The sequence below is a fragment of the Drosophila willistoni genome, unplaced genomic scaffold (assembly GCF_018902025.1).
Source record: "Drosophila willistoni isolate 14030-0811.24 unplaced genomic scaffold, UCI_dwil_1.1 Seg485, whole genome shotgun sequence".
NCBI lineage: Eukaryota > Metazoa > Arthropoda > Insecta > Diptera > Drosophilidae > Drosophila > Drosophila willistoni.
This window is the reverse complement of record NW_025814416.1, coordinates 596,230-661,593: the sequence shown is the minus strand read 5'-3', so window position 1 is coordinate 661,593 and position 65,364 is coordinate 596,230. Positions and strand designations below refer to the sequence as shown.

Below are 65,364 nucleotides of genomic sequence, written 5' to 3'. Positions count from 1 at the left end.
GCATGTCTGGGACGTTTTTACCACTGCTTCTACATTTTTATACCATACACCCATAGGGTGAAATGGTATATTTAAAAGTCGCCAAAATGTATGTAACAGGCAGAAGGAAGCTTCTCCGACAGCACATAGTACATATATTCTTGATCAGGATCAACAAACGAGTCAATCTAGCCATGTCCGTCTGTCCGTCCGCCCGTCCGTCCGTCCGTCCGTCCGTCTGTATGAACACGCAGATCTCGAAGACTATAAAAGCTAGAGCCACCAAATTTGGTATGTAGACTGGTGTGGTATTTAAATATATAGAGTTATTTTGAATTTTGGCCACGCCCCCTTACGCCCCCAGAATTTACATGAAACTGTTTTTTTTTTAAAGTATAACAGATAAAGACATCAAGTTTGGTTTATATACTCGCTTAGTTAGCGCGCAGAAAATAATTGTTCCAACTGTATGGAACAATGTAAACCAGCCTAATAGACGCGCAGATATTGATTATTTAAACATTTTGCCCATTTCTCATTTCCGCTCCCGCAAATTAAACAAAACTGATTTTCTCGAAAACTAACAAAGCTAAAGTCACTAAATTTAGTATGTATACTAGCTTAGTATGCGCGCAGAATATATATATTTTAATGTGTTGTCACGCCCACTTCTGCCTCCACAATTTAGAAAAAACCGATTTTTTGACCATCGCAATCAAGTTTGGCAGACTAATTAATCTTATCCATTTCTACCAAACTACATCCAAAATATACGTATGAACGTATTTTGCTACGCGATCCATAAGGGCAGAATTGGCCGTTGGCTAGTGGCGGCACTAGAGTGCGTTTGTAGAGTGAGCGAGATAGCATATGGTATGAAGCATGTTAAAACGATTTAATAGACATACATTTGGTTTGCGAAATTTGAAATATTTGTTTCACCTGGTGTATGGTATACCCAAGTCGGCGAGTCGACTTACTTCATTTTTTTATACCGGGGAAAAAAACCTTCAATAGAATCTGTTTTTTATTTTCTACTGCATTTCTATGAGCTCTGACATGTCTTGTTGCTGGCTATTGACATTGAGTTCTGTAGTTCGAACCTGCGTGAATCTTGCTTTATAGTTCCTAAAATGTTCCGGGAATATCGACTGGATTTTTCCCATGATACTTCTGGAAGTGAAGATACCATTTACTATTCTAGGATCCATTTTTGCTTTAAAAATTGTTACAAGATCACTTTCCGAATTATTTCTCCTTACTACCGTATGTCTTTGATATGTAGGAAACGGTAGTTAACGCCAGTGAGAATTATTATTTGGTTTTTGAAGACGTTAATGGGAATGTCTATTGTTGGTATAAGTTCGTGACCTATGCTTTGGTCACTATGCACTGTAGCTGCTGACGTACTGCTAGCATTTATGCTAGTAGGATTCCTAGAAAATGCGTCTGCTAGCACATTTCAGCTACCCGGATTATAATTCAACTCGTAGCTGTACTCCTCCAGGTAACTTTTCCACTTTTTGTTATTTTTTGGACTGAGTGCATGGGTATGCGGTTGGTGGTTTTTAACGATTGTCACTTTTGACTTGCCATAAAGGTACATCCTCAGTTTTTCCAAGGACCATACTAAGGCTAGCATTTTCCTCTCATTTGTAGCATAATAATCTTCCGTTTAAGATAATGCTCTGGATATAAATGTGATTGGTCTCCCATTTTGTTCCCGCGACGCACCTATTGCTATATTCGAGGTATCTGTGGTCAGATGAAATTCTCGATTGAAGTCGGTGTACACTTATACTACATCTTGTGAAACTAATGCGTTCTTTACTTTTTGAAAAGATTCGAACTCTTCTTTGCCTAAACGAATTTCAATTTTGTTAGAGACATGCTTCTTTGTTTTCCCGTGTTCGCCACACAATAAAGCTGTAAAGGGTCTTGCTAGTTTCGCAAAATCTTTGATGAACCGCCTATAGTAGCGGGCTAACCCCAAGAAGGACCTTAGTTGTTTTAGGTTCTTTGGTGTGGGAAAATTTTAATAGCCTGCACTTTTTCTGGGTTGGTTTTGACGCCTTCCCTTGATATTAATACACCTAGGAAATCAACGCTTTGTTTGAGAAATTTACATTTGTCCACTTGTACCTTCATATTCGCTTCTGACAGGGTAGAGAATACCTCAGCCAAATGGCGGAAGTGTTCCTCCTCAGATTTGCTGAATTAAAATGTCTTCAAGGGCTCTTTGGAATATTGATGGGGAGTTTTTAAACCAGAAGGGAAGTCTGGTAAATTCGTATTGCGAATGCTGTTTTTTCAATATCAGATTTTTTTTATCTGATGAAATCCACTTTTAAAGTCGAGGGCGGAGAAATATTTATTGTTGCCAACTGAGCAATCATTTCTCCAATTTCTGGAATAGGATATTTATCCGAAATGGTGACTGTATTTAATTTTCGATAGTTGATGACCATCCTATATTTTTTCCTACCTAGACTGTCACTTTTCTTTGAGACAATCGATACGGGGGAATTAAAAGTCCACCGTGAGGGTCGTATTATACCATCTTCTAGTAGTTCTTGAATTTGTTCTTCAACTACTTCTTTTAGAAAAGTTGGGTACGGGTAATGTTTTGTATAGATGGAGTGTCCGACATCGTTCGAATTTCTCCTTGGACGTTAGTAGCATAGGTCAGCTTCATATCTGGGCTCGCAAATAGCGATTTATACGCTTCTTGAAGTGTTTCTAGCTTTAACTTTTGATGGCCCGAGAGTTGATCTGAATTGATCGTGTGGACCTGCTGGGTTTGCATTTGTCTCACTTTAACAACATGAGAGTTGTTGACATGTAACAAGTTCTTTCCCACATCTATAATGGTATTAAGTTCTTATAATGTGTCATTGCCGAAGAAATTATAGGTTTATTGGGTTCATTGAAAAGACCCAAGTGGACATGTTCCGTAATTTGGATGCGTCCACTTACAGTTCTCGCATAGAACTTGTGCTCATTTGGTTTTATGTTTCTAGCTATTTCTGGTTGAATGTAATTTTTGTTTGAACCGGTATCTATTAGAAAATTGTTTATTGTCCCGTCTTTGTCCAGGACTACAAAATACGGCAATGAGGTACACTTCATCCTAAAAAATTGACGGTATCCTTGATTTGTGGGTGAGGATCTTGGACTAAGGCTCGTGATACCTCGTTATTTTGCAGCATTAGATCGGACAGGTCACCCTGAGTGGTGAAATATTCTTGTTGTTGTTGATACTCTGAAAATTGCGAGTATGGAACTACTTGGAAGTATTCCTCTTGCTCCTGGTCTTCGGACTGAACTTCAGTTGTATTAATTTGAGGCTCTTCTTGCGGTGGAGTACCGTATGGTTCGTTTGAGTTTCGGCTCCAATGTGAAACTGCCTTTGAATTTTATTCGGGAAATTTGTGTTAGACTGATTTACTCTTATTAGCAAGACTGGTTGTGGGGATTGATATTTAGCCTGTTTATGTAATTTAATTCTCTGGTCATAATGGAACCATCTACTTCCATGGGTGTAGGTTTTCGTGTAGGTTTTGGTTGAGGTTTTGGGGCGAGAGGTCTGGGTGGGGCATTAAAGAGTGCTTGGTTATTGTTTTGGACTGGACTATTCTGGGGGGTTTTATAGTTCTGGGGAAAGTTATTCTGGGGTATAAACGGATTTTGCATCTGTCTGGGGTTGTACCAGTTGATGTTGCTGTGTGGCCTAGGGGAAGTACCGGAAAGTACGTCAATTGGAGGGGGGGAGTGTTGATTCTAGTATATTGTACGGGTTTATGCGCTATATTTGGACGAGGGTGTTGGTAACCGAGGCCGAAACAATTTTTAGTATCTTTGTTATTTAAGTTTTCTATCATTTGCAACGCATGTTGTACGTTAAGAGGCTGCGCCATACTTAACCTGTCTGATAGGTCATCATTCAGGCCCCTAATAAAAGTATCTAGGGCTCTGTCCCTTATCTGTTTTGACATGACCATCCTAACCTCGGGACTGTGTCCCACTCATGGAAAATAATTGGTATTCTAGTGTACCCAAATCTCGTCTATCCGAATACTCTTCCAAAAGGCATTTCGAGATTACCTCCCAATGTAATGCGGTATCATTCACTTTTAGTACTATATTTGCATGGGCCGTAATTTTGTCTCTGACCGTCAACAAGATCGCAAAATATTTCAGTGTTCCTTGTAAAGGAGCAAAAACCTCCATTACAAACCTACATTTTGAAAAAAATTAAGAAAAAAGCGAAAATAAGCAAATTCGCGGCGCGATTCCGTTTAGAAAGAAAAAATTTTAAATGGAAATGGCTTTCGATTCACAGAATAGTTGTTAGTAGGAATAAATATCTTAAGGGTTAGCTGGAATTGGGTACTCCGTCTTTCGTTTTTCGATTTTTTCTAATTGATCTTAAGGGGTTACGCCACCCCTGAGGTCCAAAAAACAGGTGAAAAAATGAATTATTGCTGTGCGGCCAGTATACAATTTAGGAAAAAACTTTTATTATACACAGATTGAGGGTACTTTAAAGAATATTTATTGAAAAAAAAATTTTTTTTTAAAACAAAATGTCGGAGATATGGGCCGGCAAGTGCCACCATGATTTGTAAATCCTTGCAGGTGGGGTGTCAAATTTCTCGGCTAAACATCACCCGAAAAATCCAAAAAAATCTTGTTATTTAGGAAGGCTATGGCTATCCGTCCACGTAGGATTTTTTTAAAAAATTTTTTTTGGCAAAATGGCGGCTGTTTGAACAAAAAACGATCTTTTTCGGAGAACATTTTTGGCTAAAAAAATTCATAACTTCCAAACAGGACCTTAAATCAAAAAAATACGTGGGCGGATACCCAACACTGTAAAGAATATGTGGTAAAAATTTAAGCCAAATTGGTCCAGTAGATTCGGAGATATTTGACACCCCGGTTCAAAAAAAGTAGTTTCGAGAAAAACGCAAAAGAAAAAAATGTACCGCGTCGGGGACGACTCGGCCGCGCTCACTTCTAAACGCTGTAACTTCGGAACTAATTCGAATACCGATATGATGTAAAGTGTAAATGATTCTTAAAACTATAGAGGATTTTTAGAGCAAAAAAAAAAAAAAGTTTTTTTTTTTCAGGGGTGGCGTAACCCCTTAAGTACAATTTCGTTTTCTTTTCTTCTATGATGTTGTTTTGTTTCTCTTAACTTAACTTAACTTACAGTAATATTATCTTCATTTCGGTGTTTTTTTTTGGCTGGCTGGTAGGGGTACTCGCATTTCCCACGTTGAGGTGCTAACGCTCCGCATTCAGACACTTGCTATACCAATTTTCCTCCGAACGGATACTAGAAGAATTTTGCAGCATTAAAAATTTTGTTGGCCCTGTCTGACCTTAGCGAAGTTTTGAGTACAGTTTTGTTTGGTTACCGGTAAGGCGTATTGTTTTTTGCGTGTTTTTCAGGTTCACACGAATTGCTAACACTATTCACTTCACTCGATCAAGTTTTATTATTTTATTTTTATGTAGGCCAAGCCAGGCAGTCTCCGTTGAAGATTTCGATTTCGCACGGGGGAACTGTGTGGCTTTGATGGGTGGAATTGACGAAGACCCTGACTGGTGGGGGAGCCATTTTCGCAGACAACTGCTCGATTCGCTCTCCAAACAAAGTCCCACCTCCCACATATACCATATAACAATATTCATGTTTAGCTTTGACTGTAGCTATGTGCTTCGGACTATCTTCGTTCTTTTGAGCCGTCAAGGTCTTATGGGATCGTCAAAACTCTGCCTCGACTTTTGCCAAAGTGATTTAAGCTGGTCGAAGTGTATTTTAATGGAGACGATTGGCACATCGTCAGCTAAAGCCTGGGTCTTGCGATCCTCGAACGCCGTTAATGCCTCGCACACGGCAACAAAGTCGGAAAGAGACATCGTAGAGTGTTCTCTGAGCTATTACAAATCAAATGGGAACAAATAACTTCGTGGAATTAGAGCTCTCAAGAGAGAAGATCGAAACGAAGCTGTAAGAGGACTGCATATGAATAAGCATAGACAGCATAAATGAAATTAGAAGGATTTATAATTTTCCTCGCAGTTGTGAATAATAATAAGGATATATAATCACTTGGATATTAAAATTTATACAATATGGAAATATGTTGAAATTTATAAGAGTATTTAAGAAATATAGAAAAATTGAGATCAGTAGGATTAGGAGTGCCGATAACTTTTCAATGAAGGAAAAAAACTCGGAATTAATTTTCATTAAGCGGACTAGAAAGAATCAGAAGCAACGTTTCGAATGGGCGGCTAAGGCAAAGGCGGAGGATCCTTATGGAACCAGCCGAAAGGCGTGTAGCCTGTCTTAAGCATGGGCGTTTGCGAGCCCGATAGTCGCGGTCTGCAGCAATACAATTGCTTCGCTTCGCTCACAGATAAGACTCGATTGACATGAGCAATACCATCGTCTTGCATTTCGATATGACCCAGCTGCTGATTATGGCTTCAACCGCTATGTAGTCGTTGGCCAGATATGTCTGCACTCATATTGTAGTATACTTTTAGGGATAAGATTAGGCCACATACTTTTAGGGATAGATTATAAGTAATTAGAACTTAAGCATAATGTCTAGCTTTAAGTACCGTTAAGGACACTAGCCATAAGACCAATGTAAACGTTCTCCTATAAATACCGGGCTTGCGGCCCCAATAAATCACTTTAAGTCAAACCTTGCCTTCGCCTATTTCATGGCGATCCTGCCTAACATTGGCAATAAATAAAAAGGCAATAATAATAATACAAAAAAATCCTTGCCATAAGAAAAATAAGCACCTTGAAACTATCTTCGACAGTTACAATAGAATAAAGAGTAGCATTACAGACATATGCAATGAATCTAGCAGTAAAAGCTTTACTGAGCTAATATACAGTTTAAATAAACAACTAATAAGTATAGCAACAAAACATAATATAAAATTCACAATACCGGTAGATTCGAATCTAGAAGCAACTTTTGAACCTCTAGTAGCAAAAGACACAGAAGTACCAGCTGTAAGCTGTAAAGATAACCCAGGAGACATTCAAGATAAACCAGCTGTAAAAGATAACCCAGGAGACATTCAAGATATATCAGGTGTAAAAGATAACCCAGAAAACATTCAAGATAATACAAAACCAAAGATGGTGCAAACAAAGATTGAATTTCTTAATACAGCTTCTAAGCTGATTCAGGAGTATGATGATGGAGTAGAAACAATTCAAAGTTTCATAGATTCACTGGAATTAATCAATGAAATAAAAGCAGAACATGAAGAAACAGCTATTAAAGTCATAAAAACAAAACTAAAAGGGGACGTTAGACTACTAGTTACTAATGAAAACACTATAAATGGTATAATCCAAACATTAAAGAAAGAAATTAAGGGTGAAACAGTTCAGGTAGCAGAGGCAAGATTAATGAATTTAAAACAAAATGGCAAGAACGCAAGTTTTTTAATGTCAGAAATAGAAAATCTTACTAAATCATTGAAACGCGCATTCATAACAGACAACGTAAACCCTGAAACAGCAAAGAAATATGCAACTCAAACAGCAGTGAAATCAATCATAAAGAACTGCGATAACGAAAAGGTCAGAACAATAATAGAAGCAGGCAATTTTACTGAAATGAATGATGTTATAGCTAAATTTGTAAATACATCTACAAATATAGAACAAGATCACAGCGTGTTTTATACTAAAAGAAACAATTACACAAATAGGAACTCGTACAATAATAATAGAAATTATAATAATAATTACCAAAATAGAAACCCAAATGATAATACTAACTATAACAATACTAGGAATTACAATAACTATAGTAATAATTATAATCGAAGAAATTATAACAATAGAAATACCAAAACTAATTATCCTCCTAAAACACAACAAAATAATAATGTCAGATTTACAAATGTAGAAGAAAATTCGGAAAACTCCGAAAGTCCTCTGGTGTAAAAAATCGAACAAATAAAATATATAATTTAAATTGCAACCTTAATAGCTACATAACTTTAAACTTTGACGATGTAGGGACAATAAAATTACTATTAGACACAGGAGCTGATGTATCACTAATAAAACAAGAAATATTAAGAAAAGACAATACAGTTAACATACAAAGACGGACAAAACTTAGTGGAATAGGCAAAGACGTCCTATTTACAATAGGCGAAACCAAACTAAAGATCAGCAACCTCTCAACGGTACACACCTTCCAAGTAATAGAAAATGATTTCCCCATCCCAAGTGACGGAATCCTGGGGCTTGACTTTATAAAAAAATTTAGTTGCACACTCAATTATTCCACCAACAAATTGATAATAGATCCATATAAATCAAGATATAAAATTATAATCAATATAGGGATCAGTCAAAACACACATGTATTCCATATCCCACCTAGAACAGAAAAAATTGTACGCATTATCCTCAAACAATAATAACATCTTTATCCCTAATCAAGAATTACACCCGGGGGTATTCGTCGCGACACTATTGCTTCTAAGACTAACCCATATGTCCGCATATTAAATACTAACAACACAGACGTGCACATTACAAATATAAACCTATTAAATGAAAAACTGTCCGATTATGAAATCTTAAAAATAGACAAACAACATGATTCAAAACATAAATCCACAATAATGAACAAACTAGCACCCCATTTTCCCGATTTCGTGAAAGAACCTCTACATAAATTATGCTCAGAATTTGATGATGTATTCGCAATAGAATCTGAACAAATATCGTCCAACAATTTCTATAAACAAAAATTAAGACTCAAAGACACAACACCAGTCTACACCAAAAACTACAGGATAGCACACATTCAAAAAAACGAAATCAATAAACAAGTGGACAAATTGATCAATGATGATATTATTGAACCATCAATGTCTGAGTTCAATAGTCCGATTTTATTGGTTCCTAAAAAGTCGCTACCTGGCAGCAAGGAAAAACGGTGGAGATTGGTAGTTGATTATAGAAAAATTAACAAACAACTAGTAGCGGATACATTCCCACTACCCAGAATGGACGATATCCTTGACCAGCTAGGACGCGCTAAATACGCTAATGTCAGGATTTCATCAAGTAGAATTGGAAAAAAAATCTCGGGACATAACATAATTTTCCACAGATAAGGAAAATCATTCAGATTCAAGCGATTACCATACGAATTAAAAATTGCACCAAACTTCAAAAAATGATGTCCCTTGCATTCACGGGTCTATCACCATCCCAAACATTCCTTTATATGGATGATCTAATTGTAATTGGGTGCTCTGAAAGTCACATGATCAGAAACTTAAGGGATGTTTTTGAAACCTGCCGAAAATATAACCTAAAATTGCACCCAGACAAATGCTCTTTCTTCAGACATGAAGTTACTTTTCTAGGACACAAATGCACAAATATAGGAATTTTACCAGACGAAAGCAAGTTCAAAACGATTCAAGAGTACCCGACTCCCAAAAATGGCGACGAAGCCAAAAGATTTGTAGCATTCTGTAATTACTACTAGATTACTAGATTCATTCCAAACTTTGCATACCATGCACAATTTATCAATAGATTATCTAGGAAAAATGTAGAATTTAACTGGGATGCAAACTGTCAAGCAGCTTTTGAATACTTAAAAAACAAATTATTAAGCCCACAAATACTCCAATATCCAGATTTTAATAAAAAATTCTGTATCACAACTGATGCAAGCAAGATCGCATGTGGAGCCGTCCTCAGCCAAGAATTTGATGGACTAAAGCATTTACACAAGGCGAAAGCAATAAGTCAACAATCGAGCAAGAATTAACAGCAATTCATTGGGCAATTCAATATTTCAAACCATACATATACGGGAAAAAATTCCTAATTAGAACTGACCATCAGCCATTAACTTACCTATTTTCTCTAAAAAACCCATCGTCAAAGCTTACTAGAATAAGGCTAGATTTAGAAGAGTTCGATTTTACTATAGAATACACCAGGGGACAAGAAAATTTCGCAGCGGATGCTCTCTCCAGAATTGAATTTGAAAATATAAAAAACATAGAAACTAATAAAATACTTAAAGTAGCAACAAGATCAGAAACAAAAAAATTAATACATAAGGAAAACAAAATTAACAATAACAGAATAGAAACACCAAGAATATATGAAATAATAAATCCTAACGAAGCCAAAAAATACGCGCAAATTAAATTCAAAAAATGCAAATGTATTATTACCAAAAATAAAGAAAAATTACCCTCCTTCAATATAGGCGATTTGATCATTAGTGGAAGAATAGATCTAGATCGATTCCTTCCAAGGCTTGAAAAAGAAGCCGGTGCTCAAAAAATCTATAAACTGAAGATAGACATGTCAGAAAAACTATTTAGGTCACTTACACCTAATGAACTAAAACAAAAAGGAAAAGACACATTAAAACATTTAGAAATAGCAGTTCTACCTCAAGTAAAAGTAGTAACAAATAAAGAAGAAATAAGAAATACATTAAATAAATATCATAATGACCCAATAGAGGGAGGTCACTGCGGGGTAAACAGAACACTAGGAAAAATAAAAAGAGATTTTTTTTGGAAAAATATGTCTCGGGATGTTGCAACATACATCAAAAATTGCGAAAAGTGCAAACTAGTCAAAGTAACCAGACACAACCACTCCCCATTGGTCATAACACCAACCCCTGCAACCACTTTTGATACAATAATAATCGATACAATTGGACCATTACCAAAAACAATGAACGGTAATGAATACGCAGTTACTATTATCTGCGATCTGTCCTCATATCTCATATCCATACCAATACCAAACAAAAGTGCAAAAGCGGTTGCAAAGGCAATATTTGAAAAATTCATTTTAATTTACGGTTCAGTGAAAACAATTCTAACAGACATGGGAACAGAATATATGAATTCAATACTAATAGAACTTTGCAAAAATTTTAACATAACTAAAATTAACTCCACGGCGCACCATTATCAAACTCTTGGAACAGTAGAAAGAAGCCATAGAACTTTCAATGAATACATCAGGTCATATATATCCATAAAAAAAGACGATTGGGATGAACATCTAGCATACTTCACATATTGCTTTAACACCACTCCATCCACCGTACATGGTTATGCACCTTTTGAACTAGTCTTTGCAAAACATCCTAAAACTGTGCCATTCTCGTCTGAAACGGTAGAACCCATTTACAACATTGATGATTTCAATAAAGAAATAAAATTTAAATTACAAATAGCACAAAATAGAGCGAAACTGCTTATCGAAAAATTTAAAGCATTACAAAAAGAAACATATGATAAAAAAACACAAAAAAAGTATCGCTAACTGAAGGACAAGAAATTCTTTTAAAAAATGATACAGGACATAAATTAGATAACAAATACACAGGCAAATATACAATACAGAGCATAGGTCCTTACATAATATAGTAATAGCGGATGATAAAAACAAAAAGCAAACAGTACATTTAGATAAAATAAAAATAATATAAACAGGATATGAGAAAAATATAAATTTTTCTTTTTAAAAAAAGGAGGTGTAGTATACTTTTAGGGATAAGATTAGGCCACACACTTTTAGGGATAGATTATAAGTAATTAGAACTTAAGCATAATGTCTAGCTTTAAGTACCGTTAAGGACACTAGCCATAAGACCAATGTAAACGTTCTCCTATAAATACCGGGCTTGCGGCCCCAATAAATCACTTCAAGTCAAACCTTGCCTTCGCCTATTTCAATATATGTATATACCTCCGTAAGCAGGTCCACCGTTTCGCAGCTACAGGAGCTTCTCCACAATCGAAGCAATTTAATGCGTTTGGTCAAAATAGAAATAGTGGAGGTGGAGGCAAACTGGGAAAAGTTTTCTAATCAGGCGGGGGCACAGCGATGCGTGGCATGGTTTCTAACATACATACTTACTTACAATGAGTAAGCTATTTTTGGTCTACACTAGAAGTAACTAGAAAATTATATGGCAAAACAACGTTTGCCGGGTTTTTTAGAATGCAGACTTACAAATGAACGAAGAAATTCACAATGAAGCATTAATTTTAATTGAGGACATGTGCTTGATGCTTACCAACAAAGTATTAATACAAATAGGAATGATAGCACCCAATCGTCCAATGCACAACTCATTTGATCAGCTTATGAACTAAATGCATGTTAACACTTAAATTGAGTATAAACATGAGAGTCGAATTGCAGGAAGACCAGTCTAAAGAAGTGTTTTCGAAACAACTGCTCGATATTGGTAATGGTAATATTGCTGTTGATACATCATCGGGGTAGATGGTTTTCCCAAACATAGCTCAAAATTACGTAAATCACGATGGTTAAGCGAACGTGTTATATTGGCCGCAAAGAATGTTGATGTGAACGAAATGAATTTTCAGATTCAAGAGAAAATAGCTGGCGAATTGAAGAATTACAAATCAGTTGATTCCGTTACTAATGATGATGATGTTGTCAATTATCCAACAGAATTTTTTAATTCGCTGGAATTACCCGGCTTACCACCTCATAATCTGCAAGTAAAAATCAATTTAGTAATTACTATGTTACGGAACATAAACCAGTCACGTCTGTGTAATGGCACCTGGCTTGCGGTGAAGAAATTATTGAACAATGTCATCGAAGCAACATTTTTAAAAGGGAAGTACAAAGGCGAAGATGTTTTAATCCCACGCATCCCTATGATACCGAACGACATGCCATTCAGCTTTAAGCGTTTACAGTTTCCAGTGCGGCTTGCATTTGCAATGTCAATAAAAAAATCGCAAGGGCAGTCGCTAAGTGTAAGTGGCATCAACCTACAAAATCCATGTTTTTCACATGGGCAATTATATGTCGCCTGTTACCGTGTCGGAAAACCAACAACATTATTTATTTACGCGCCAAAACATAAAACTAAAAATATAGTTTATCAAAAAGCATTAAATTAAAGAGAAGCAGTGAAGAGTACAGAGCTTAGTGTTTAAATAACCACCATATGAAAATATATATTTTGTTCTTTATTTCATTAAAAATTAGTAAAGTCATTTTCAGCTATAGCGAGACCAGGGAATTATGGATTCATTTTTATATGAAGGATTCAGTTCAAATTGAATAGGTATCATACCTAAGATAGGTCAGATATACAAAATAAAGTAGTGCATCGGGTCAAGTAGTATGTAAATAAATTACAAATTCAAAAAATTTTACTTACTACACAAAAATGTGAAAACTATATCAAAAGTGTTGTGACATTAAACTATCGATGATTTGCAAAATATCGATGCTCGATGTATCAATGTTTTTGTATGATGAAAAAAATAAAAATTTATATTATTAATGATAAATTATTGTATCGGCGCGAATTTTGCACTGTCTTCCACCCAGAGAAAATATTTTTATACTATTTTTTTTGTACATTATTATACCCTTGCAAAGGGGAATATTAATTTTGGCCAGAAGGGTGCAGGGCATAGTAGTAAGCATCTCCGACCATAAAAGTATATATATTTATTCTTGATCAGCGCAACGAGACGAGTTCATATAGCCATGTCCGTCTGTTCGTCCGTCCGTTAGTTGGATCGACTCGATCTTATAAAGTTCATTTTTTTCAGTTTAATATACAATGTATCTGTTAATGACTGTGCCAAATTTGATCGAGATCGGGAGATTATATTATATCGCTCTTACAGGAACAATCGGTCGAAAACAGTGGCTTTTCTATTGAGAAGGTTATTGAACCTTCGTTACTTTTCATGCGATTTTATAAAAACTAATGTTTGACAATTTAATTTATATATTAATGACTGTGCCAAATTTGATCTAAATCGGAGAAACATAATATTTACCTATCATATAAACAGACGATAAAGCAGGGTTTGAAAACTGCGAAAACTGTCAACAGTTTTGCTGTGTGCTGTTGCTTCTGCTTCGGAAACTATGAACAGTCGAAGCAAAAGCAAAAAACCGAATTCAGAAAATCTGACAGCAAAAGCAGCAAATAACCGAAATAGAAAATTTTGACAGTAGCAGCAAATAGCAAAAATCCGAAAGCAAAAAACCCGACAGCATCAGCAATAGCAAAAACCCGAAACAGATTGCTTTGATAGCAACAGCCAAGTTATACATTTTAATACTAGGAGCTGTTCCAACTGTTGCTATTGGCCGAATTCGGAAGTCGACGAAAGCAGCAGTCGGAAAAATAGTCGCAGCAGACTACTTGATTCTCGATTTTTGGCCTAGTTTGATTTTACCTATACATACAATTTACATGTATTGAAAGAGTATTGATCAGTACACATACTCGAGTATGTGTACTTTCATGTAAATGTATGTATAGGTAAAATCAAAGTCAATCGATGGATTGGATTACCTTCCCAATCATCTAATAACTTACTCATAGGAATTGAACTTGAAGATGATGTAGTAAATTTGAAACATCTTTTAACCTTCAATGGAAGCTATAATGGGATTCGGTAAATTAATAATTAATTTGTGAAACATGTAGGAACAAATTTAATTAGACCGTGAAAAATAAATTGTTTAACTTTTTACTTAACTCTAATTTAAATTTGCTGACACTACTGTGATAAATATTACTACTGTAAATTTTTAATAAAAAGCATTATTTTTAGGTTATTTGAGTGCAATGAAGGCCGTGCTTTGTTTGTTCCTCCCAGCAAGTGTAGCATAGACCGACGATTTGTTGACATTGATAGCAGCCCTTCCGGAAACAAGATTACCAATGACTCTCAGTCAATAATGTTTGGCATCATGGATTCATTATTAAATACGTAAAAATTATAAGTTTTAATAATTTTCAATGACAAAGACGCACAGTTTTTGCGCCTATCAATTTTTTTTTTTTTTTTGCAATTAAGAACTTTCAATTTTTTTTTTTTTAATTTCTTACCCAAATTTTAATTTTTTCGTTTGTTTCTACTTGGTTTTTGTGCGAAAGAAAGAAAACAAAACAATATATCTTTCTGTTGTAATGGTGATACTATTGGCAGGTGATTTTCGACAAATATTGCCAGTTGTTCCACGCTCAACGCCAGCTGATAAACTAAATGCATGTTTGAAGTCGTCCATTTTATTGAAATACATTAAAACACTTAAATTGAGTATAAACATGAGAGTCGAATTGCAGGAAGACCAGTCTGGAGAAGTGTTTTCGAAACAACTGCTCGATATTGGTAATGGTAATATTGCTGTTGATACATCATCGGGGTAGATGGTTTTCCCAAACATAGCTCAAAATTACGTAAATAACGATTGGTTAAGCGAACGTGTTATATTGGCCGCAAAAAATGTTGATTTGAACGAAATGAATTTTCAGATTCAAGAGAAAATAGCTGGCGAATTGAAGAATTAGAAATCATCAGAAATTATTGAACAATGTCAATGCAACAATTTTAAAAGGGAAGTACAAAGGCGAAGATGTTTTAATCCCACGCATCCCTATGATATCGAACGACATGCCATTCAGCTTTAAGCGTTCACAGTTTCCAGTGCGGCTTCCGTTTGCAATGTCAATAAATAAATCGCAAGGGCAGTCGCTAAGTTTATGTGGCATCAACCGACAAAATCCATGTTTATCACATGGCCAATTATATGTCGCCTGTTACCGTGTCGGAAAACCAACAACATTATTTATTTACGTGCCAGAACATAAAACTAAAAATATAGTTTATCAAAAAGCATTAAATTAAAGAGAAGCAGTCAAGAGTACAGAGCTTAGTGTTTAAATGAATCTTAAGAAATTAACACTATTATGAAAATATATATTTTGTTTTTTATTTCATTAAAAAGTCATTTTCAGGTATAGGGAGTCCAGGGAATAGGGAATTGAATAGCTACTCATACCTTAGATAGATCAGCTATACAAAATAAAGTAGTGCATCATTGCAACACTATGCCGGTACAAAGTACGCCGGGTCAGCTAGTATATACATATAAATAAAAAAAAATTATGTTCGTTAGCGATAAAATTCGATTCGGCTCATAGTTGCTCAGTAAGTTTGTTTTGTTCTGTCTAAGTAAATAAATTTAAAATCGGTTCGAGTTCGTCCTATGAAATTATTCATCTTGCAACAATGGCTCCTCCATCTGGGACAATTCCCAAAGATTACGATGATGCAAAGAAGCGACGAGCTCAATGCGTAAAAAGTATAAAACGCGTTAGTGACCAATTAGAAGATACAAGTATTTCGTTTCAAGCAATAGACTTAGAATGTAGATTGGGAATGTTGAATACCAATATCGAGACTGCGCTGAGATATCAAACTCGAGTGGAGACATTTCACTCCGATGATGAGTATAGGTCAGAGTTAGAAGAGTTGTGTATTTCCGCGAAATCACAACATAGGTCCGCATTAAACAATTTGTTCGATACTATTAAAATTTTAAATAAATGATCCACTCCAAGTAATTCTAGCACAAAGTTTCGCAGTAGAGCATATATATATATATTTATTGAGACTATTATATGGTGAACCGAATGGTACGATGACATGATCATACTTTATATTAATGTGTTTGCTTCTATTATGCAGAGTTGGGTTTTTAGTTAAACATTGGGCACTTTGATTATCGCAATACAATAAAACAGTTTGAACATCGTTAAAACCCATCTTGTTCAAAAACGTCTTCAAGTACACCGCTTCTCTTGCCGCCGTGGATAACGCAATGTACTCCGTTTCGGTACTACTTACTACTACTACTTGGTAGGGGTACTCGCATTTCCCACGTTGAGGTGCTAACGCTCCGCATCCAGACACTTGCTATACCAATTTTCCTCCGAACGGATACTAGAAGAATTTTGCAGCATTAAAAATTTTGTTGGCCCTGTCTGACCTTAGCGAAGTTTTGAGTACAGTTTTGTTTGGTTACCGGTAAGGCGTATTGTTTTTTGCGTGTTTTTCAGGTTAACACGAATTGCTAACACTATTCACTTCACTCGATCAAGTTTTATTATTTTATTTTTATGTAAGCCAAGCCAGGCAGTCTCCGTTGAAGATTTCGATTTCGCACGGGGGAACTGTGTGGCTTTGATGGGTGGAATTGACGAAGAGCCTGACTGGTGGGGGAGCCATTTTCGCAGACAACTGCTCGATTCGCTCTCCAAACAAAGGCCCCCCTCGCACATATACCAATAACAATATTCATGTTTAGCTTTGACTGTAGCTATGTGCTTCGGACTATCTTCGTTCTTTTGAGCCGTCAAGGTCTTATGGGATCGTCAAAACTCTGCCTCGACTTTTGCCAAAGTGATTTAAACTGGTCGAAGTGTATTTTAATGGAGACGATTGGCACATCGTCAGCTAAAGCCTGGGTCTTGCGAGCTTCGAACGCCGTTAATGCCTCGCACACGGCAACAAAGTCGGAAAGAGACATCGTAGAGTGTTCTCTGAGCTATTACAAATCGAATGGGAACAAATAACTTCGTGGAATTAGAGCTCTCAAGAGAGGAGATCGAAACGAAGCTGTAAGAGGACTGCATATGAATAAGCATAGACAGCATAAATGAAATTAGAAGGATTTATAATTTTCCTCGCAGTTGTGAATAATAATAAGGATATATAATCACTTGGATATTAAAATTTATACAATATGGAAATATGTTGAAATTTATAAGAGTATTTAAAAAATATAGAAAATTTGAGATCGGTAGGATTGGGAGTGCCGATAACTTTTCAATGAAGGAAAAAAACTCGGAATTAATTTTCATTAAGCGGACTAGAAAGAATCAGAAGCAACGTTTCGAATGGGCGGCTAAGGCAAAGACGGAGGATCCTTATGGAACCAGCCGAAAGGCGTGTAGCCTGTCTTGAGCATAAGCGTTTGCGAGCCCGATGGTCAAAATAGAAATAGTGGAGGTGGGGGCAAACTGAGAAAAGTTTTCTAATCAGGCGGGGGCACAGCGATGCGTGGCATGGTTTCTAACATACATACTTACTTACAATAAGTAAGCTATTTTTGGTCTACACTAGAAGTTACTAGAAAATTATATGGCAAAACAACGTTTGCCGGGTTTTTTAGAATGCAGACTTACAAATGAACGAAGAAATTCACAATGAAGCATTAATTTTAATTGAGGACATGTGCTTGATGCTTACCAACAAAGTATTAATACAAATAGGAATGATAGCACCCAATCGTCCAATGCACAACTCATTTGATCAGCTTATGAACTAAATGCATGTTAACACTTAAATTGAGTATAAACATGAGAGTCGAATTGCAGGAAGACCAGTCTAAAGAAGTGTTTTCGAAACAACTGCTTGATATTGGTAATGGTAATATTGCTGTTGATACATCATCGGGGTAGATGGTTTTCCCAAACATAGCTCAAAATTACGTAAATCACGATGGTTAAGCGAACGTGTTATATTGGCCGCAAAGAATGTTGATTTGAACGAAATGAATTTTCAGATTCAAGAGAAAATAGCTGGCGAATTGAAGAATTACAAATCAGTTGATTCCGTTACTAATGATGATGATGTTGTCAATTATCCAACAGAATTTTTTAATTCGCTGGAATTACCCGGCTTACCACCTCATAATCTGCAAGTAAAAATCAATTTAGTAATTACTATGTTACGGAACATAAACCAGTCACGTCTGTGTAATGGCACCCGGCTTGCGGTGAAGAAATTATTGAACAATGTCATCGAAGCAACATTTTTAAAAGGGAAGTACAAAGGCGAAGATGTTTTAATCCCACGCATCCCTATGATACCGAACGACATGCCATTCAGCTTTAAGCGTTTACAGTTTCCAGTGCGGCTTGCATTTGCAATGTCAATAAAAAAATCGCAAGGGCAGTCGCTAAGTGTAAGTGGCATCAACCTACAAAATCCATGTTTTTCACATGGGCAATTATATGTCGCCTGTTACCGTGTCGGAAAACCAACAACATTATTTATTTACGCGCCAAAACATAAAACTAAAAATATAGTTTATCAAAAAGCATTAAATTAAAGAGAAGCAGTGAAGAGTACAGAGCTTAGTGTTTAAATAACCACCATATGAAAATATATATTTTGTTCTTTATTTCATTAAAAATTAGTAAAGTCATTTTCAGCTATAGCGAGACCAGGGAATTATGGATTCATTTTTATATGAAGGATTCAGTTCAAATTGAATAGGTATCATACCTAAGATAGGTCAGATATACAAAATAAAGTAGTGCATCGGGTCAGCTAGTATGTAAATAAATTACAAATTCAAAAAATTTTACTTACTACACAAAAATGTGAAAACTATATCAAAAGTGTTGTGACATTAAACTATCGATGATTTGCAAAATATCGATGCTCGATGTATCAATGTTTTTGTATGATGAAAAAAATAAAAATTTATATTATTAATGATAAATTATTGTATCGGCGCGAATTTTGCACTGTCTTCCACCCAGAGAAAATATTTTTATACTATTTTTTTTGTACATTATTATACCCTTGCAAAGGGGAATATTAATTTTGGCCAGAAGGGTGCAGGGCATAGTAGTAAGCATCTCCGACCATAAAAGTATATATATTTATTCTTGATCAGCGCAACGAGACGAGTTCATATAGCCATGTCCGTCTGTTCGTCCGTCCGTTAGTTGGATCGACTCGATCTTATAAAGTTCATTTTTTTCAGTTTAATATACAATGTATCTGTTAATGACTGTGCCAAATTTGATCGAGATCGGGAGATTATATTATATCGCTCTTACAGGAACAATCGGTCGAAAACAGTGGCTTTTCTATTGAGAAGGTTATTGAACCTTCGTTACTTTTCATGCGATTTTATAAAAACTAATGTTTGACAATTTAATTTATATATTAATGACTGTGCCAAATTTGATCTAAATCGGAGAAACATAATATTTACCTATCATATAAACAGACGATAAAGTAGCATTCTGCGGCGCATGGCTCCAGCCTAAAGTTGTAGGCCGTTCGTTTGCTCATTACACTTTTTAAATAAAACGTTCCTCCATTTTTACGGCTATAGGTATGGGAAAAGTAACAACAAGAGTACACCCTTGGAAGGGTATACTCGGCGCATACGATGTTATCCTCGGCCCTCTTTTTTTTTGTTTTTTTGTTAGACTATATTCAAATAATTACTTAAGTCTATACCTATCCTCTTACCGAAACTGGAATTAATTTTACATTCGTGTAAATTGCACGCATGTTTTTTTTAAATATAGATGATACAAATCTGGTTGGCGATGATACATATGAAATACCCGGAACTTCTCTTACGGTTGGATCTCTCGTTGAAGTAGCTGATTCCGAACTATCTGATGAGCTATATGGTGTCATTCGATGGATTGGATTACCTTCCATCATCTAATAACTTACTCATAGGAATTGAACTTGAAGATGACGTAGTAAATTTGAAACATCTTTCAACCTTCAATTGAAGCTATAATGGGATTCGGTAAATTAATAATTAATTTGTGAAACATGTAGTACCAAATTTAATTAGACCGTGAAAAATAAATTGTTTAACTTTTTACTTAACTCTAATTTAAATTTGCTGACACTACTGTGATAAATATTACCACTGTAAATTTTTAATAAAAAGGATTTTTTTAGGTGTTTTGAGTGCAATGAAGGCCGTTCTTTTTTTGTTCCGCCAAGCAAGTGTAGCATAGACCGACGATTTGTTGACATTGATAGGGCTGAGTTGGGTTGGATGTAACATGCCCACCTCTAGTACAGATCTACTATGAGAGCGACTACGAAGTTGCTACGAGAGCGACAACGAAATTGCTACGAGAGCAACAGAAAAGGAAATGCTCCGTAGCAGTAGCACAAAAATTTATTTTGGTTGCTCCGCTCTCATCTCGCTTTTAATGCTTGTGCTATTGCTACAACTACAAATAGCGTATCGAAAATTTTTTGCTCTTGCTATTGCTCTGTGCTCCGACGATATATGCTACGGAGCAGAGCAGAAGAGCAATCGTTTTCCGTTTGTGCTCTCTGCTATGCTACGTAGCCCTTCGAAATCAGAGCAGTAGCAGGAGCAGAGCAATATTTTTATTGAAATTGCTGCTATGTAGCAGCAAATGCAAACACTGCGAACGTGTTATATTGGCCGCAAAAAATGTTGATTTGAACGAAATGAATTTTCAGATTCAAGAGAAAATAGCTGGCGAATTGAAGAATTACAAATCAGTTGATTCCGTTACTAATGATGATGATGTTGTCAATTATCCAACAGAATTTTTTAATTCGCTGGAATTACCCGGCTTACCACCTCATAATCTGCAAGTAAAAATCAATTTAGTAATTACTATGTTACGGAACATAAACCAGTCACGTCTGTGTAATGGCACCTGGCTTGCGGTGAAGAAATTATTGAACAATGTCATCGAAGCAACATTTTTAAAAGGGAAGTACAAAGGCGAAGATGTTTTAATCCCACGCATCCCTATGATACCGAACGACATGCCATTCAGCTTTAAGCGTTTACAGTTTCCAGTGCGGCTTGCATTTGCAATGTCAATAAAAAAATCGCAAGGGCAGTCGCTAAGTGTATGTGGCATCAACCGACAAAATCCATGTTTATCACATGGCCAATTATATGTCGCCTGTTACCGTGTCGGAAAACCAACAACATTATTTATTTACGTGCCAGAACATAAAACTAAAAATATAGTTTATCAAAAAGCATTAAATTAAAGAGAAGCAGTCAAGAGTACAGAGCTTAGTGTTTAAATGAATCTTAAAAAATTAACACTATTATGAAAATATATATTTTGTTTTTTATTTCATTAAAAAGTCATTTTCAGGTATAGGGAGTCCAGGGAATAGGGAATTGAATAGCTACTCATACCTTAGATAGATCAGCTATACAAAATAAAGTAGTGCATCATTGCAACACTATGCCGGTACAAAGTACGCCGGGTCAGCTACTATATACATATAAATAAAAAAAAATTATGTTCGTTAGCGATAAAATTCGATTCGGCTCATAGTTGCTCAGTAAGTTTGTTTTGTTCTGTCTAAGTAAATAAATTTAAAATCGGTTCGAGTTCGTCCTATTAAATTATTCATCTTGCAACAATGGCTCCTCCATCTGGGACAATTCCCAAAGATTACGATGATGCAAAGAAGCGACGAGCTCAATGCGTAAAAAGTATAAAACGCGTTAGTGACCAATTAGAAGATACAAGTATTTCGTTTCAAGCAATAGACTTAGAATGTAGATTGGGAATGTTGAATACCAATATCGAGACTGCGCTGAGATATCAAACTCGAGTGGAGACATTTCACTCCGATGATGAGTATAGGTCAGAGTTAGAAGAGTTGTGTATTTCGGCGAAATCACAACATAGGTCCGCATTAAACAATTTGTTCGATACTATTAAAATTTTAAATAAATGATCCACTCCAAGTAATTCTAGCACAAAGTTTCGCAGTAGAGCATATATATATATATTTATTGAGACTATTATATGGTGAACCGAATGGTACGATGACATGATCATACTTTATATTAATGTGTTTGCTTCTATTATGCAGAGTTGGGTTTTTAGTTAAACATTGGGCACTTTGATTATCGCAATACAATAAAACAGTTTGAACATCGTTAAAACCCATCTTGTTCAAAAACGTCTTCAAGTACACCGCTTCTCTTGCCGCCGTGGATAACGCAATGTACTCCGTTTCGGTACTACTTACTACTACTACTTGGTAGGGGTACTCGCATTTCCCACGTTGAGGTGCTAACGCTCCGCATCCAGACACTTGCTATACCAATTTTCCTCCGAACGGATACTAGAAGAATTTTGCAGCATTAAAAATTTTGTTGGCCCTGTCTGACCTTAGCGAAGTTTTGAGTACAGTTTTGTTTGGTTACCGGTAAGGCGTATTGTTTTTTGCGTGTTTTTCAGGTTAACACGAATTGCTAACACTATTCACTTCACTCGATCAAGTTTTATTATTTTATTTTTATGTAGGCCAAGCCAGGCAGTCTCCGTTGAAGATTTCGATTTCGCACGGGGGAACTGTGTGGCTTTGATGGGTGGAATTGACGAAGAGCCTGACTGGTGGGGGAGCCATTTTCGCAGACAACTGCTCGATTCGCTCTCCAAACAAAGGCCCCCCTCGCACATATACCATATAACAATATTCATCTTTAGCTTTGACTGTAGCTATGTGCTTCGGACTATCTTCGTTCTTTTGAGCCGTCAAGGTCTTATGGGATCGTCAAAACTCTGCCTCGACTTTTGCCAAAGTAATTTATGCTGGTCGAAGTGTATTTTAATGGAGACGATTGGCACATCGTCAGCTAAAGCCTGGGTCTTGCGAGCCTCGAACGGCGTTAATGCCTCGCACACGGCAACAAAGTCGGAAAGAGACATCGTAGAGTGTTCTCTGAGCTATTACAAATCGAATTGGAGCAAATAACTTCATGGAATTAGAGCTCTCAAGAGAGGAGATCGAAACGAAGCTGTAAGTGGACTGCATATGAATAAGCATAGACAGCATAAATGAAATTAGAAGGATTTATGATTTTCCTCGCAGTTGTGAATAATAATAAGGATATATAATCACTTGGATATTAAAATTTATACAATGTGGAAGTATGTTGAAATTTATAAGAGTATTTAAAAAATATAGAAAAATTGAGATCAGTAGGATTGGGAGTGCCGATAACTTTTCAATGAAGGAAAAAAACTCGGAATTAATTTTCATTAAGCGGACTAGAAAGAATCAGAAGCAACGTTTCGAATGGGCGGCTAAGGCAAAGACGGAGGATCCTTATGGAACCAGCCGAAAGGCGTGTAGCCTGTCTTGAGCATGAGCGTTTGCGAGCCCGATAGTCGCGGTCTGCAGCAATACAATTGCTTCGCTTCGCTCACAGATAAGACTCGATTGACATGAGCAATACCATCGTCTTGCATTTCGATATGACCCAGCTGCTGATTATGGCTTCAACCGCTATGTAGTCGTTGGCCAGATATGTCTGCACTCACTGTCAGGCTCTGAAGTTCAATAATGAAACGAAGGGAATGTGTTGCGCTGGCTGAAAATTCAAATTACCAAATTCAAATTAACTTGAAGCACCACCAGAGCCACTGCGAACTCTACTTTCCGGATCCACTACGAAGCATTTCCTATCAAACATTAGGAAATATAATTCCTGTTTTTAAATGAAGTCATTTGTGGCTGCCCAATTCATGCCAACTTTAAAGTCAAAGGGCAAATCTATCACAAGGCTGGCGCCTTGCTCCCCCTCCCAGATAGTGAACATAAATTTCTTCAAATCTACTTCATCGTTGATGATAGAGACGAAGCCAATGCACGACCTAGAATATATACCTCCGTAAGCAGGTCCATCATTTCGCAGCTACAGGAGCTTCTCCACAATCGAAGCAATTTAATGCGTTTGGTCAAAATAAAAATAGTGGAGGTGGGGCCAAACTGGGAAAAGTTTTCTAATCAGGCGGGGGCACAGCGATGCGTGGCATGGTTTCTATCATACATACTTACTTACAATAAGTAAGCTATTTTTGGTCTACACTAGAAGTTACTAGAAAATTATATGGCAAAACAACGTTTGCCGGGTTTTTTAGAATGCAGACTTACAAATGAACGAAGAAATTCACAATGAAGCATTAATTTTAATTGAGGACATGTGCTTGATGCTTACCAACAAAGTATTAATACAAATAGGAATGATAGCACCCCATCGTCCAATGCACAACTCATTTGATCAGCTTATGAACTAAATGCATGTTAACACTTAAATTGAGTATAAACATGAGAGTCGAATTGCAGGAAGACCAGTCTAAAGAAGTGTTTTCGAAACAACTGCTCGATATTGGTAATGGTAATATTGCTGTTGATACATCATCGGGGTAGATGGTTTTCCCAAACATAGCTCAAAATTACGTAAATCACGATGGTTAAGCGAACGTGTTATATTGGCCGCAAAGAATGTTGATGTGAACGAAATGAATTTTCAGATTCAAGAGAAAATAGCTGGCGAATTGAAGAATTACAAATCAGTTGATTCCGTTACTAATGATGATGATGTTGTCAATTATCCAACAGAATTTTTTAATTCGCTGGAATTACCCGGCTTACCACCTCATAATCTGCAAGTAAAAATCAATTTAGTAATTACTATGTTACGGAACATAAACCAGTCACGTCTGTGTAATGGCACCCGGCTTGCGGTGAAGAAATTATTGAACAATGTCATCGAAGCAACATTTTTAAAAGGGAAGTACAAAGGCGAAGATGTTTTAATCCCACGCATCCCTATGATACCGAACGACATGCCATTCAGCTTTAAGCGTTTACAGTTTCCAGTGCGGCTTGCATTTGCAATGTCAATAAAAAAATCGCAAGGGCAGTCGCTAAGTGTATGTGGCATCAACCGACAAAATCCATGTTTTTCACATGGGCAATTATATGTCGCCTGTTACCGTGTCGGAAAACCAACAACATTATTTATTTACGCGCCAAAACATAAAACTAAAAATATAGTTTATCAAAAAGCATTAGAGTAGAGAGAAGCAGTGAAGAGTACAGAGCTTAGTGTTTAAATAAACACCATATGAAAATATATATTTTGTTTTTTATTTCATTAAAAATTAGTAAAGTCATTTTCAGCTATAGCGAGACCAGGGAATTATGGATTCATTTTTATATGAAGGATTCAGTTCAAATTGAATAGGTATCATACCTAAGATAGGTCAGCTATACAAAATAAAGTAGTGCATCACTGCAACGCTAAGGCGGTACGAAGTTCGCCGGGTCAGCTAGTATGTAAATAAATTACAAATTCAAAAAATTTTACTTACTACACAAAAATGTGAAAACTATATCAAAAGTGTTGTGACATTAAACTATCGATGATTTGCAAAATATCGATGCTCGATGTATCAATGTTTTTGTATGATGAAAAAAATAAAAATTTATATTATTAATGATAAATTATTGTATCGGCGAGAATTTTGCAATGTCTTCCACCCAGAGAAAATATTTTTATACTATTTTTTTTGTACATTATTATACCCTTGCAAAGGGGAATATTAAGTTTGGTCAGAAGGGTGCAGCGCATAGTAGTAAGCATCTCCGACCATAAAAGTATAAATGTATATTTATTCTTGATCAGCGCAACGAGACGAGTTCATATAGCCATGTCCGTCTGTTCGTCCGTCCGTTAGTTGGATCGACTCGATCTTATAAAGTTCATTTTTTTCAGTTTAATATACAATGTATCTGTTAATGACTGTGCCAAATTTGATCGAGATCGGGAGATTATATTATATCGCTCTTACAGGAACAATCGGTCGAAAACAGTGGCTTTTCTATTGAGAAGGTTATTGAACCTTCGTTACTTTTCATGCGATTTTATAAAAACTAATATTTGACAATTTAATTTATATATTAATGACTGTGCCAAATTTGATCTAAATCGGAGAAACATAATATTTACCTATCATATAAACAGACGATAAAGTAGCATTCTGCGGCGCATGGCTCCAGCCTAAAGTTGTAGGCCGTTCGTTTGCTCATTACACTTTTTAAATAAAACGTTCCTCCATTTTTACGGCTATAGGTATGGGAAAAGTAACAACAAGAGTACACCCTTGGAAGGGTATACTCGGCGCATACGATGTTATCCTCGGCCCTCTTTTTTTTTGTTTTTTTGTTAGACTATATTCAAATAATTACTTAAGTCTATACCTATCCTCTTACCGAAACTGGAATTAATTTTACATTCGTGTAAATTGCACGCATGTTTTTTTTAAATATAGATGATACAAATCTGGTTGGCGATGATACATATGAAATACCCGGAACTTCTCTTACGGTTGGATCTCTCGTTGAAGTAGCTGATTCCGAACTATCTGATGAGCTAAATGGTGTCATTCGATGGATTGGATTACCTTCCCAATCATCTAATAACTTACTCATAGGAATTGAACTTGAAGATGACGTAGTAAATTTGAAACATCTTTCAACCTTCAATTGAAGCTATAATGGGATTCGGTAAATTAATAATTAATTTGTGAAACATGTAGTACCAAATTTAATTAGACCGTGAAAAATAAATTGTTTAACTTTTTACTTAACTCTAATTTAAATTTGCTGACACTACTGTGATAAATATTACTACTGTAAATTTTTAATAAAAAGGATTTTTTTTAGGTGTTTTGAGTGCAATGAAGGCCGTTCTTTTTTTGTTCCGCCCAGCAAGTCTAGCATAGACCGACGATTTGTTGACATTGATAGGGCTGAGTTGGGTTGGATGTAACATGCCCACCTCTAGTACAGATCTACTATGAGAGCGACTACGAAGTTGCTACAAGAGCGACTACGAAATTGCTACGAGAGCAACAGAAAAGGAAATGCTCCGTAGCAGTAGCACAAAAATTTATTTTGGTTGCTCCGCTCTCATCTCGCTTTTAATGCTTGTGCTATTGCTACAACTACAAATAGCGTATCGAAAATTTTTTGCTCTTGCTATTGCTCTGTGCTCCGACGATATATGCTACGGAGCAGAGCAGAAGAGCAATCGTTTTCCGTTTGTGCTCTCTGATATGCTACGTAGCCCTTCGAAATCAGAGCAGTAGCAGGAGCAGAGCAATATTTTTATTGAAATTGCTGCTATGTAGCAGCAAATGCAAACACTGCGAACGTGTTATATTGGCCGCAAAAAATGTTGATTTGAACGAAATGAATTTTCAGATTCAAGAGAAAATAGCTGGCGAATTGAAGAATTACAAATCAGTTGATTCCGTTACTAATGATGATGATGTTGTCAATTATCCAACAGAATTTTTTAATTCGCTGGAATTACCCGGCTTACCACCTCATAATCTGCAAGTAAAAATCAATTTAGTAATTACTATGTTACGGAACATAAACCAGTCACGTCTGTGTAATGGCACCTGGCTTGCGGTGAAGAAATTATTGAACAATGTCATCGAAGCAACATTTTTAAAAGGGAAGTACAAAGGCGAAGATGTTTTAATCCCACGCATCCCTATGATACCGAACGACATGCCATTCAGCTTTAAGCGTTTACAGTTTCCAGTGCGGCTTGCATTTGCAATGTCAATAAAAAAATCGCAAGGGCAGTCGCTAAGTGTATGTGGCATCAACCGACAAAATCCATGTTTTTCACATGGGCAATTATATGTCGCCTGTTACCGTGTCGGAAAACCAACAACATTATTTATTTACGCGCCAAAACATAAAACTAAAAATATAGTTTATCAAAAAGCATTAGAGTAGAGAGAAGCAGTGAAGAGTACAGAGCTTAGTGTTTAAATAAACACCATATGAAAATATAAATTAAACACAATCTTAGTTAGTCGCATAAAAAAAACAAACTTTATTGATTTTATATTGAATACACATTTGACATCTAACTCTTTACTGGAAGACTTGTGACTACTAGACTGAGCTAAGATCGCGGAGTTCTATCGGAGTGACAAGTTTGAACTAGGATTAGAAACTGAATTGTGTAGATCGATTTTGTTTGAATGAAACCTCTGACTTTGGACGTCGATGGTGACAGCGACGCTTGTTGAGTCCAATGGTCCAACGCGGGCGTGGGATCTGTTTATCAAGAAATTGATTTGGGCGACATGATGGCTGGTGTACCGAACATGACGCTAATTGCTGAATTGATTTATGGTATTAGGCGACTTGCTGTCTGATGTACCGAATTTGACACCATTCCCTTAGGAATGTTTAGTCTGGCGATTGTGTGAAGATGATTGTGTGTTGCAGGGTTATCGGGTGACATTCCTGGCTGTGCCTTCTATGATCATGTCAGTGCTCATTACGTCAGTGCTCATTATGATAACTCTTGAATGTACTCTATGGGTGCAGTGTGAGTGTGATTGTGATGGTGAAGCATATCTGGTCTTAACTCCTCCCTTCTTAAGTGCGGACGTCCTCGGTCGCTACCATATATTGTACGGGTGTAACCGGCATTACTATTGGTGGAATATTTTCTTCTGGCCTGTGATTGTATTTCTTCTTGATCACCCAGTATATGATTGCTATGATTGCTAGAATTGCTATGGCGATCCAATAGGATGATGAAATTATGGCATTGTCCGTCTGGATTTTTTCCAGGCTGTTTGTGTTATTCAAATGCAGTTCTTTAATCATCTCCAAAGATAGGGTTTCGCCTTGGTGTTGTTTGTCCGATAATAGTTGAAGTAACGGGGGTTGGACTTCTACCTCACGCTTTGTCTTCATAATGTACCATGAATCATCAATGTTGATCGTGGCATTCTGCGATTGTATTATAAAAGTTCCATCCAGAGTAAGGTTTTCTCCGTCGACGTTGATGATACCCTTGAATTGATTTAACAGGATCGTGCCAGGAGCTACCTCCGAGTGTGATTTCACATGTTGATTATTAGTTGTTGGGCAAGTTGGTTTTTCCCTATGAAAATACGCTCCCATGCATTTGCTATTTTTTAAGTCTATCAAATCTTCCAGTTTACATAATATTTTGTTATTTTGATTTTTACACTTATTCTTATTAGCTAAACCAAAGTATTGTTTATTACATTTTAATATGTGGTTATAATCTATTTTTTCTATTGTTTTTCCATATTTTATGGGAAATGCCATTATTTTTTTACATTGTTCTTTAATTACTCTAGGTATGCTGACAATATAGAGAAGAGCTCTACCATCTGAAGCAACACTTACTTCAGCAAATTCTATAAGCTCTTCAATATTTACAAACGTTAGGCTTTCTTCGGCATATGTTTCGATAATGTTTATTTCTGCTGGTGATAAAATCAAAGAATTTATTGTATTGGCTTTAGCCCAATCTATTGCATAAATGATGTTTGTGATTTCTTCTCTCAAAAGACTCAATTTGAACTTTGTTATTTCTATTTCCTTTACTTTTTCATCCGTTTCTGGTTTGTTTTTAATTAATAAAGTGTTAGTTATCTTAATCAAATCATTTATCTTATCTTCTACCAATTTATTAATTACTACTTGTTTGTTGTTATTTTTAAGCTGTTCGTTAATTTTATCAATTACAATTTTATGATCCTGGTGATCTGGGGTACCCGCGAGCCATTTCCACGCTGTTCCAAGTATGTCAAGAGAGCGTTTGCCTCTGAACTTAATAGGCTTTAATCTTTTAATCTCGTTTTCGATTCGGGTTATTTCATAGTTAAGGAAAGGGTAATACGGGTTTGCTTTTGTTGAGTTTCGTACGACCTCTTTCAACACCGATAATGCCTGTTGGTACTTTTCTACTTCTACAACGTGAATAATTTTAAATGTTCCATTTTGCCTCGCTGCCATCCCAGTTTCCAGCATTACTACTCTCGACTTTGAGTAATCCAGGATAGTTGTATGTCCCCAACAGACGGGTATCAATATTAACCTGTCGAAGATGGATATTGGTCAGTATTTCAACTGGTTCTTATGTACTATCCTGCCTGACAATGTTTTAATTTTTGTGTTCATATCTTCAGCTACTTTTTCTTTTTTGTATCTTGGGGTTAATTTAGAACCCAATCTTTTATTGATTTTTACGTAAATTGTTTCTCCTGGGTCATAGATTCTTATGGGTTCCTTGTTTTTGTTATGGTATTGTAAGTCTGCGAGTTGTTTGTCTGAAATTCTTTTCGATGTTTTTTCTCTTTCTAATGCTAACTTTTCTGGAGAGTTTGTCAAATCTAAAGCAAAAAAGGTTTCTATCGGTTTTTTGTTGGTTGTACTGTGAATAGTTCTATTGTATTCGTCTACTGCTCTGAATATTAGGTCTTCAAATTCTAATTCCGGATGCTCAATCTTTAGGCATCTCATTAATTCCGTGAATGTGGAATGGAATCTTTCTACCTGACCATTGCTAGACGAAGTATACGGTGGTGTTGTGTGTACGTTTATACCCAGTTGATCGTTTAAAAGGAATTTTATCGAAGCGGAATTTAATGATTTTTCATTATCCATCACTACCGTTTTTGTCACGCCAAAGGCTACTAATAACTCCCGTAGTGGTATTTTTAGATGTTCCGCTGCCTTTGAATTCACTAACTTTATCTGTGCGTATTTTGAAAATTTATCTATTGCAGTTAAAATGATTTTGTTTTGAGTTGAGTAAAGATCTATGTGGATTATTTCTCCTGGATAACATGGTATAGGTGTTGACTGGATTTCTTGGTTTGGGGGGTGTCTTTGGTATTTAGAGAGTTTACAAGTTTGGCATGCTTTTACTATTGCTTCTATTTTTTTTCTCATTCCTGGAAAAAAAACTTTAGATAAAATCTGCTTTTTGTTTTCTATTGCATTTCTATGGGCTCTAGTGTGTTCTTTGGTTATGATTTCCTGCTGCTCACTATTCTCGTGGACATCCGTAGTTTGGATCTGCGTAAACCTGGCTTTATAATTCCTAAAATGTTCTGGAAATATCAGCTGAATTTTTCCCATGATACTTTCTGAAGTGAAAATACCGTTCACTATCTTAGGATCTAATTTTGCTTTTAGGATTTCTACGAGATCGCTTTCCGAATAATTTCTTCGAACTACCGTGTGTCTGTGATAAGTAGGGAATGGTAACTCGAATGTCGTGCTTTCGTTTTCGCCTGTGAGAAGTATTAACTGGTTTTTAAATACATTGATCGGAATGTCCATAGTCGGTATTAGTTCGTGACCTGAGCTTTCATCACTATGCATCGTAGCTGCTGACGTACTACTGGCATTTATGCTGGTAGGATTTCTTGAAAGCGCGTCTGCTACTATATTTGAGCTACCCGGTTTATATTTCAACTCGTAGTTGTATTCTTCTAGGTAACTCTTCCACTTTTTTAGCTTTGTGTTGTTGTTTTTGGGACTAAGCGCATAGGTAAGCGGTTGATGGTCTGTAAAAATGGTCACTTTTGATTTCCCATAAAGGTACATTCTCAATTTTTCTAAGGCCCATACTATGGCTAACATTTCCCTTTCATTTGTAGCGTAATTTTCTTCTGTCTTAGACAATGCTCTGGATATGAATGTGATCGGTCTGCCATTTTGTTCTAATGAGGCACCTATCGCTATATTTGAGGCATCCGTGGTCAGATGAAATTCTTTACTGAAATCGGGGTATGCTAGTAATACATCCTGTGAAACTAATGCATTCTTAACTTTTTGAAAAGAGTCCAATTCTTCTTTGCCAAAACGAATTTCGATTTTGTTGGAGACATTCTTTTTCGTTCTCCCGTGCTCGCCACGCAGTAGATTTGTGAGGGGTCTTGCTAGCTTCGCGAAATCTTTAATAAACCGCCTATAATAACTAGCTAAGCCCAAGAAGGATCTCAATTGTTTCAAGTTTCTTGGTGTAGGGAAATTTTTTGTAGCCTGTACTTTTTCTGGGTTGGTTTTAACGCCTTCGCTTGATATTACTACTCCTAGGAAATCAACGCTATGTTTTAGAAATTTACACTTGTCGACTTGCACTTTCATGTTTGCTTCTGCTAAGGTAGAGAATACCTGGGCCAAATGGCTGAAATGTTCTTCCTCTGTTTTGCTGAATATTATGATGTCGTCAATATAAACGTAGCATATTTTTCCTATATGTTTTCTTAAAATATCGTCTAGAGCTCTTTGGAATATAGCCGGGGAATTTTTTAATCCGAAAGGGAGTCTGGTGAATTCATATTTTCCTCCGTTTATAAAAAACGCTGATTTTTCTATGTCGGATTCCTTTAAAGGGATTTGATGGAACCCACTCTTTAAATCAAGGACGGAGAAGTACTTGTTGTTGCCCAATTGAGCAATCATTTCTCCAATTTCTGGGATAGGATATTTATCCGAAATGGTGACTGAATTTAGTTTCCTGTAGTCGATGACCATCCTGTATTTCTTTTTTCCCGAACTGTCACTTTTTTTTGGGACGATCCATACAGGGGAGCCATAGGGCGACCGTGAGGGTCGTATTATACCATCTTTTAATAGTTCTTGGATTTGCTCTTCAACTACTTCCTTCAAGGAGGCTGGGTATGGGTAGTGTTTTGAATAGACTGGAGTGTCTGACGATGTTCGAATTTCACCTTGGACATTGGTAGCATAAGTCAGCTTCATGTCCGGACTTGCAAATAACGATTTGTATTCCTCCTGTAATGCTTCTAGTTTTAATTTTTGGTAATCTGATAGTTGATCTGAGTTGATCGTGTGGACCTGCTGAGCTCGCATCTGTCTCACTTTAACAACATGAGAGTTGTTGACTTGTAACACATCTTTTCCTACATCTATGATGGCATTTAATTCTTTTAATGTGTCATTGCCTAGAATTCCATGAAACGATTTTAAATTTGGGAGTAGAAAAAAAATTATGGGTTTGTTTGGTTCGTTAAAGAGACCCAGGTGGACATGCTCCGTAATCAGGATGCGTCCACTTACAGTATTCGCGTAAAATGTACGCTCATTTGGTTTTATGTTCTTGGCTATTTCAGGTTGGATATAGTTTTTGTTTGAGCCGGTATCTATTAAAAAATTGTATGCTGTTCCGTCTTTGTCCCGGACTACAAAGTACGGCAAAGAGGAACACTTCATCCTAAAAAATTAACCGTATCCTCGATTTGTGGGTGAGGATCCTGTACTGTAGGTTGATTTGTTTCCCTATCTTGCGGACTTAATTCGGACATACCACTTTGAGTGGTGGGGTATTCTTGTTGTTGTTCATACTCTGAAAATTGTGAGTATGGGACTGTTTGAAAATAATCTTCCTGTTCTTGGTATTCGGACAACTGAGCCTCGGTTACATTGACCTGAAAGTCTTCTGGTGGTGGGGCACTGTATTGCCCGTCCTGTACCTCGGCTTCGATATGGAACTGTCTTTGGACTTTGTTTGGGAAATTTGTGTTAAATGGATTTACTCTCTTTAATAAAACTGGTTGTGGAGGATTTATGTTTGGTCTGTTCATGTAATTCACATTTTTAGTCATCATAGAACCGTCTACTTCCATAGGTGTAGGCTTGGGTTGAGGCTTTGGGGCGAGAGGTCTAGGTGGTGCGTTAAAGAAGGTCTGGTTATTGTTACGAAAGGGGATATTTTGATGAGTACCATGATTCTGTGGGAAATTAGTTTGGGGTATGAAGGTATTTTGAGCCTGCCTGGGGTTGTGCCAATTCATATTATTGTATGGTTTAGGGGGAAGTACCGGAGGATATGACCACTGTGGGGGGGCGTTAATTCTGGTTTGTTGTCCTGTTTTGTATGTTATGTTTGGACGAGGGTACTGATAACCTGAGCCAATCGAGTTTTTAGTGTGCTTGTTAGTTAAGTCTTGTATCATCTGCAACGCATGTTTCAAATTAACTGGTTGCGCTAGACTTATTCTATCCGATAGGTCACCGTTCAGTCCCCTAATGAAAGTATCTAGGGCTCTGTCCCTTATCTGTTTTGACAAAACTGCCCTGACCTCAGGACCGTGTCCCATGTTTTTCATTTGACTGATAATTAAGGACATCTGGTGATTCACTGCAAGGTAAAACTCGTGGATGGTGCTATTCTTCTGACTCATAGAAAACAATTGATATTCTAGTGTTCCCAAGTCTCGTCTGTCTGAATATTCCTCTAGAAGGCATTTCGAGATTGCCTCCCAATGTAACGCGGTATCATTCACTTTTAGTACTGTGTTCGCATGTCCTGTAATTTTGTCCCTAACCGTTAGTAAAATCGCGAAGTATTTTGGCGTTCCTTGCAAAGGAGCAAAGGCCTCCATTACGCGCGAGGTTGAAGCGAACCAAGTTGTAAATTCTGCTGGATTACCAGAGAATTCCTTTAAACCTTTCACTAAATCTGGGACTTTATCTACCTCATGCCAATTATCTTGTAAATTTAAAGTGAAGTCTCTGTATTCTGAGGTTACTGGATGGGCCAGCTTCATTTGTTCTATATAAGACCCCATTCTTGCTGCTAAAAGATTGTCAATGGCTGCATCTAAACCTTGTATGGATATAGCCTCTATACTTCTGTTCGCGGCAGCTGAGGTTGACGCACTCTGCGACTCTGTCGTAGGGCGATTTCCTGGCTGCAGGATTGCGGCTTTTACCCAATTGTCTTTTTCAGTCATTTTCGGTTTCAAAAGAGATTGATTCACTTCAAAAAAACAAACGTTTGCACTACGCGTTGAATAAATATTCGAAGGACAAGAGAATTTGTTCGCGACGCGATACCGTTTTTTTTTTTTTTAAAAAATTTGAATGGAAATGGCTTTTGATTTAAAAAAATTTGTTAGTAGAGGTAATTATTATCAACGTTAGTAATTTTTTCGTTTCTTATGATGCTAATTCGTTCGTTTCTTATAATATTAATTCGTTTTGTTTCTTATGATGCTAATCTGTTTCTGTTCTTTTGATTTTTCTCTTAATTTTAACTTAACTTACATTAATATAATTTTCATTTCGGTGCTTGTATTGGTTGGTTGGTAGGGGTACTCGCTTTTCCCACGTTGAGGTACTAACGCTCCGAATCCAGACACTTGTTATACCAATTTTCCTCCGAACGGATACTAGAGGAATGCAGCGATCAGTTTGTTGTGGCCCCGTCTGACCTCAGCGAAGTTTTGTTAACACTGCGTATATTTCGGCTATCGTTTTAAAGGCGTGTTTCCTGCGTTTACTTTGATTAGCACTTATCGCAATTGTCTTTTACTTCACTTGATCAACTTTTAAACACGGGGTCCCTGCTCGGGCGCCAATTAAACACAATCTTAGTTAGTCGCATAAAAAAAACAAACTTTATTGATTTTATATTGAATACACATTTGACATCTAACTCTTTACTGGAAGACTTGTGACTACTAGACTGAGCTAAGATCGCGGAGTTCTATCGGAGTGACAAGTTTGAACTAGGATTAGAAACTGAATTGTGTAGATCGATTTTGTTTGAATGAAACCTCTGACTTTGGACGTCGATGGTGACAGCGACGCTTGTTGAGTCCAATGGTCCAACGCGGGCGTGGGATCTGTTTATCAAGAAATTGATTTGGGCGACATGATGGCTGGTGTACCGAACATGACGCTAATTGCTGAATTGATTTATGGTATTAGGCGACTTGCTGTCTGATGTACCGAATTTGACACCATTCCCTTAGGAATGTTTAGTCTGGCGATTGTGTGAAGATGATTGTGTGTTGCAGGGTTATCGGGTGACATTCCTGGCTGTGCCTTCTATGATCATGTCAGTGCTCATTACGTCAGTGCTCATTATGATAACTCTTGAATGTACTCTATGGGTGCAGTGTGAGTGTGATTGTGATGGTGAAGCATATCTGGTCTTAACTTATATATTTTGTTTTTTATTTCATTAAAAATTAGTAAAGTCATTTTCAGCTATAGCGAGACCAGGGAATTATGGATTCATTTTTATATGAAGGATTCAGTTCAAATTGAATAGGTATCATACCTAAGATAGGTCAGCTATACAAAATAAAGTAGTGCATCACTGCAACGCTAAGGCGGTACGAAGTTCGCCGGGTCAGCTAGTATGTAAATAAATTACAAATTCAAAAAATTTTACTTACTACACAAAAATGTGAAAACTATATCAAAAGTGTTGTGACATTAAACTATCGATGATTTGCAAAATATCGATGCTCGATGTATCAATGTTTTTGTATGATGAAAAAAATAAAAATTTATAATATTAATGATAAATTATTGTACCGGCGCGAATTTTGCACTGTCTTCCACCCAGAGAAAATATTTTTATACTATTTTTTTTGTACATTATTATCCCCTTGCAAAGGGGATTATTAAGTTTGGTCAGAAGGGTGCAGCGCATAGTAGTAAGCATCTCCGACCATAAAAGTATATATGTATATTTATTCTTGATCAGCGCAACGAGACGAGTTCATATAGCCATGTCCGTCTGTTCGTCCGTCCGTTAGTTGGATCGACTCGATCTTATAAAGTTCATTTTTTTCAGTTTAATATACAATGTATCTGTTAATGACTGTGCCAAATTTGATCGAGATCGGGAGATTATATTATATCGCTCTTACAGGAACAATCGGTCGAAAACAGTGGCTTTTCTATTGAGAAGGTTATTGAACCTTCGTTACTTTTCATGCGATTTTATAAAAACTAATATTTGACAATTTAATTTATATATTAATGACTGTGCCAAATTTGATCTAAATCGGAGAAACATAATATTTACCTATCATATAAACAGACGATAAAGTAGCATTCTGCGGCGCATGGCTCCAGCCTAAAGTTGTAGGCCGTTCGTTTGCTCATTACACTTTTTAAATAAAACGTTCCTCCGTTTTTACGGCTATAGGTATGGGAAAAGTAACAACAAGAGTACACCCTTGGAAGGGTATACTCGGCGCATACGATGTTATCCTCGGCCCTCTTTTTTTTTTGTTTTTTTGTTAGACTATATTCAAATAATTACTTAAGTCTATACCTATCCTCTTACCGAAACTGGAATTAATTTTACATTCGTGTAAATTGCACGCATGTTTTTTTTAAATATAGATGATACAAATCTGGTTGGCGATGATACATATGAAATACCCGGAACTTCTCTTACGGTTGGATCTCTCGTTGAAGTAGCTGATTCCGAACTATCTGATGAGCTATATGGTGTCATTCGATGGATTGGATTACCTTCCCAATCATCTAATAACTTACTCATAGGAATTGAACTTGAAGATGACGTAGTAAATTTGAAACATCTTTCAACCTTCAATTGAAGCTATAATGGGATTCGGTAAATTAATAATTAATTTGTGAAACATGTAGTACCAAATTTAATTAGACCGTGAAAAATAAATTGTTTAACTTTTTACTTAACTCTAATTTAAATTTGCTGACACTACTGTGATAAATATTACTACTGTAAATTTTTAATAAAAAGGATTTTTTTTAGGTGTTTTGAGTGCAATGAAGGCCGTTCTTTTTTTGTTCCGCCCAGCAAGTCTAGCATAGACCGACGATTTGTTGACATTGATAGGGCTGAGTTGGGTTGGATGTAACATGCCCACCTCTAGTACAGATCTACTATGAGAGCGACTACGAAGTTGCTACAAGAGCGACTACGAAATTGCTACGAGAGCAACAGAAAAGGAAATGCTCCGTAGCAGTAGCACAAAAATTTATTTTGGTTGCTCCGCTCTCATCTCGCTTTTAATGCTTGTGCTATTGCTACAACTACAAATAGCGTATCGAAAATTTTTTGCTCTTGCTATTGCTCTGTGCTCCGACGATATATGCTACGGAGCAGAGCAGAAGAGCAATCGTTTTCCGTTTGTGCTCTCTGATATGCTACGTAGCACTTCGAAATCAGAGCAGTAGCAGGAGCAGAGCAATATTTTTATTGAAATTGCTGCTATGTAGCAGCAAATGCAAACACTGCGAACGTGTTATATTGGCCGCAAAAAATGTTGATTTGAACGAAATGAATTTTCAGATTCAAGAGAAAATAGCTGGCGAATTGAAGAATTACAAATCAGTTGATTCCGTTACTAATGATGATGATGTTGTCAATTATCCAACAGAATTTTTTAATTCGCTGGAATTACCCGGCTTACCACCTCATAATCTGCAAGTAAAAATCAATTTAGTAATTACTATGTTACGGAACATAAACCAGTCACGTCTGTGTAATGGCACCTGGCTTGCGGTGAAGAAATTATTGAACAATGTCATCGAAGCAACATTTTTAAAAGGGAAGTACAAAGGCGAAGATGTTTTAATCCCACGCATCCCTATGATACCGAACGACATGCCATTCAGCTTTAAGCGTTTACAGTTTCCAGTGCGGCTTGCATTTGCAATGTCAATAAAAAAATCGCAAGGGCAGTCGCTAAGTGTATGTGGCATCAACCGACAAAATCCATGTTTTTCACATGGGCAATTATATGTCGCCTGTTACCGTGTCGGAAAACCAACAACATTATTTATTTACGCGCCAAAACATAAAACTAAAAATATAGTTTATCAAAAAGCATTAGAGTAGAGAGAAGCAGTGAAGAGTACAGAGCTTAGTGTTTAAATAAACACCATATGAAAATATATATTTTGTTTTTTATTTCATTAAAAATTAGTAAAGTCATTTTCAGCTATAGCGAGACCAGGGAATTATGGATTCATTTTTATATGAAGGATTCAGTTCAAATTGAATAGGTATCATACCTAAGATAGGTCAGCTATACAAAATAAAGTAGTGCATCACTGCAACGCTAAGGCGGTACGAAGTTCGCCGGGTCAGCTAGTATGTAAATAAATTACAAATTCAAAAAATTTTACTTACTACACAAAAATGTGAAAACTATATCAAAAGTGTTGTGACATTAAACTATCGATGATTTGCAAAATATCGATGCTCGATGTATCAATGTTTTTGTATGATGAAAAAAATAAAAATTTATAATATTAATGATAAATTATTGTACCGGCGCGAATTTTGCACTGTCTTCCACCCAGAGAAAATATTTTTATACTATTTTTTTTGTACATTATTATCCCCTTGCAAAGGGGATTATTAAGTTTGGTCAGAAGGGTGCAGCGCATAGTAGTAAGCATCTCCGACCATAAAAGTATATATGTATATTTATTCTTGATCAGCGCAACGAGACGAGTTCATATAGCCATGTCCGTCTGTTCGTCCGTCCGTTAGTTGGATCGACTCGATCTTATAAAGTTCATTTTTTTCAGTTTAATATACAATGTATCTGTTAATGACTGTGCCAAATTTGATCGAGATCGGGAGATTATATTATATCGCTCTTACAGGAACAATCGGTCGAAAACAGTGGCTTTTCTATTGAGAAGGTTATTGAACCTTCGTTACTTTTCATGCGATTTTATAAAAACTAATATTTGACAATTTAATTTATATATTAATGACTGTGCCAAATTTGATCTAAATCGGAGAAACATAATATTTACCTATCATATAAACAGACGATAAAGTAGCATTCTGCGGCGCATGGCTCCAGCCTAAAGTTGTAGGCCGTTCGTTTGCTCATTACACTTTTTAAATAAAACGTTCCTCCGTTTTTACGGCTATAGGTATGGGAAAAGTAACAACAAGAGTACACCCTTGGAAGGGTATACTCGGCGCATACGATGTTATCCTCGGCCCTCTTTTTTTTTGTTTTTTTGTTAGACTATATTCAACTAATTACTTAAGTCTATTACATTCGTGTAAATTGCACGCATGTTTTTTTTAAATATAGATGATACAAATCTGGTTGGCGATGATACATATGAAATACCCGGAACTTCTCTTACGGTTGGATCTCTCGTTGAAGTAGCTGATTCCGAACTATCTGATGAGCTATATGGTGTCATTCGATGGATTGGATTACCTTCCCAATCATCTAATAACTTACTGATAGGAATTGAACTTGAAGATGACGTAGTAAATTTGAAACATCTTTCAACCTTCAATTGAAGCTATAATGGGATTCGGTAAATTAATAATTAATTTGTGAAACATGTAGTACCAAATTTAATTAGACCGTGAAAAATAAATTGTTTAACTTTTTACTTAACTCTAATTTAAATTTGCTGACACTACTGTGATAAATATTACTACTGTAAATTTTTAATAAAAAGGATTTTTTTTAGGTGTTTTGAGTGCAATGAAGGCCGTTCTTTTTTTGTTCCCCCCAGCAAGTATAGCATAGACCGACGATTTGTTGACATTGATAGGGCTGAGTTGGGTTGGATGTAACATGCCCACCTCTAGTACAGATCTACTATGAGAGCGACTACGAAGTTGCTACAAGAGCGACTACGAAATTGCTACGAGAGCAACAGAAAAGGAAATGCTCCGTAGCAGTAGCACAAAAATTTATTTTGGTTGCTCCGCTCTCATCTCGCTTTTAATGCTTGTGCTATTGCTACAACTACAAATAGCGTATCGAAAATTTTTTGCTCGTGCTATTGCTCTGTGCTCCGACGATATATGCTACGGAGCAGAGCAGAAGAGCAATCGTTTTCCGTTTGTGCTCTCTGCTATGCTACGTAGCCCTCAGAGCAGTAGCAGGAGCAGAGCAATATTTTTATTGAAATTGCTGCTATGTAGCAGCAAATGCAAACACTGCGAACGTGTTATATTGGCCGCAAAAAATGTTGATTTGAACGAAATGAATTTTCAGATTCAAGAGAAAATAGCTGGCGAATTGAAGAATTACAAATCAGTTGATTCCGTTACTAATGATGATGATGTTGTCAATTATCCAACAGAATTTTTTAATTCGCTGGAATTACCCGGCTTACCACCTCATAATCTGCAAGTAAAAATCAATTTAGTAATTACTATGTTACGGAACATAAACCAGTCACGTCTGTGTAATGGCACCTGGCTTGCGGTGAAGAAATTATTGAACAATGTCATCGAAGCAACATTTTTAAAAGGGAAGTACAAAGGCGAAGATGTTTTAATCCCACGCATCCCTATGATACCGAACGACATGCCATTCAGCTTTAAGCGTTTACAGTTTCCAGTGCGGCTTGCATTTGCAATGTCAATAAAAAAATCGCAAGGGCAGTCGCTAAGTGTATGTGGCATCAACCGACAAAATCCATGTTTATCACATGGCCAATTATATGTCGCCTGTTACCGTGTCGGAAAACCAACAACATTATTTATTTACGTGCCAGAACATAAAACTAAAAATATAGTTTATCAAAAAGCATTAAATTAAAGAGAAGCAGTCAAGAGTACAGAGCTTAGTGTTTAAATGAATCTTAAAAAATTAACACTATTATGAAAATACATATTTTGTTTTTTATTTCATTAAAAATTAGTAAAGTCATTTTCAGGTATAGTGAGTCCAGGGAATAGGGAATTGAATAGCTACTCATACCTTAGATAGATCAGCTATACAAAATAAAGTAGTGCATCATTGCAACACTATGCCGGTACAAAGTACGCCGGGTCAGCTAGTATATACATATAAATAAAAAAAAATTATGTTCGTTAGCGATAAAATTCGATTCGGCTCATAGTTGCTCAGTAAGTTTGTTTTGTTCTGTCTAAGTAAATAAATTTAAAATCGGTTCGAGTTCGTCCTATTAAATTATTCATCTTGCAACAATGGCTCCTCCATCTGGGACAATTCCCAAAGATTACGATGATGCAAAGAAGCGACGAGCTCAATGCGTAAAAAGTATAAAACGCGTTAGTGACCAATTAGAAGATACAAGTATTTCGTTTCAAGCAATAGACTTAGAATGTAGATTGGGAATGTTGAATTCCAATATCGAGACTGCGCTGAGATATCAAACTCGAGTGGAGACATTTCACTCCGATGATGAGTATAGGTCAGAGTTAGAAGAGTTGTGTATTTCGGCGAAATCACAACATAGGTCCGCATTAAACAATTTGTTCGATACTATTAAAATTTTAAATAAATGATCCACTCCAAGTAGTTCTAGCACAAAGTTTCGCAGTAGAGCATATATATATATATTTATTGAGACTATTATATGGTGAACCGAATGGTACGATGACATGATCATACTTTATATTAATGTGTTTGCTTCTATTATGCAGAGTTGGGTTTTTAGTTAAACATTGGGCACTTTGATTATCGCAATACAATAAAACAGTTTGAACATCGTTAAAACCCATCTTGTTCAAAAACGTCTTCAAGTACACCGCTTCTCTTGCCGCCGTGGATAACGCAATGTACTCCGTTTCGGTACTACTTACTACTACTACTTGGTAGGGGTACTCGCATTTCCCACGTTGAGGTGCTAACGCTCCGCATCCAGACACTTGCTATACCAATTTTCCTCCGAACGGATACTAGAAGAATTTTGCAGCATTAAAAATTTTGTTGGCCCTGTCTGACCTTAGCGAAGTTTTGAGTACAGTTTTGTTTGGTTACCGGTAAGGCGTATTGTTTTTTGCGTGTTTTTCAGGTTAACACGAATTGCTAACACTATTCACTTCACTCGATCAAGTTTTATTATTTTATTTTTATGTAGGCCAAGCCAGGCAGTCTCCGTTGAAGATTTCGATTTCGCACGGGGGAACTGTGTGGCTTTGATGGGTGGAATTGACGAAGAGCCTGACTGGTGGGGGAGCCATTTTCGCAGACAACTGCTCGATTCGCTCTCCAAACAAAGGCCCCCCTCGCACATATACCATATAACAATATTCATCTTTAGCTTTGACTGTAGCTATGTGCTTCGGACTATCTTCGTTCTTTTGAGCCGTCAAGGTCTTATGGGATCGTCAAAACTCTGCCTCGACTTTTGCCAAAGTAATTTATGCTGGTCGAAGTGTATTTTAATGGAGACGATTGGCACATCGTCAGCTAAAGCCTGGGTCTTGCGAGCCTCGAACGGCGTTAATGCCTCGCACACGGCAACAAAGTCGGAAAGAGACATCGTAGAGTGTTCTCTGAGCTATTACAAATCGAATGGGAACAAATAACTTCATGGAATTAGAGCTCTCAAGAGAGGAGATCGAAACGAAGCTGTAAGTGGACTGCATATGAATAAGCATAGACAGCATAAATGAAATTAGAAGGATTTATGATTTTCCTCGCAGTTGCGAATAATAATAAGGATATATAATCACTTGGATATTAAAATATATACAATGTGGAAATATGTTGAAATTTATAAGAGTATTTAAAAAATATAGAAAAATTGAGATCAGTAGGATTGGGAGTGCCGATAACTTTTCAATGAAGGAAAAAAACTCGGAATTAATTTTCATTAAGCGGACTAGAAAGAATCAGAAGCAACGTTTCGAATGGGCGGCTAAGGCAAAGACGGAGGATCCTTATGGAACCAGCCGAAAGGCGTGTAGCCTGTCTTAAGCATGAGCGTTTGCGAGCCCGATAGTCGCGGTCTGCAGCAATACAATTGCTTCGCTTCGCTCACAGATAAGACTCGATTGACATGAGCAATACCATCGTCTTGCATTTCGATATGACCCAGCTGCTGATTATGGCTTCAACCGCTATGTAGTCGTTGGCCAGATATGTCTGCACTCACTGTCAGGCTCTGAAGTTCAATAATGAAACGAAAGGAATGTGTTGTGCTGGCTGAAAATTCAAATTACCAAATTCAAATTAACTTGAAGCACCACCAGAGCCACTGCGAACTCTACTTTCCGGATCCACTACGAAGCATTTCCTATCAAACATTAGGAAATATAATTCCTGTTTTTAAATGAAGTCATTTGTGGCTGCCCAATTCATGCCAACTTTAAAGTCAAAGGGCAAATCTATCACAAGGCTGGCGCCTTGCTCCCCCTCCCAGATAGTGAACATAAATTTCTTCAAATCTACTTCATCGTTGATGATAGAGACGAAGCCAATGCACGACCTAGAATATATACCTCCGTAAGCAGGTCCATCATTTCGCAGCTACAGGAGCTTCTCCACAATCGAAGCAATTTAATGCGTTTGGTCAAAATAAAAATAGTGGAGGTGGGGCCAAACTGGGAAAAGTTTTCTAATCAGGCGGGGGCACAGCGATGCGTGGCATGGTTTCTAACATACATACTTACTTACAATAAGTAAGCTATTTTTGGTCTACACTAGAAGTTACTAGAAAATTATATGGCAAAACAACGTTTGCCGGGTTTTTTAGAATGCAGACTTACAAATGAACGAAGAAATTCACAATGAAGCATTAATTTTAATTGAGGACATGTGCTTGATGCTTACCAACAAAGTATTAATACAAATAGGAATGATAGCACCCAATCGTCCAATGCACAACTCATTTGATCAGCTTATGAACTAAATGCATGTTAACACTTAAATTGAGTATAAACATGAGAGTCGAATTGCAGGAAGACCAGTCTAAAGAAGTGTTTTCGAAACAACTGCTCGATATTGGTAATGGTAATATTGCTGTTGATACATCATCGGGGTAGATGGTTTTCCCAAACATAGCTCAAAATTACGTAAATCACGATGGTTAAGCGAACGTGTTATATTGGCCGCAAAGAATGTTGATGTGAACGAAATGAATTTTCAGATTCAAGAGAAAATAGCTGGCGAATTGAAGAATTACAAATCAGTTGATTCCGTTACTAATGATGATGATGTTGTCAATTATCCAACAGAATTTTTTAATTCGCTGGAATTACCCGGCTTACCACCTCATAATCTGCAAGTAAAAATCAATTTAGTAATTACTATGTTACGGAACATAAACCAGTCACGTCTGTGTAATGGCACCCGGCTTGCGGTGAAGAAATTATTGAACAATGTCATCGAAGCAACATTTTTAAAAGGGAAGTACAAAGGCGAAGATGTTTTAATCCCACGCATCCCTATGATACCGAACGACATGCCATTCAGCTTTAAGCGTTTACAGTTTCCAGTGCGGCTTGCATTTGCAATGTCAATAAAAAAATCGCAAGGGCAGTCGCTAAGTGTATGTGGCATCAACCGACAAAATCCATGTTTTCACATGGGCAATTATATGTCGCCTGTTACCGTGTCGGAAAACCAACAACATTATTTATTTACGCGCCAAAACATAAAACTAAAAATATAGTTTATCAAAAAGCATTAGAGTAGAGAGAAGCAGTGAAGAGTACAGAGCTTAGTGTTTAAATAAACACCATATGAAAATATATATTTTGTTTTTTATTTCATTAAAAATTAGTAAAGTCATTTTCAGCTATAGCGAGACCAGGGAATTATGGATTCATTTTTATATGAAGGATTCAGTTCAAATTGAATAGGTATCATACCTAAGATAGGTCAGCTATACAAAATAAAGTAGTGCATCACTGCAACGCTAAGGCGGTACGAAGTTCGCCGGGTCAGCTAGTATGTAAATAAATTACAAATTCAAAAAATTTTACTTACTACACAAAAATGTGAAAACTATATCAAAAGTGTTGTGACATTAAACTATCGATGATTTGCAAAATATCGATGCTCGATGTATCAATGTTTTTGTATGATGAAAAAAATAAAAATTTATATTATTAATGATAAATTATTGTATCGGCGCGAATTTTGCACTGTCTTCCACCCAGAGAAAATATTTTTATACTATTTTTTTTGTACATTATTATACCCTTGCAAAGGGGAATATTAAGTTTGGTCAGAAGGGTGCAGCGCATAGTAGTAAGCATATCTGACCATAAAAGTATATATGTATATTTATTCTTGATCAGCGCAACGAGACGAGTTCATATAGCCATGTCCGTCTGTTCGTCCGTCCGTTAGTTGGATCGACTCGATCTTATAAAGTTCATTTTTTTCAGTTTAATATACAATGTATCTGTTAATGACTGTGCCAAATTTGATCGAGATCGGGAGATTATATTATATCGCTCTTACAGGAACAATCGGTCGAAAACAGTGGCTTTTCTATTGAGAAGGTTATTGAACCTTCGTTACTTTTCATGCGATTTTATAAAAACTAATGTTTGACAATTTAATTTATATATTAATGACTGTGCCAATTTTGATCTAAATCGGAGAAACATAATATTTACCTATCATATAAACAGACGATAAAGCAGGGTTTGAAAACTGCGAAAACTGTCAACAGTTTTGCTGTGTGCTGTTGCTTCTGCTTCGGAAACTATGAACAGTCGAAGCAAAAGCAAAAAACCGAATTCAGAAAATCTGACAGCAAAAGCAGCAAATAACCAAAATAGAAAATTTTGACAGTAGCAGCAAATAGCAAAAATCCGAAAGCAAAAAACCCGACAGCATCAGCAATAGCAAAAACCCGAAACAGATTGCTTTGATAGCAACAGCCAAGTTATACATTTTAATACTAGGAGCTGTTCCAACTGTTGCTATTGGCCGAATTCGGAAGTCGACGAAAGCAGCAGTCGGAAAAAGAGTCGCAGCACCCTACTTGATTCTTGATTTTTGGCCTAGTTTGATTTTACCTATACATACAATTTACATGTATTGAAAGAGTATTGATCAGTACACATACTCGAGTATGTGTACTTTCATGTAAATGTATAGGTAAAAACAAAGTCAATCGATGGATTGGATTACCTTCCCAATCATCTAATAACTTACTCATAGGAATTGAACTTGAAGATGATGTAGTAAATTTGAAACATCTTTTAACCTTCAATGGAAGCTATAATGGGATTCGGTAAATTAATAATTAATTTGTGAAACATGTAGGAACAAATTTAATTAGACCGTGAAAAATAAATTGTTTAACTTTTTACTTAACTCTAATTTAAATTTGCTGACACTACTGTGATAAATATTACTACTGTAAATTTTTAATAAAAAGCATTATTTTTAGGGTTTTTGAGTGCAATGAAGGCCGTGCTTTGTTTGTTCCTCCCAGCAAGTGTAGCATAGACCGACGATTTGTTGACATTGATAGCAGCCCTTCCGGAAACAAGATTACCAATGACTCTCAGTCAATAATGTTTGGCATCATGGATTCATTATTAAATACGTAAAAATTATAAATTTTAATAATTTTCAATGACAAAGACGCACAGTTTTTGCGCCTATCAATTTTTTTTTTTTTTTGCAATTAAGAACTTTCAATTTTTTTTTTTTAATTTCTTACCCAAATTTTAATTTTTTCGTTTGTTTCTACTTGGTTTTTGTGCGAAAGAAAGAAAACAAAACAATATATCTTTCTGTTGTAATGGTGATACTATTGGCAGGTGATTTTCGACAAATATTGCCAGTTGTTCCACGCTCAACGCCAGCTGATAAACTAAATGCATGTTTGAAGTCGTCCATTTTATTGAAATACATTAAAACACTTAAATTGAGTATAAACATGAGAGTCGAATTGCAGGAAGACCAGTCTGGAGAAGTGTTTTCGAAACAACTGCTCGATATTGGTAATGGTAATATTGCTGTTGATACATCATCGGGGTAGATGGTTTTCCCAAACATAGCTCAAAATTACGTAAATAACGATTGGTTAAGCGAACGTGTTATATTGGCCGCAAAAAATGTTGATTTGAACGAAATGAATTTTCAGATTCAAGAGAAAATAGCTGGCGAATTGAAGAATTAGAAATCATCAGAAATTCTTGAACAATGTCAATGCAACAATTTTAAAAGGGAAGTACAAAGGCGAAGATGTTTGAATCCCACGCATCCCTATGATATCGAACGACATGCCATTCAGCTTTAAGCGTTCACAGTTTCCAGTGCGGCTTCCGTTTGCAATGTCAATAAATAAATCGCAAGGGCAGTCGCTAAGTGTATGTGGCATCAACCGACAAAATCCATGTTTATCACATGGCCAATTATATGTCGCCTGTTACCGTGTCGGAAAACCAACAACATTATTTATTTACGTGCCAGAACATAAAACTAAAAATATAGTTTATCAAAAAGCATTAAATTAAAGAGAAGCAGTCAAGAGTACAGAGCTTAGTGTTTAAATGAATCTTAAGAAATTAACACTATTATGAAAATATATATTTTGTTTTTTATTTCATTAAAAAGTCATTTTCAGGTATAGGGAGTCCAGGGAATAGGGAATTGAATAGCTACTCATACCTTAGATAGATCAGCTATACAAAATAAAGTAGTGCATCACTGCAACGCTAAGGCGGTACGAAGTTCGCCGGGTCAGCTAGTATGTAAATAAATTACAAATTCAAAAAATTTTACTTACTACACAAAAATGTGAAAACTATATCAAAAGTGTTGTGACATTAAACTATCGATGATTTGCAAAATATCGATGCTCGATGTATGAATGTTTTTGTATGATGAAAAAAATAAAAATTTATATTATTAATGATAAATTATTGTATCGGCGCGAATTTTGCACTGTCTTCCACCCAGAGAAAATATTTTTATACTATTTTTTTGTACATTATTATACCTTAAGCATCTCCGACCATAAAAGTATATATATTTATTCTTGATCAGCGCAACGAGACGAGTTCATATAGCCATGTCCGTCTGTTCGTCCGTCCGTTAGTTGGATCGACTCGATCTTATAAAGTTCATTTTTTTCAGTTTAATATACAATGTATCTGTTAATGACTGTGCCAAATTTGATCGAGATCGGGAGATTATATTATATCGCTCTTACAGGAACAATCGGTCGAAAACAGTGGCTTTTCTATTGAGAAGGTTATTGAACCTTCGTTACTTTTCATGCGATTTTATAAAAACTAATGTTTGACAACTTAATTTATATATTAATGACTGTGCCAAATTTGATCTAAATCGGAGAAACATAATATTTACCTATCATATAAACAGACAATAAAGTAGCATTCTGCGGCGCATGGCTCCAGCCTAAAATTGTAGGCCGTTCTTTTGCTCATTACACTTTTTAAATAAAACGTTCCTCCATTTTGACGGCTATAGGTATGGGAAAAGTAACAACAAGAGTACACCCTTGGAAGGGTATACTCGGCGCATACAATGTTATCCTCGGCCCTCTTTTTTTTTGTTTTTTTGTTAGACTATATTCAAATAATTACTTAAGTCTATACCTATCCTCTTACCGAAACTGGAATTAATTTTACATTCGTGTAAATTGCACGCATGTTTTTTTTTAAATATAGATGATACAAATCTGGTTGGCGATGATACATATGAAATACCCGGAACTTCTCTTACGGTTGGATCTCTCGTTGAAGTAGCTGATTCCGAACTATCTGATGAGCTATATGGTGTCATTCGATGGATTGGATTACCTTCCCAATCATCTAATAACTTACTGATAGGAATTGAACTTGAAGATGACGTAGTAAATTTGAAACATCTTTCAACCTTCAATTGAAGCTATAATGGGATTCGGTAAATTAATAATTAATTTGTGAAACATGTAGTACCAAATTTAATTAGACCGTGAAAAATAAATTGTTTAACTTTTTACTTAACTCTAATTTAAATTTGCTGACACTACTGTGATAAATATTACTACTGTAAATTTTTAATAAAAAGGATTTTTTTAGGTGTTTTGAGTGCAATGAAGGCCGTTCTTTTTTTGTTCCCCCCAGCAAGTATAGCATAGACCGACGATTTGTTGACATTGATAGGGCTGAGTTGGGTTGGATGTAACATGCCCACCTCTAGTACAGATCTACTATGAGAGCGACTACGAAGTTGCTACAAGAGCGACTACGAAATTGCTACGAGAGCAACAGAAAAGGAAATGCTCCGTAGCAGTAGCACAAAAATTTATTTTGGTTGCTCCGCTCTCATCTCGCTTTTAATGCTTGTGCTATTGGTACAACTACAAATAGCGTATCGAAAATTTTTTGCTCTTTCTATTGCTCTGTGCTCCGACGATATATGCTACGGAGCAGAGCATAAGAGCAATCGTTTTCCGTTTGTGCTCTCTGCTATGCTACGTAGCCCTTCGAAATCAGAGCAGTAGCAGGAGCAGAGCAATATTTTTATTGAAATTGCTGCTATGTAGCAGCAAATGCAAACACTACGAACGTGTTATATTGGCCGCAAAAAATGTTGATTTGAACGAAATGAATTTTCAGATTCAAGAGAAAATAGCTGGCGAATTGAAGAATTACAAATCAGTTTATCAGTCGCAAGGGCAGTCGCTAAGTGTATGTGGCATCAACCGACAAAATCCATGTTTATCACATGGCCAATTATATGTCGCCTGTTCCCGTCTCGGAAAACCAACAACAGTATTTATTTACGTGCCAGAACATAAAACTAAAAATATAGTTTATCAAAAAGCATTAAAGTAAAGAGAAGCAGTGAAGAGTACAGAGCTTAGTGTTTAAATGAATCTTAAGAAATAAACACTATTATGAAAATACATATTTTGTTTTTTATTTCATTAAAAAGTCATTTTCAGGTATAGGGAGTCCAGGGAATTATGGATTCATTTTTATATGGAGGATTCACTTTAAATTGAATAGCTACTCATACCTTAGATAGATCAGCTATACAAAATAAAGTAGTGCATCATTGCAACACTATGCCGGTACAAAGTACGCCGGGTCAGCTAGTATATACATATAAATAAAAAAAAATTATGTTCGTTAGCGATAAAATTCGATTCGGCTCATAGTTGCTCAGTAAGTTTGTTTTGTTCTGTCTAAGTAAATAAATTTAAAATCGGTTCGAGTTCGTCCTATTAAATTATTCATCTTGCAACAATGGCTCCTCCATCTGGGACAATTCCCAAAGATTACGATGATGCAAAGAAGCGACGAGCTCAATGCGTAAAAAGTATAAAACGCGTTAGTGACCAATTAGAAGATACAAGTATTTCGTTTCAAGCAATAGACTTAGAATGTAGATTGGGAATGTTGAATACCAATATCGAGACTGCGCTGAGATATCAAACTCGAGTGGAGACATTTCACTCCGATGATGAGTATAGGTCAGAGTTAGAAGAGTTGTGTATTTCGGCGAAATCACAACATAGGTCCGCATTAAACAATTTGTTCGATACTATTAAAATTTTAAATAAATGATCCACTCCAAGTAATTCTAGCACAAAGTTTCGCAGTAGAGCATATATATATATATTTATTGAGACTATTATATGGTGAACCGAATGGTACGATGACATGATCATACTTTATATTAATGTGTTTGCTTCTATTATGCAGAGTTGGGTTTTTAGTTAAACATTGGGCACTTTGATTATCGCAATACAATAAAACAGTTTGAACATCGTTAATACCCATCTCGTTCAAAAACGCCTTCAAGTACACCGCTTCTCTTGCCGCCGTGGATAACGCAATGTACTCCGTTTCGGTACTACTTAAAGCCACCAGACTTTGCTTTTTGGACTCCCATGATATTGCGCTGCCAGCATACATAAAAACATATCCAGTATATGACTTTCGGTCTATGATGTCGTTTGCCCATTCAGCGTCCACGTACCCGTTGATTTGGGTTCCAGTCAGCGCATAGTGAAGCTTCATGCCAGCTGTGCCCTTTAGGTAGCGCAGCACTCTTTTTGCCTCCACTTCGTGTTCTTTATGAGGTCCCATATTTATCTGCGCTAACTTTACAACTGAATGTAAAATATCTGGCCTGGTTGTTACGGCCAAATACATCAATGACCCCACAAGCGACTGGTATTTCTTCTCGTCAGTAGGTATGCAGGAAGCGTCTTCACATTTGACTTGATATCCTGCTTCCAGAGGTGTAGACATCGCCTTGAAATCAGACATTCCCCACGTGCGTAACATTTCTTCAATGTATTGTTGATGTCCAATAGCAAATTTACCAGTCTCCGTCTCTCGCTCGACTTCTATGCCTAAGAAGTGATTCAATTGACCGCCATCTACTATGTCGAACTTATTCCCGATCGATCGTTTGTTGTCCATTAAGTCATCTTTACTGGAACTGGCCACCAGCAGGTCATCGACGTAAACTGCAATGACATTAAGCCTACCTCTCTCATTACGTACATAAACACATGGTTCACAAATGCATGGTCTAAAATTTATCTCTATGAGCACTTCATCTAGTCTGGTATTCCATTTTCTACCACTCTGCTTCAAGCCATAAAGCGATTTCTTCAATTTCAAAACTCTCTCTGGATAGGCTTCGCTAACAAATCGATTAGGCTGCTTCATATAAACTTCCTCTGACAAGTCACTATTCAAATATGCTAGTTAATGGAGATAAAGTTTATACTTTACTGCTCGAGCTAGTATTAATCTTATTGATGAATACCTTACTACTGGCGAAAAAGTTTCAAAATAATCAATACCATACTGTTGCGCACAACCCTTAGCGACTAACCTGGACTTAAACTTTTCGACAAAACCATTTTTGTCTGCTTGAATCGCAAAAACCCACTTACAGCCAATAGCTTTCTTACCCACAGGTAATTCTACCAATTCCCAAGTATTGTTTGCCTTCAGTGCATCTATCTCCTTTTGCATTGATGCTATCCATTCGCTGCCCATTTCGCCATTAATGGCTTCGTTAACTCCTAATGGAACTTTTACCTTTTCTACCTTTAGCATATTCAACATTATACTGCTTCGAGGTCTACCTGGCTTACCCGTTCTTATAACACGCCCTGGTACTCGTCTTCCACCAGTTTCAGCTTCTTAATCCCCTTCAGACTCCTCGTTGATTTCGTCTTCATCTCCTTGGGGCTGTTGACCGATCTCGTTTTCTTCATCAACTTCAAGCTGATCGCTAGCCGCGCTCTCATAGTTGTCGCTCGCATCGTTATCTCTATCTTGCTCATCTGGATTCAGTTCATTTACTCTGTTACCCGCTTGGTCACAGTCTTGAGAACCGATCGGCGTTGGGTTACTCGGCAAATAGTATTTAAACAACTCCATGTCTCTCTCTTCACTGCTAGATCCAGTTATGTCATTCACCAAGAAGATTACATCTCTGCTCTCAATCAGCATTTTCTTCTCCGGGCTATATAAACGATAAGCTTTTGCTGTCAATGAATACCCAATCATTAAATATTCCTCCCCTTTAGCAGCGAACTTCTTATTGTGAGTCTTCTTCAGAGCGATAGCCTTAGCTCCAAAGATTCTGAGGTGGGAAACTTTTGGTCTTCTACCAAACCTTGGCTTCATAAGCCGTTATATTTACCAAGGAATGCGTCTCGGACCTGTTTCGTAAATACGCCGCTGTTTTCACCGCTTCAGCCCACAGTATCTTATGGACTCCAGAATGTACCAACATACTTCTGGCCATTTCAACCAATGTCCGCGAATCGAACAAAGTCTTTAAAGCAATCTAACAATTGGTCACGTGTCTTCAGGCAATATACAAAAACAAATCGCGAACAATCGTCAATAAATGTCACAAAATATCGCGCACCACCGGCCGATATTGTTTCCATAGGACGGCATATATCCGTATGCACTAAGCCCAACAACACATTCGATCTATTTTCCGATACTTTGGGAAATTTCTTTACAGATATTTTACATTTCGCGCACGTAGTACAGGCTTCAATTTTTCCTGCTAGACTATTTTCTTTGATCTTTACGCCATGCACCATTTCATTTTTCGGCATTTTTTGCATACTTGCAAAGTTCAAATGGCCAAATCGACTGTGCCATTTCAAAACATCACTATTATGCACACCAAAGTACAGACTTTCTTTCACTTTAAATTCAATAATAAACAAACCATCGCCAAACAAACCAAATATCTCAATCTTTTGTTTATCTTTTATTATTGTCCAACCATTTTTAAATGTCACTTCAAAGCCTTTCTCAGTTGCTTTTGACACAGAGATGAAATTTGTCTGCAATTCTTTCACGTACAAAACGTTCAATAGGTCAACACTGAATTTTCCTATGTTGATACACACAGTACCAATACCTTCTGAATGCAACGAGTTCTCTCCCGCGAGTAGAACTTTTTCTTTGTGTTCTTTAAAATCTGTAAACAAATTTTTGTCACTACACATGTGAACAGTTGCACCACTGTCCACACACCAAGTCGAATCTTGAAACTTTTGTTTACACTGTACACTGGACAAAATCGCAAAATTTCGTTTTCCTTTGTCATTTTCTTTGCAATCAGCAATAAAGTAATAACTTTGCAATCAGCAATAAAGTGGTCCAACTGTCCACACTTAAAACATTTTTTGTTTTTCTTTGCATCATTCTTCACGTATGACTTCTTCTGCTCTTTTCTATTCGTTTTCGACACATACACATGATTTGCACCGTTTTCGCTTTCATCGAAATTCATTCGCTGTCTCTCTCTTTCACCAAGAAGTTTGATTTTTAAATCAGAGAGAGATGACAATACTTCTCGCGTTTTGATCGCGACGACGAAGTTTTCGTACGAACTGTTCTACCCCGACAGCAACACAATTGTTAGTACATATATCTTCGGGAATGTGCATGTCTATTTCGTTTAACTTTTCCGTTAGGTCTGAGAATTCTTTTATGTACCTACTCTTGTATATCTACACATTCTGATGCCCGTAACCGAAGTAACTGTTTAAACAAGCTAATTTTTCTTGTCGGCCCACGTGGTTGATATAAACTAGCTAGCTTGTTCCAAGCTTCTTTACCAGAAACACAATTCTTGATAAAGCTAATTTGCGACGGTTTCACACCAAGCAAAATGCTCGCTAATGCTTTTTCGTCTAGCGCATCAAAATTACTCTTTTGTTCTTGAGTATCACTTTCTCTCTTCACGATTCTTCCACACACGATTGGCCACAATTCACAATTCAGAAACACAATTCTTGAAAAAGCTAATTTGGGACGGTTTCACACCAAGCAAAATGCTCGCTAATGCTTTTTCATCTAGCGCATCAAAATTACTCTTTTGTTCTTGACTGTCACTTTCTCTCTTCACGATTCTTCCACACACGATTGGCCACAATTTACTTTGCACCAATATGCTTTTCATTTGTACCGACCATATTGCATAGTTTTCACTGTCCAACTTTTCGATGGCAGAATAACCTTGAACACTCATTGTCACTTTAATTTTTTGCCCGATCACACACAGTAATCCAAATTAAATTCAAATATCAATATTACTCTTTACAATGTTCTGGGCCCATAACCTATTAAAATTATAAAGAAATGAGAAATGACCCACTCCAAATAATTCTAGAACAAAGTAGAGTATATATTAGAAAGCTGCATGAATGGAAGCAAAGTCAAAGTCAAATGAATCCATTCGAATTGAATTCAAATAAATGAGTGACAACTACACAATGAAATGAATGAGTGTGAGTTTGTACTTGTCATATCTTGCAAAATACGTAACTCTGTTTAATGAAAGGCAATGAATTGAGTGTCCAAACATCGAATTGTACTAAGGCACTCGAATCATTAGAATTATTCGAATTGACTCATTTTTATTGGGATGTTTAAAAACAACAAAAACTAATTATTTTATCAAAAATGTTTGGAAAATAATGGCAAAATGGGGGCTATTAAAATTAAAATATGCTATACACCAAAAACTTAAGGACACAGTTTTGGATTTGACAATTTGGGACAAATTTTGTAAAATCTATTTTTTCTAAATTAGATTCCTAGTTGCCACGAACCGTGAAAACATAAATAAGGCTTTCTAATATATTATACAAAAAAAATTATATTCTTTAATCCATCATATACACAATGGTTCTACGTTTTAATATACTTCACTATTTGGAAAAAAATTCTTCTCTATCTCTGTATGGGTTTGAACCCGATAACAACAGTATTGTAGTCTGAGTAGGTCCCCACTGAGCCACTAACCACTCTAGTTTTGTAGTACAGTGATTACTGTACTGATTTTAGTATTTAGTAATCACTATCTGTAATCACATATAGTTAAAAAATATACAATACAAATAAATACTAAATACTAAAATCAGAATTGGAATTCGAATGCATTCGAGTCATAGCAACTCATTGACTGACTTTCTAACTCATTCAATTCGTTTTGTTTCGTTTGAATGTTGTGCGACTGATTTTTACGTCGCACACTCATTTAGTTGAAGTACAAATAAATACTAAATACTATAATCAGAATTGGAATTCGAATGCATTCGAATCATAGCAACTCATTGACTCACTTTCTAACTCATTCAATTCGATTTGTTTCGTTTGAATGTTGTGCGACTGATTTTTACGTCGCACACTCATTTAGTTGAAGTCGATTTTCAAAGTCATTCAATTCATTTATTTTTCGAATTGATTTTTCTATCATTCATGCAGCTCTCTAGTATATATATACAAATTAAACACAATCTTAGTTAGTCGCATAAAAAAAATAAAGTTTTATTTGAATTTATTTAATATTGAGTACACATTTGAAATCTATCTTTTTTACTGGAAGACTTTGTGACTACTAGACTGAGCTAAGATCGCGGAGTTCTAACGAAGTGACAAGTTTGTACTAGGATTAAAGACTGAATTGTGTAGATCGATTATGTTTGAATGAAGCCTCTGATTTTGGACGTCGATGGTGACAGCGACGCTTGTTGAGTCCAATGGTCCAACGCGAGCGTGGAATCTGTTTATCATGAAATTGATTTGGGCGACGTGATGGCTGGTGCACCGAACATGATGCTTATTGCCGAATTGATTTATGGGATTGGGCGGCTTGCCGTCTGATGTACCGAATTTGACACCATTACCCTAGAAATGTTTAGTCTGGCGATTGTGTGAAGACGATTGTGTGTTGCAGGGTTATCGGGTGACATTCTTGGCGGTGCCTTCTATGATCGTGCCGATGCTCATTACGTCGATGCTCATTACGTCAGTGCTCATTATGATAACTCTTGAATGTTCTCTATGGGTGTAGTGTGAGTGTGATTTTGATGGTGAAGCATATCTGGTCTTAACTCCTCCCCTCTTAAGTGCGGACGTCCTCGGTCGCTACCATATATTGTACGGGTGTAACCGGCATTACTATTGGTGGGCTGCTTTCTTCTGGCCTGTGGTTGTATTTCTTCTTGATCACCCAGTATATGATTGCTGCGATCGCTAAAATTGCTATGACGATCCAATAGGATGATGAAATTATGACATTGTCAGTCTGGATTTTTTCCAGGCTGTTCGTGTTATTCAAGTGCAGTTCTTTGATCATCTCCAGAGATAGGGTTTCGCCTTGGTGTCTTGTCCGATAATATTTGAAGTAATGGAGGTTGGACTTCTACTTCACGCTTTGTCTTCATGATGTACCACGAATCATCAATGTTGATCGTGGCATTCTGCGATTGTATTATAAAAGTTCCGTCCAAAGTAAGGTTTTCTCCATCGACGTTGATGATACCCTTGAATTGGTTTAGCAAGATCGTGCCAGGAGCTACCTCCGAGTGTGATTTCACATGCTGATTGTTAGTTGTTGGGCAAGTTGGTTTTTTCCTGTGAAAATACGCTCCTATGCATTTACTATTTTTTAAGTCAATCAAATCTTCCAGTTTACATAATATTTTGTTGTTTTGATTTTTACATTTATTCTTATTAGCTAAACCAAAGTATTGTTTATTACATTTTAATATGTGATTATAATCTATTTTTTCGATTGTTTTTCCATATTTTATGGGTAATGCCATGATTTTTTTACATTGTTCTTTAATCACCCTAGGTATGCTGACAATATAAAGAAGAGCTCTGCCATCTGAAGCGACACTTACTTCAGCAAATTCTATAAGCTCTTCGATATTTACAAACGTTAGGCTTTCCTCAGCATATGTTTCGATAATATTTATTTCCGCTGGTGATAAGATCAAGGAATTTATTGTGTTGGCTTTAGCCCAATCTATTGCATAAATGATATTTGTGATTTCTTCTCTTAAGAGACTCAGTTTGAATTTTGTTACTTCTATTTCTTTTACTTTTTCGTCTGTTTCTGGTTTGCTTTTATGTAATAAGGTGTTAGTTATCTTAATTAAATCGTTTATCTTATTTTCTACTAGTTTATTGATTACTTGTTTGTTATTATTTTTGAGCTGTTCATTGATTTTGTCGATTACAATTTTGTGATCCTGGTGATCTGGGGTACCCGCGAGCCACTTCCACGCTGTTCCAAGTATGTCAAGAGAGCGTTTAACTCTGAACTTTATAGGCTTTAATCTTTTGATCTCATTTTCAATTCGGGTTATTTCGTAAATAAGGAAGGGTAATACGGGTTTGTATTCGTTGAATTTCGTACGACCTCTTTTAACACCGACAATGCCTGTTGATACTTTTCTACTTCTACAACGTGTATAATTTTGAACGTTCCATTCTGCCTCGCTGCCATCCCAGTTTCCAGCATTACTACTCTCGATTTTGAGTAATCCAAGATAGTCGTATGTTCCCAACAGACGGGTATCAATATTAACCTGTCGAAGATGGATATTGGTCAGTATTTCAACTGGTTCTTATGTACTATCCTGCCTGACAATGTTTTAACTTTTGTATTCAAATCTTCAGCTACTTTTTCTTTTTTATATCTTGATGTTAATTTAGAACCCAATCTCTTATTGATTTTGACGTAAATTATTTCTCCTGGGTCATAAATTTTTATGGGTTCTTTGTTTTGGTTATGGTATTGTAAATCTGCAAGTTGTTTGTCTGAAATTCTCTTTGAGGTTTTTTCTCTTTCCAATGCTAGCTTTTCTGGAGAGTGTGTCAATTCTAAAGCAAAAAAAGTTTCTATCGGTTTTTTGTTAGTTGTACTGTGAATAGTCCTTTTGTATTCATCTACTGCTCTGAATATTAGGTCTTCAAATTCTAATTCCGGATGCTCAATCTTTAGGCATCTCATTAATTCCGTGAATGTGGAATGGAATCTTTCTACCTGACCATTGCTAGACGAAGTATACGGTGGTGTTGTGTGTACATTTATACCCAGTTGATCGTTCAAAGGGAATTTTATCGAAGCGGAATTTAACTATTTTTCATTGTCCATTACTACTGTTTTTGTCGCGCCAAAGGCTACCAATAACTCCCGTAGTGGTACCTTTAAATGTTCCGCTGCTTTTGAATTCACTAACTTTATTTGTGCGTATTTTGAAAATTTGTCTATTGCCGTTAAGATGATTTTGTTTTGAGTCGAGTAAAGGTCTATGTGGATTATTTCTCCTGGATAACATGGTATGGGTGTTGATTGAATCTCTTGATTTGGGGGATGTCTTTGGTATTTAGAAAGTTTGCAAGTTTGGCATGCTTTTACTATTGCTTCTATTTTTTTCCTCATTCCTGGAAGAAAAACTTTAGATAAAATCTGTTTTTTGTTTTCTATTGCGTTTCTATGGGCTCTAGTATGTTCTTTGGTTATGATTTCCTGCTGCTCACTATTCTCGTGGACATCCATAGTTTGGATCTGCGTAAACCTAGCTTTATACTTCCTAAAATGTTCTGGAAATATCAGCTGAATTTTTCCCATGATACTTTCTGAAGTGAAAATACCATTCACTATCCTAGGATCTAATTTTGCTTTTAGGATTTCTACGAGATCACTTTACGAATAGTTTCTTCGAACTACCGTATGTCTGTGAAAGGTGGGAAATGGTAACTCTAATGTCGTGTTTTCGTTTTCGCCTGTGAGAAGTATTAACTGATTTTTAAATACATTGATAGGAATGTCCATAGTCGGTACTAGTTCGTGCCCTGAGCTTTCATCACTATGCATAGTAGCTGCTGACGTACTACTGGCATTTATGCTGGTAGGATTTCTCGAAAGTGCGTCTGCTACTACATTTGAGCTACCCGGTTTATACTTCAACTCGTAGTTGTATTCTTCTAGATAACTCTTCCATTTTTTTAGCTTCGTGTTGTTGTTTTTAGGACTAAGCGCATAGGTAAGCGGTTGATGGTCTGTATAAATGGTCACTTTTGATTTCCCATAAAGGTACATTCTCGATTTTTCTAAGGCCCATACTATGGCTAGCATTTCTCTTTCATTCGTAGCGTAATTTTCCTCTGTCTTACAAGGGGAACTTCAGGTATGCAAATCACCGATTTGGATGAATTTTGGATATGTTGTAGAATACCCCGTCATTTGAAGCTGTGTGAAATATTTCGGCGCACTATTCTATATTTTCCTAATAAATCGGCTTTAAAGTTATAGCTTTGCTGACTTATAAGTAAAACGCCGAGTGGTCTACAAGCAGCTCGACGGTGTAAGGGGTAGAGGTCCTGCTTAAAATCGACGGAACTCTGGTTCCCCGCCCGAAACTAGTTAGTTTTGGGTTTTCATTTTTTATTTTTTTTTTGCTTTTTCAATAATTATTTTGGTCTAATAGCGAAATAGGTCTAGACTAATTAACTACTGCCTTCACATTTTTTGTTGTGATATAAATCATAAAAACATGATTTATATCCCGTATGTATATTTTCTCGAGACTATGAACATGTTTAAATAATGCTTTTGTGCAAAAACATACCAACTTTAAACCAATTTTAAGGAAACAAACGAAATAAAAATTTTGGAAAACCACTTTCTAATCTGAAGCGAACCATGCATACTTGAGCATTCCCTTCAATATCAGAGAGCGGCTTGTAGACCACTCGGCGTTTTACTTATAAGTCAGCAAAGCTATAACTTTAAAGCCGATTTATTAGGAAAATATAGAATAGTGCGCCGAAATATTTCACACAGCTTCAAATGACGGGGAATTCTACAACATATCCAAAATTCATCCAAATCGGTGATTCGCATACCTGAAGTTCCCCTTGTTAGACAATGCTCTGGATATGAATGTGATCGGTCTGCCATTTTGTTCTAGTGAGGCACCTATCGCTATATTTGAGGCATCCGTGGTCAGATGAAATTCTTTACTGAAATCGGGGTATGCTAGTAATACATCCTGTGAAACTAGTGCATTCTTAACCTTTCCAAAAGAGTCCAATTCTTCCTTGCCAAAACGAATTTCGATTTTGTTGGAGACATTCTTTTTCGTTCTCCCGTGTTCGCCACGCAGTAGATTTGTGAGGGGTCTTGCTAGCTTCCCGAAATCCTTAATAAACCGCCTATAATAACTAGCTAAGCCCAAGAAGGATCTCAGTTGCTTCAAGTTTCTTGGTGTAGGGAAATTTTTTATAGCTTGTACCTTTTCTGGGTTGGTTCTAACGCCTTCGCTCGATATTACTACTCCTAGGAAATCGACGCTATGTTTTAAAAATTTACACTCATTTCTCCAATTTCTGGGATAGGGTATTTATCCGAGATGGTGACTGAATTTAATTTTCTGTAGTCGATGACCATCCTGTATTTCTTTTTTTCCGAACTGTCGCTTTTTTTTGGGACGATCCATTTAGGAGAGCCATAGGGCGACCGTGAGGGTCGTATTATACCATCTTTTAATAGTTCTTGGATTTGCTCTTCGACTACTTCCTTCAAGGAGGCTGGGTACGGGTAGTGTTTTGAGTAGACTGGAGTGTCTGACGATGTTCGAATTTCACCTTGGACATTGGTAGCATAAGTCAACCTCATGTCCGGACATGCAAATAACGATTTGTATTCCTCTTGGAGTGCTTCTAGCTTTAACTTTTGATGACCCGATAATTGATCTGAGTTGATCGTGTGGACCTGCTGAGCGTGCATCTGTCTCACTTTAACAACATGAGAATTGTTGACCTGTAACAAATCTTTTCCTACATCTATAATGGGATTTAATTCTTTTAGTGTGTCATTGCCTAGAATTCCATGAAACGATTTTAAATTTGGGAGTAGAAAAAAAATTATAGGTTTGTTAGGTTCGTTAAAAAAACCCAGGTGGACATGCTCCGTAATCAGGATGCGTCCACTTACAGTATTCGCGTAGAATTTACGCTCATTTGGATTTATGTTCTTGGCTATCTCGGGTTGGATATAGTTTTTATTTGACCCGGTATCTATTAAGAAATTGTATGCTGTTCCGTCTTTGTCCCGGACTACAAAGTACGGCAAAGAGGAACAGTTCAACCTAAAAAATTAACCGTATCCTCGATTTGTGGGTAAGGATCCTGTACTGTAGGTTGTGTTGTTTCTCTATCTTGCGGACTTAATTCGGACATACCACCTTGAGTGGTGGGGTATTCTTGTTGTTGTTCATACTCCGAAAATTGTGAGTATGGGACTGTTTGAAAATAGTCTTCCTGTTCTTGGTATCCGGACAACTGAGCTTCGGTTACATTGACTTGAAAGTCTTCTGGTGGTGGGGCACTGTATTGCCCGTCCTGTACCTCGGCTCCGATGTGGAACTGTCTTTGGATTTACTCGGATTTACTCTCTTTAATAAAACTGGTTGTGTAGGATTTATTTTTGGTCTATTCATGTAGTTCACGTTTTTAGTCATTATAGAACCGTCCACTTCCATAGGTGTAGGCTTGGGTTGAGGCTTTGGGGCGAGAGGTCTAGGTGGTGCGTTAAAGAAGGTTTGGTTACTGTTACGGAAGGGGATATTTTGGTGAATACCATGATTCTGTGGGAAATTGGTTTGGGGTGCGAAAGTATTTTGAGTCTGCCTGGGGTTGTACCAGTTCATATTGTTGTATGGTTTAGGGGGAAGTACCGGAGGGTATGACCACTGTGGGGGGACGTTAATTCTGGTGTATTGTCCTATTTTGTGTGTTAGGTTTGGACGAGGGTGCTGATAACCTGAGCCGATTGAGTTTTTAGTGTGCTTATTGGTTAAGTCTTCTATCATCTGCAACGCATGTTTCAAGTTAAGTGGTTGCGCTAGACTTATTCTATCCGATAGATCACCGTTCAGGCCCCTAATGAAGGTATCTAGGGCTCTGTCCCTTATCTGTTTTGACAAGATTGCCATGACCTCAGGACCGTGTCCCATGTTTTTCATTTGGCTGATAATTAAGGACATCTGATGGTTCACTGCAAGGTAAAACTCGTGGATTAGGCTATTCCTCTGACTCATAGAAAACAATTGATATTCTAGTGTTCCCAAGTCTCGTCTGTCTGAATATTCCTCTAGAAGGCATTTCGAGATTGCCTCCCAATGTAACGCGGTGTCATTCACCTTTAGTACTATGTTCGCATGTCCTGTACTTTTATCTCTAACCGTTAGTAAAATCGCGAAGTATTTTGGCGTTCCTTGCAAAGGAGCAAAGGCATCCATTACACGCGAGGTTGAAGCGAACCAAGTTGTAAATTCTGCTGGATTACCAGAGAATTCTTTTAGACCTTTCACTAAGTCTGGAACTTTATCTACCTCATTCCAATTATCTTGTAAATTTAGAGTTAAGTCTCTGTATTCTGAGGTTACTGGCTGGGCCAGCTTCATTTGTTCGATATAAGACCCCATTCTTGCTGCTAAAAGACTATCAATGGCTGCATCTAAACCTTGTATGGATATAGCCTCTATATTTCTGTTCGCGGCAGCTGAGGTTGACGCACTCTGCGACTCTGTCGTAGGGCGACCTCCTGGCTGAAGGACTGCGGCTTTTACCCAACTGTCGTTTTCAGGCATTTTCGATTTCAAAAGAGATTAATTCACTCCAAAAAAAAACAAACGCTTGCACTACTCGTCGAATAATTATTCGAAAGACAAGAAAATTTGTTCGCGACGCGATACCGTTTAGAAAAAAATTTTGAATGGAAATGGCTTTTGGTTTAAAAAAATTTGTTAGTAGAGGTAATTATTATAAATGTTAGTTAGTTTTTCCGTTTCTTATGATGCTAATTCGTTTCTGGTTTTGATTTTTCTCTTAAATATTATTTCTTTCTATTCTTCGTTTTAGTTTTTCTTAACTTTTAACTTAACTTACATTAGAATAATTTTCATTTCGGTGCTTGTATTGGTTGGTTGGTAGGGGTACTCGCTTTTCCCACGTTGAGGTACTAACGCTCCGAATCCAGACACTTGTTGTACCAATTTTTCCTCCGAACGGATACTAGAGGAATGCAGCGATCAGTTTTTGTTATAACCCCGTCTGACCTCAGCGAAGTTTTGTTGGCACTGCGTATATTTCGGGTATCGTTCTATAGGCGTATTTATTTGCGTTTACTTTGATTAACACTAATCACAATTGCCGTTTACTTCACTTGATCAACTTTTAAACGCGGGGTCCCTGCTCGGGCGCCAATTAAACACAATCTTAGTTAGTCGCATAAAAAAAATAAAGTTTTATTTGAATTTATTTAATATTGAGTACACATTTGAAATCTATCTTTTTTACTGGAAGACTTTGTGACTACTAGACTGAGCTAAGATCGCGGAGTTCTAACGAAGTGACAAGTTTGTACTAGGATTAAAGACTGAATTGTGTAGATCGATTATGTTTGAATGAAGCCTCTGATTTTGGACGTCGATGGTGACAGCGACGCTTGTTGAGTCCAATGGTCCAACGCGAGCGTGGAATCTGTTTATCATGAAATTGATTTGGGCGACGTGATGGCTGGTGCACCGAACATGATGCTTATTGCCGAATTGATTTATGGGATTGGGCGGCTTGCCGTCTGATGTACCGAATTTGACACCATTACCCTAGAAATGTTTAGTCTGGCGATTGTGTGAAGACGATTGTGTGTTGCAGGGTTATCGGGTGACATTCTTGGCGGTGCCTTCTATGATCGTGCCGATGCTCATTATGTCGATGCTCATTACGTCAGTGCTCATTATGATAACTCTTGAATATTCTCTATGGGTGTAGTGTGAGTGTGATTGTGATGGTGAAGCATATCTGCCCTGCAGTACGCGTCTGCGGAGACTCTCCGTCGAGTTTGCGGGGACATGTCCGCTGTCTTGGGGGACATAGCGGCGACACGCTCATTTAAGTTGCGGCGACATTTAACATTAGATGACCTAGCAATAAGGACAATCGGGACAACTGAGCGACAACGTCGACGGTATGTCCGCGGATGGTTTTTCGAAAATGTTTTGAGGGACATTTGCAAAGAAATTTCCTCTGAACGTCGACGGTACGTCGGCAGGTCTTCTTTGCGTTCGTGTCAGAGGACGTTCCAGCGACATTTGCTTTGAATGTCGACCGTTGATCGATGGATTTTCTTTGCATGCGCGTCAGAGGACGTTCCATCGACAATTGCG

At 36.8% G+C, this 65,364-nt stretch overlaps 1 protein-coding gene and 1 long non-coding RNA gene across 7 annotated transcripts; both read left to right on the top strand.

Annotated features, from left to right (window-relative positions):
• Nucleotides 1–14,497: 14,497 nt before the first annotated feature.
• Nucleotides 14,498–40,547, top strand: LOC124461434. Of its 4 annotated transcripts, none has more exons than XR_006955069.1 (5): nt 14,498–14,514; nt 20,241–20,473; nt 26,817–27,051; nt 37,519–37,753; nt 40,224–40,547. It is a non-coding gene; the product is annotated as an uncharacterized LOC124461434 (long non-coding RNA). The 4 variants fall into 4 exon arrangements; XR_006955068.1 differs by lacking the exon at nt 14,498–14,514 and adding an exon at nt 18,631–18,874; XR_006955070.1 differs by lacking the exons at nt 14,498–14,514; nt 20,241–20,473 and adding an exon at nt 24,754–25,415.
• A 6,507-nt stretch (nt 40,548–47,054) lies between these two features.
• LOC124461433 (ubiquitin carboxyl-terminal hydrolase CYLD-like) lies at nt 47,055–49,840 on the top strand. Of its 3 annotated transcripts, none has more exons than XR_006955066.1 (2): nt 47,055–47,103; nt 47,263–47,492. XR_006955066.1 is itself a non-coding variant. In XM_047012951.1 (2 exons), the coding sequence occupies exons 1-2, from the start codon at nt 47,082–47,084 to the stop codon at nt 49,732–49,734; spliced, it is 240 nt and encodes a 79-aa protein (XP_046868907.1). In that variant the 5' UTR covers nt 47,079–47,081; the 3' UTR covers nt 49,735–49,840. The 3 variants fall into 3 exon arrangements, 1 of the variants encoding a protein (XP_046868907.1); XM_047012951.1 differs by lacking the exon at nt 47,263–47,492 and adding an exon at nt 49,517–49,840 and having other exon boundaries at nt 47,079–47,103; XR_006955067.1 differs by lacking the exons at nt 47,055–47,103; nt 47,263–47,492 and adding exons at nt 47,563–48,190; nt 49,517–49,840.
• The last annotated feature ends 15,524 nt before the right edge of the window (nt 49,841–65,364 follow it).

Coding starts and splice junctions, on each gene's coding strand:
- LOC124461433 (XM_047012951.1), top strand. CDS start 47,082: ATGGAAGCTATAATGGGATTCG. Junction 47,104..49,516: donor GGAAGCTATAATGGGATTCG/GTAAATTAATAA, acceptor TTTTAAATATAG/ATGATACAAATCTGGTTGGC.